The sequence below is a fragment of the Pteropus vampyrus genome, unplaced genomic scaffold (genome assembly GCF_000151845.1).
Source record: "Pteropus vampyrus isolate Shadow unplaced genomic scaffold, Pvam_2.0 Scaffold284, whole genome shotgun sequence".
NCBI classification, from domain to species: domain Eukaryota; kingdom Metazoa; phylum Chordata; class Mammalia; order Chiroptera; family Pteropodidae; genus Pteropus; species Pteropus vampyrus.
Window position 1 is genome coordinate 236383 of NW_011889065.1, and position 72089 is coordinate 308471.

General features: G+C 34.3%; 3 protein-coding genes and 2 pseudogenes across 9 annotated transcripts; 2 read left to right on the top strand and 3 right to left on the bottom strand.

The window, feature by feature from the left end:
* Positions 1 to 13347: 13347 nt before the first annotated feature.
* Positions 13348 to 14844, bottom strand: LOC105302807 (nucleosome assembly protein 1-like 3). The gene has a single exon (XM_011376037.2). The coding sequence runs from the start codon at positions 13963 to 13965 to the stop codon at positions 13372 to 13374; it is 594 nt and encodes a 197-aa protein (XP_011374339.2). The 5' UTR covers positions 13966 to 14844; the 3' UTR covers positions 13348 to 13371.
* On the bottom strand, positions 14273 to 14844 carry LOC111729837 (nucleosome assembly protein 1-like 3). The gene has a single exon (XM_023520904.1). It carries the CDS (start codon positions 14842 to 14844, stop codon positions 14308 to 14310), a length of 537 nt encoding a protein of 178 aa, XP_023376672.1. The 3' UTR covers positions 14273 to 14307.
* FAM133A (family with sequence similarity 133 member A) lies at positions 14536 to 59298 on the top strand. Of its 7 annotated transcripts, none has more exons than XM_023520903.1 (5): positions 14536 to 14663; positions 16170 to 16239; positions 41872 to 41934; positions 43911 to 43996; positions 58157 to 59298. In XM_023520903.1, exon 5 carries the CDS (start codon positions 58260 to 58262, stop codon positions 58983 to 58985), a length of 726 nt encoding a protein of 241 aa, XP_023376671.1. In that variant the 5' UTR covers positions 14536 to 14663; positions 16170 to 16239; positions 41872 to 41934; positions 43911 to 43996; positions 58157 to 58259; the 3' UTR covers positions 58986 to 59298. The 7 variants fall into 7 exon arrangements, 5 of the variants coding, with proteins under 5 accessions (XP_023376671.1, XP_023376669.1, XP_023376670.1 ...); XM_023520901.1 differs by lacking the exon at positions 14536 to 14663 and adding an exon at positions 15333 to 15777; XM_023520902.1 differs by lacking the exon at positions 14536 to 14663 and adding an exon at positions 15333 to 15487.
* On the bottom strand, positions 22231 to 22349 carry LOC111729841 (annotated as a pseudogene).
* LOC111729844 lies at positions 41101 to 41219 on the top strand (annotated as a pseudogene).
* Positions 59299 to 72089: the final 12791 nt, after the last annotated feature.

Consider the following 72089-nt stretch of genomic DNA (forward strand, 5'->3'; position numbering starts at 1 on the left):
TGAAATATTCAAAATAGGCAAAAATATAGAAATAGATAGTAGATTAGTGGTTACCTAGGACTGGAGGAAGGAGGAAGCTAAGGAAAATAAGGAATGACTGCCCATAAGTACAAGATTTCTACTTTTTCTTTTAAAGTGATATCATATCTTTTATTCTACTGTGTAACATCATGTAATTCAGAAAGGCCAGAATATTGCTGTTTTAACAAATTACCACAAATTTAGTGGCTTAAAATAATACAAACTTATTATTGTATAGTTCTGGAGATCAAAAATCAGCCTCAGTGGGCAAAAATTAAGGTGTCAGCAGGGCTACTTTCCTATGGAAACTCCATTTCCATGCCTTTTCCAGCTTCTAGAGGCTGCATGCATCCTTGACTCACGGTCTTGTGTTACTTTAATCTGTTTCTTTCATCACATCTACTTCTCTTTGACCTGTCTGCCTCCCTCCCTCTTAATAAGGACATTTATGATTACTTTGGGCCCACCTGGTTAATCCACGACAATCTCTTCATTTCAAGATACTTAATCACATCTGAAAAGGTTCCTTTTGCCATTTAAGGTAACATGTCCACAGGTTCTGGAGATTAGAATGTGGACATGTTTGTGAGGGCTATCATTCTGCTTCCCACAGCAAGGGTATAAGAACATGCAGTATGTGTGGTCTCATTCTGATAACATTTGAATTGTTCCACCTTGACATGATTCCCAACCCCTAACTTTATTGAAATGAAATAGACAATTAGTTGCTTGTATTTACATTGTACAATTCAATGAGTTTGTTTTTCAATTATAGTTGGCATATAGTAATATATTAGTTTCAGTTGTACTGCATAGTGATTAGAGATTTATATAACTCACAAAGTGATCGCCCCAGTAAATCTAGTACCCCTCTTCTCCCTTACATATTTATTACATCATTAACTGCTTTCCTTATGCTACATCTCCATGTCTATTTTGTAACTATCCATTTATACTTCTAAATCCCTCTGCCCTTTTTCACTGTGCCCCCAATCCCCCTCTCATCTAGTAGCCCTCAAAATATTCTCTGTGTCTATGAGTTTCTTTCTATTTTTGTTGTGATATTATCTTTATCTGACTTACTTCATTCAGCATAATACCCTCTAGGCCCATCAAGGCAATATTTTTCCATCCCCTTCCTTTTAGTCTGTTTCTTTTACTTTGAAGTGAGTCTCTTGCAGGCAGCATATGTAAGGGGTTTGTTTTCTTGTTTTCTTATCCATTCAGCCACCTTATCTTTTGGTTGGAGCACTTAATTCTTTTCCATTTAAGATACTTGTTGATAAAAATGTAACTATTACCATTCTTTCTTCCTATTTTTGATTTCTATACTGGTAATGTTTGAATTTTTTCAGTACTTGTCTGCCACTAAGGGTATAGTCCTTAACGTATTTTGTATCTTTATGAAGAGAGTAATCTCCAATGGTTAGTCATTTCCTCAGTAAGGATTTTTAGAACCAGATTAATTGGTAAATTTATCTTAATTTAGAAGAAAAAACAATCCTGAGACTTCCAATTCATCTTTACAGATTACAGTATACTTAAGTATGAAAAAAAAAAGTATATAAGAGGAGTAGCTAGGCCATTAATGATGTAGAGTCATCTGTCTAGTAAGCCAAAGCAAGAGAATATGTATGAAAAGCCAGAGGAATGAAGGAAAACAAAGATAGTGAGAAAGAACACTGGGAAAAGTGAGAGATACAAGCTACAACAGAGAGGAAGCTGAAAAGATGGTTTAGACTCTGTAATTCAAAATCCTTTTGTTGGTTCACAGAAGGAAATTCACATACTCCATGCATTATATGAATAATCCAGACTGAGAAATATGTTATTGTAATTGTTTTACCTGGAACATGGTAGCTAGACCAGTTGTGGCAAAGGTAGAGTTTCTACTGAAGAAAATGAGTTTTTCAATTTTCTCAGTGGGAAAACAACTTGCCTTTAACTGGGGGAGAGAAAGATACTCCTTTTCTCTCTAATCCTGAAGAACATTGGAAACCCTAGTCACCTGTAAGAAGGAGGGAATCGAGGGGACTCAGTGTGGGAAACAAGTTGGCACTTGCAACATGTATGGCATCAGGGAGGGTCCCTGTACAGAGGCATAAAAAATGGATCTCTGATGTTTAAAATTTTCTTTTTCTGTTTGATAGCTTCTTTCTGCTAGTCCCAAACCACTGATAAAGTTTTGTTAAGCATAAGAGTTAGGCATTAACTGTATTGTAGGGTTTTCCTTTTTAGTGTGATGTGTTAATTCTTAGTATAATGTGGATTTCATGGAAAAGTGGTTGTGACACAGCACAACATGACAAGCAGAACAGTATGAAGCACTTAGTCTAAGAACTGATAAATGACAAGCAGACACAATTTTGGAACATATAACCAAGAGAAATATTTTCATAAATATTAGGGAATACTTAGAAAACTAGGCAGAGACAAGGTTACTTGGTTTGGATAGTTAGGTTATTTGAGGAACGAAGGCTGAGGCTAGGTTATTGGGGTATTAAAGGGAAAAGTAGCCATTGAAGTTCAGAGAGATTGGAAAAACGTACTAGAGTTAATTATTTAAAAATGGAAAGAGAAAGCTGCATGGTTTTGTGGACCTTCCACTACCTAGCTGTTGTGTGACCTTGGATAGTATTTAGATGCAATGAGCCCAAGATTTCTCATCTATGAAATGAGGAAATAGATCATCTTTAACACCCTGTTAGTATCAGCATTACTGAAATGTGTTTTGTCTTAAGATGATCACTGTGAAGGAAACACTTCTGTAAATGTTTTTAATACATTATTTAAAAAATTAGTCTCTAATACTGCATAGCTCAAATATGTGCCTATTTAGCATCTTCACGATTCTGTTTTCTGATTTTACAGCTCCACGTAATTCTGTAATCCATGTTTCTTCTACTATATTTTTCCTGATCACAGCAGTAAGTTCTGATCATTATATGACATTTAGAATACCCCAAATCATAAAGTACCTAAAACCCTATTGCATATAGATAATCAGTATCAACATTTTTGTGTGCTATTTATAATTTACATATGTATGCACACCTTTCCATATTTTAGACTTTTTCATTAAATAATTTATGTTAACTAACTTTCAATGTCAGTACAGATCTACATTATTACTTTAAACTCCTTTATATTATTCAACTGTATGAATAAACAATACCTTATAAAATGAATCCCCTCATTTTGGACATTTAAATTGTTTTGGACATTTCAATATTATAAGCAACACTGAAATGAACATTTTTATCATTGTTTTTGCTATTTCCTTAAGATAAATTCCTTGAATACTTGCTGTGTCAAAGAGTATGCACATTTTTAAGGTTTTTATTAAGTATTGACAAATAATCCAGATGTGTAGCATTTTACATTTGTACTTGCAGCACTTGACAGGGCATTTTCTTCACATTATGTAAAAATGTTGAGAATTTTTAAATTTTAATTTGGCCAACAAAACAGGTAAATAGCAGTTATCACTGTTATTTTAATTTTCATCTTAGTAGCACAAGTGAGCATTTTCATGTTTATTAGGCAAAGGCTAATATATATATACATATATGTATATATATAATTTTTTTTCTGATTTGCTTATTCATTTCTTTTACAAAGTTTTCTACTACATTCACCATTTATCATATATATATATTTTTTTTTTTCAGATGGTGTTAGTATGGTTTTAAATTGAGACTATCAAGATAAATCCTAAAATTGGATGAGGAATGTCACCCGTATTCTCTCTTCTACCATTTCTTAGGTACAGAGTTCCCCTCAGGAACACTATCACAAAGCAGGTTGCTGGGTAGAGAAGACAGGGCAAGTAAAAGATCTGGTATTTAAAAAAATATACCAGAATCAACTAATTCTGGTATTTTATTTTAAGTCACCTATACATTTTTGGTTGATGAATATTTGTTAACCTGCCTTGAGTAAACAAAATTTTGATTCAACTGCACTTTACTATATAAACACTTTTTGTTTATTAAAAAAAAAAGATATTAGGACAACACAAAGCTTTAAGCCATATTTAATATCAAATAAGTGTTTCTGCATCAAAACAACTAAATTTTCTCTTTTCATATATAAATATGGTAATTGAAGTATGCCAATACCATTTATGATCTCTTCTTCATGAAAATATCTTGAAATGAAAATCGAACTGCTGGGTTAATACTTCTTCAAACATGTAGTTTAATACATAAGATTTGTTTTGTCAGGTCTTGTAAATTTATTTTTATCACTAATAATTATACTTGTTGGAAAATTTAATAATACAAGCTAAACAAATCTAAACACAACATTTGAAAAGAGCTAACAGTTTTGGAACTGCTGTTCAGAAAATCAACCAGGGATTTCTCTAAGCCATAGAAATTTTCTGATATTTTCCCGTGTACTGCTTAGAGATTTTTCCTTTAGCATAGATTCAATTGGAGAAAATCAGGACTCATTTCCCTAAAGCCTCATCATCTATATAGCTTTTTAAAATAGCTATGTTCTTTCTCTAGCCCTTCAGCTTGATTAAATACAGCTGTAGTCTCTGCACCAAACAATAAATAGGCAACCTGCTGACATGGTAATTATGGTGTTAAAATTCAACTCTTCCAATATTTAAAAGTATTATTACACTTGTTGAAATGCTTTTTTCACACCCTGAACCGAGCCAAAAATAATTTAAAAATTAACTGATTTATTTGTCCTGGTGCATTTTTTAAATGTTTTTAAATCCAAGGGCTGAAGAACACTATTGAAACTTGAATTACACCTAAATAATCATAAGTAATGCATCGGATTCCCATAATCCATATTATTTATTAGATTTAAAGGGACTTTTCCCTTAAAGCAAGACAGGATGGTGTGAGTTAATAACAATTTCAACAGACATGACATTGTGATATTTTATCTAAAGTTGTAAACAGTAGTGGTAGTTTAAGAAAAATATTAATAGAAAGATTATTACTTTCCTCAAATTTCATTTCTCATTGAGTACAGTACAAATGTTTTAAGTAGATGCTATCTGGTATGTTGTTCATTGCCTTTCACCTCTTATGCTGTCTTAAACTTCTGCAAACAATTCTTAAAAATAAATTTCTTGACCAAAAGAATTTTAAGAAACCATGGCAAAAATCAATCAATCAATCACTGACCCGTCTTCTGTATCTCCTGTTAATACCCTGGACAAAACTAAAAGAGTTTGTGAGGAAAGCATTCCACACTGAAAGTAGTTTGTAAATCCCTATCTTATATGGAAATGGGTGTCTGGGGTCTGGAAATGATCTATTTGCATTCAATATTGCTAAAGAGTTTATGTCATAGACTTTTGGTCAGGCAACAGATTAGGTAGAGCACCGGCTCTTTGGAGGAATGGATAAAGATTCTTAGTGAAAGACTGAAGATATAGGGATGATGCAGGAAAGTAGGAATTTACCAGGAATCAGTTCAGAGATATTAATTTAGAAAGGAAAAAATCAAAGAAAGAACAGGAACAGTTACATGAAATCTATGAAAGAGGAATTTTTCTTTCCTCGAAGACAGACTGACCTGGATGAGTTAATACCAATTTTAATTTTTAATATCATGATATTAAAGACTTGAAATTCCAAGTAAAATTTACTTATCTTAATTATAGTGATAACAATATTATTACTTGAATTGTTACTGTATGCCAAACACTATGCTAAGTACTTGATAAACGATAACTAATTTAAGTCTTACAATAGTTCTATGAAGTATCCAGGTAACAGCCCCATGTCATAGATAAGAAAAATGAGGATTAGAAGGGTTAAGCAACTTGCATAAGGTCACACAGCCAGTCAATGACAAAAGTTAAAGTCAATACCAACTTTATTAGACTTCAAATCCAGCCTTTCATCCTCTACAATGCCCAAATCCTGTAAATGTCCCTTTGGGTTCTGCTCAAGAATGCTGAGGACTAAATTGCTTTTTCAGCTTCTTTTCTCTTCTAATATCTATTGATTTAAAGGCTCTTTATCACCGCTAACTACAGGAAAAAAAAAGAGGGAACAGGGAATGACACAAAATATAAGAAGTTGGAAAGGTAAAATAAATACTTGATAGTAATGGATCTCTCTGCATTTAATTGAAATATAAATTTACTAAGCCAGTTCTTATCATACTTCTGTTTATGATGGATATGACCTGAGGGCTAACCCCTACCCAGTGGTCTCACTAAGCTATGAACCTTGACAAAGTTACTCAGATTTGTAAATGGACTCAGAGGGTAGCACTGCTAGATGAGATGGAATTCTTAGTTTTCCTCTATAGATGGATATCTCCTTTGCCTCCAGGTTGCACTTATTCTCTGCTGCTTCCTTTGGGCCCTGTCTAGTCCTGAGTATGAACAAGGGAGGTGCTTCTCTAGGTGCTGTAGCATGGTAGAGAGGTGGTATAGTAGAGCAGTTAAGAACATGAACTTAAGCCAGACTTTGTCGCTTACCAGTTGTGTGAGGTTGGACAAGGTGCTTAACCTCTCTGTACCTTAATTTCCTCATTTGTTAAATAGAGCTAATAACTGTACCTATTTAATACTCTAATAAGGATTACATAAATAATAATTTGAATATTCCTGCAACATAGTGAGCATTGCATAAGAATTTTCTATTGACACCATTAAACTTCCAGATTTTAGGCAGAAGGACCTTGTAATTCCTTCTTTTGTCCCTATGGGAGTTTCTGTCTACTGGGAGTCCTATTTCCTTTGCCCCTGGTTTTATTGTCCTATAGAACAGTCATAGATCAGTTACTAACACACTGGAATATTCTACTCAGAAATAAAAAGGAACAACGTATTGATAAAGGTACAACTTGGATGGATTTTAAGGTTATTTTGCTGAATGAAAACAGGACAATCTCAAAAGGTTATATACTGTATAATTTCATTTGTATAACCATCTGTATATGTTTTCATTTCAAGATTGAGAACAAATTAATGGCTGCCAAAAGTTCGGGACAGGAGAGAGGTTAGTATGAGGGAGTTTCTTTGTGGTAATAGAACAGTTCTGAATCTTGATTACAGTGGCAATTACATGAATGTACAATGTGTTAAAACTTCATTGAACAACACACACACAAATGTATGTAAAATATGGCAAAATCTGAATGAGATCTGTAGAGGGTACTAAAGTTAATTTCCTGATTTGGTATTGTACTGTAAGTCACATAAGGAGTTACCATTAGGAGCATCTGGGGGAAGGGTACACAGGATCTTTCGGTATTATTTTTGCAACTTTCTGTGAGTTTTTGTCTCAAAATGTTTTTGAAAAGCTTTTTTAAAAAATGTTGATTAGCTAAGCTAATAAACCTGTTGGGCCAAAACCAAATTCACCAGACTGGTATTTCAAAAACACTGTTCAGTTAGGAGCATTGTTAACAGCTGTGCAGTAGAAAAAGATTTCTGAGGTTAATACATTTAGAGAACACTACTTACTCCCCTTTTGGAGATTTCTTTCTACATTGCTCTGTGGTTCTCAATCCTGACTGTGCATTAGAATCATCGAAATAAAAAAAATAAAGGCAGAAATGATATTCAAATTAAAGAATTAATCACAATCTCAAGCCACACATAGGAAAGAATCTCTTCCAGCTACAACAAAATTTGAACCAAAAACTGCAGGACTCTGAGTGATTGCTTGTTTTCACAGGTCTCAGGCAGTACACAGTTTCCCTTAATTGTTTAAACTCTGAACATTTGATTTAGGCCCTGCGGCAGACATTGAAAGCAGCAAGAAATGACCCCTTAGGGAAACAGCTCCATAACAGAAAAGGGGAGCTAACATAAAGGAGAAACTATACCAGCATATCATCTTTATTTTCTGAGAGCCTTTAGAGACTGCTTCAATGTGAGGAGGCAGACAGGCAACAAGTAACTCTATAGATGTGGGACAGTTAGATGAGCACAAATTAACTGCAAGATTGCCACAGAACACTTCTCAAGGCATTTCATTGAGTCATGTGGACCTATGGCTCATTCTAAAGCTGGCTATGCTGAAGTGAGGGCTGAATAAGGACAGAACACCGTAAATTGAAGAAGAATGGCAGCCAGTAGAAAATACAACAATTTGGAGAGAGAATGATATGAGACAAACCTAAATTGAGATGCTCAAGTCAGTTCTTTCCACCTCTTCGCACATTACATTTCAGCAAACAGTTGCTCCCATTCAAAGCTGAATAAAAGGGACAATACTTTACATGAATTTTCATACTTTTCATAATTTTCATACTTTTCATATTTTCCAAATTTTCTATAATGAACATATTTTATAATCAGATGTAATAATAAAGTGATAACTTTCAGTGAAGCATAGTGCAAAGAAAATATTAATTACCTTAATTCATATGTCATAAAAAATGAGAAAAACACTTTTATTAGCACCACAGTGGAAAATAAAACTTCATTTATGTTTATCTTCTTCTTTTTAAATTTTTTAATTGCCTGAGCACAGACAATTTAAAAATAAGAAGCAAAATAGCATAAGACAAAAGCAGACAAAGAAAGAAGAAACTGAGGAACAGGCTCCGAAAATTTTTTTAAAAGCCTATTTTAACAGGTAAACTTTAAAATTCTAGGATATAAAAGAGACTTGATTAAATGGAAAAACACATCTTGTCCTTGGACAAGACTGAATAATATGAGCTTCCTCATTCTCTGTAAATGAATCTATAACTTCAAACAAAACTCAATCAAAATATCCATGGGCTTTGGGGAGGGGGCCTGGAAAAAACTGATCTTGTACTGCATCTGGAAAAATAAATAGGTGAAAACCCAAACCTGGTAAAAACAAGTTTTATAATAAACTATTTTTACCAGATAATAAAATATGGGAAATTTGGTTTAAAAGATTTATACTGACACAAGAATAACACTTCCGAACCAAACAGTCCAGAACTAGGCCCAAACACACAGGGGAATGTATTATATAGTAAAGATAGCAACTAATTACATTGGATATTAAATATAGCATAAATGATGTTGAAACAACTGGTTTTGTTGAGAGAAAAAAGTGGTATGGCTACCTCAATTTTTTCATCAAAATTATCCCAGAAAGATGAAAGCTTTAAATGAACCCATGAAGAGTACTGTGAGAAAACGAGCAATTGAAAAATGATCTTGCTGTGGAAAGGTCTAAGCCAAATATCCAAAATTCATAATGCGAGAAATAAAAGATAAATTTGACTATTGTATATTAAAACTCTTCTGGAGAAAAAAGACTGAAAAATTCAAAAGGGAAAATATTTCAACAGATGCAACATTTTCCTTAATTCAAAGATAGTGCTTACAATTACTAATCAATTAGAAAAAGATGCTCTTAATCTAATTGCCAATCATAAATTGAGTAAATGAATTATGGTATATCTATTTAATATGTTTAAAAGAATGGCATTTACATGCACTAATACAGAAAGGGTTCCAAACATTAAATGAGAAGCACAAGAGATAGAATAGTAGTTACCAGGTTAATAAAGAGATATTTCTTTTTCATGTAAAGTGTGGTTACCTTTAAACACAGAATTAATTTTCATACTTTTCATTATATTTTCCAAATTTTCTATAATGAACATATTTTATAATCAGATGTAATAAAATAATAAAGTGATAATTTTCAGTGAAGCATAGTGCAAAGGAAATATTAATTACCTTAATTCATGTCATAAAAAATGAGAAAAACACTTTTATTAGCACCACAGTGGAAAATAAAACTTCATTTATGTTTATCTTTTTCTTTTTAAATCCGTGTCACTCAAAATTCAAAAACAGTCTAAGAGACTTGATATTAATGAGTACTTGAAATTCTTAACTATGCTCCTTTAGTCAAGTGACCAATTTTTATAATGTACCACACCTGGTACAAGCTTACTTAAACTCTTCCTACTTCTGAGCTGGAAGCAAAATACACACTTGGATTGGCTCTTGAAATGTTTTTTCCTCCACGTAAATATTAGATCCAATGAAGAGTTCTGATAAGTTTTCCAGTTACTCTCTAAAGCTATATGACAAAATGACATCATAAGGACAAAACTACACAGCAATGAACAAAGATGCTTTAGAGAATTTGCTGTGTTTTGCATCTCTTGAAATATACTTCTAAATGCCATGTTTTAATACTTAAATATTTCAATTTTTAAATTAAAAAAATACATATCCTATAAAAAACACAAAATAAAATTTGAAGTAATGCATAAGTGTGAAGTTATTATACTGCAGATTGTTCGAATACACTTCATAAAGCGAGGGTTTATATTTTTTCCAAAAGCCTGCAATTCCTTTTCAAATTAGGCCTCTTTCTTATTACGTGTCCTCTGAAGCATTCTGAGAGCAATGGCACCGGTATCACTAGACCCCCACAGAACTGGGCGCTTGCATCATTTGATTATCTGTATTGTCACTTTCTTCACTTAGCTTGACATTATCTACCATTACCTCTTCAGCAGCTCCTGTTGCTTCTTAGGAATGAAAGCCTATTACCATCAAAGTTGGCCATGTTAAAGGAAAAGAGCAAACTTTTAGAGTGACTACTACGGACGCTCATTGCCCGATCCACACAAACGAGGAGGTGGCGACGACATCAGTGGAGGTGGATGCGACCTTCTCCGTTGGGTTGAGGGCAGAGAAGGGGGCAACCGGCCTCTGCCTGAATCACAGCAAAAGGATACAGCACACCCAAAAGGTGAGGAAAAAGACCCTATGAAAGCTCTTCATACCCCACGGCCCCCTGCACTTTAGCTTCATTTCCAGTGGGCTCCTCCTTCTCACATCATTTACTGGCTGAGCAAGTGTGACGGACAAATCGCAGCCCATTGAATGTGCAAAGTTCAAAAGGTTTCCCGGCTCTATCCACTTCCACTAGCCAAGGGGATTGAAGCCCCTAACACAGACCGCTTGCATTTCGGGAATCTTTACTGATGAAAAAAATCCTTGACACCTGCTTCCCCTCCCCCAGGCTTAATCTGGAAAGGTAAAAATACCAATAAGCTGTCTTTCCAATTAGCTTCTTACACCCACCCAATTTGAATTCACCTTTCGATTTGAGCCACGAACTTGTAGTAAAACCTAATCAAGAGACGGACTGGGAGATAATACACCAATCTACCTACAGATCTTATCTTACTGTGCTTCTGAATGATTTTTATTTTCTGCATTTCTGCTTCTATTTTGCAAATATTCTTTAATAGCACACGTTCCTCTAATATTGGAAAATACAGAGCGGGAATGGGCTAAAATAAATACTTCCGTAAGTGTTTTAAGATGCAATAAAGTTGTTGCATTCCATATAGAAGTTTTATGAGCTCTGCTGTGAGGTCTGGTAAGCACAGTATACATCTGATTTAGGAACCTCTGTAGCAGTGAGCCAGGTACAGCATATTTATTATAGTCTTCATTTTGACCCTGGCATATAAGTAAATCTGCTGCCATACCCACTTTTGATGGATGCAAAAATTTCAGAAATAAAAGAAAAAGCACTCTCAAAATTGCAGTGGTATCATTAAAAACAATCATTTGTTTCCTGATTTTGTATAAATCATAATCTAAACATCCAAACATATGTGACTGGTTAAATATAGTATGTCATGGGTTGTAACATTTTTATATTTATTGACAAAGAGCTACTATTGTTAAGCAGTGATAAAAGCAAGATGCTAAACTACTATGGTGGGATTTGGGAAAATTATTACTTAATTTTACTGCCTAGAGGCCCAGAAATTTCCAAATCCTGTCTTCCTCCTACCACATCTCTTTCCTGTAAGGTCTTGAAGGAAAATATATGTTGACAGGAGAATGGCAAATGTGAAATAAGATACCACTTAATTATCTGTTGTGCTTGTGCCCAGTGCAAAAAAACTGAGTTTAAGGGCCCTCCTGTTCACACTAAGATTTCAAACCAAAATCTTAGCATCTAATTACCTTGTAACCAGCTACATGATGCAGAAGTGGTAAGAGGACAGTATAACCTGTAAGGAAAAAAAACAGCTGCACTTGGAAGTGTGACCTCCTCCGAGTCCAGGTGGAGCATGGGCCAGGGTCATTTACCATCCGGCTCTTGGAAGTGAACATGACAGTTTATATAGAGGTTCTTTTTGGGTGAGGCACTCCTGCTCTCCCCCTCCCCTTCTTCTGATCCCCACCCTCTCCCATCCTTTCCATTCTTCACCTTCCTCCCCTCCTCCTCCTCTCCCTTCCCTCCTCTTCTCTCCTTTCCTTCCCTCTTCCCCTCCTCTCCTTTCCCTTCCTCCTCTCCAGCCCTCTTCTCCTTCCACCCTCCTCCCATTTCTTCCTTCTAACCCTACTCACCTCCCTCTCCACTTTTCTTCCATCTTCCTCCATTTTCCCTCCCTCTCCCATCTTCCCTTCCTTCCCTCGTCTTCTCCCCTTCCCAGTCCCATATCTCTCTAATCACCTGAATATGTGTCCTCCAAAGAAGAGCTAAGATCTGGAGAATATAGCAGAATGTTAAAAAAGTAATATTTTTTAAAATTCCCTTTCCTCGGTGTTTTCTACTTTTTCTATAATAAGCACTATTTTTTATAATTAGGAGAAAATGCTAGATTTTTATAGTATGATACACTTTATTTGACATTTATTTAGTTTAGGTTGCAATTGAAATACATGGAAAAATATTAAATGATGAAAGCCTAAGTAGAACATAGTACAAAAAATATGGTAACTTTAGATTACAATTACACAGTATAAGATGAGAAAACTTTTTTTAAAATACTGTCATAGTAATATCTCAGTGCTAAACAATAGCTTCATTATGATTACATTTAAAGACCACTGTCACATAAATGAGCTCAGTAATATCATATATGGTATTGATGGACATTTTTAAATGTATGTTAATCTTTTTTCAAGCAGCCAAATTTCACAATGCATTGTTCTAGTTAACACTAGTACTGTATTTCCATAGCAAAGTAACAAAGGCACAGGTAGTACAAGCAGATTTAAACCCCTAGTCTTCTGGGCTGGAAAAAAGAAATACTTGCATTGGTACTTCAGGAACTTTGTTTTGTTCAAGCAAACATTTGTCTTTGTTAACAATTCTAACAGTTTTCAAAGCTACATTTTAATTGGAACATTACAAAAGGACTTCACAAAAATCAAAACTCTATAGCACCAAATTAACATGCTTTAGATAACTGACAGCAGTTTACGGGTTTTGAAGAATATTACACTACAACAGACTATATAGAATAAACCGATACTTAGATACTTTAAGACCATTTTTAGACTACCAAGAAAATACAAAAACACAAGACTATATGGAATAGTGTTGAGGTTATAGGGCAGGGTTCCACCCCGCCCCACCCCCCAGGCTATATAAACCTGTTTCACTTCTGCTTGAAGTTTTGAGATCTTGAAAATTTTTTCAGGCAGCCTTTTTTTTTTTTTTTCCGATATTTCCTTTTTCCATAGTCTTTACCAACATCACAAACACCATTGACTTCTCCTGTATAGTAATAGACTGATTTCAGGATGACATTATCATGTAAAGTTTGTCCAATTTCAAAGTCCTCATCAAGAATAGCATCTTCTCGTGGTTCCAGCTTTCCAATCTTTGGAATTTCAAGAGGGCTAAAAAAGTTGAAAAATAACATATTAGGAACCACTCTAGGCTGGATTTCAATTTCTCCAGCAGCAGCTGTATGACTCTGGGTGGTTGTCACTGTAACATCCTTTCCTCTTCTCCAATCTATTTTACAGCCTTTGCAATTTTGGATTTCCCATCCCCCAAAGGAAGAGGGATCATCGTGATCTGGTTTTGACTTTATTATGTATGTCTTGGTCAGCACCTCATTTCTGAAGTATGGATTGGGCAGAAAATAAAATTCAAATGTGTAACTTACAGGCTGGCCAGGTTTTGAGAACTTCAGGCTAACATCTGATAAGAACTTCAGGATGGGCTCATCATATTTCTGAATCATGGGCCCCAGTTTGTCAACATTCTTTAAAACAGTCAGCCAGTATTCAGGGATGCCTTTAGGATCTTCGTTTTTAGGCTTTTCTTTTCGAGCTCTTTTCAGATTCACTCTTTCTTTAGGCCTGACCTCAGCAACTCTTTTAGGAGCCTCTTTTACTACAGCTCTTGCCTTAACCTCTGTTGCTTTAGGTTGTTCTTCTTCTTCTGCCTTTCCCTGGGAGACTTCTTTAGGTTCTTTTACTTCAGGCTTTGCCTCCCTAAGATATTTAGACTCTGCTCTTTCTTCAAGCTTTGCCTCAGCAATTTCTTTAGGAACCTCATTTCCTTCAGCCTTTACCTCAGGTTTTTATTTAGGGTGGTCTTCTTCTCTCTCACCCTCTAAGGTAGGCATTTCACTAAGGCTGTCTTCCTCTACCTCCTCATCACGGCTGAACACCTCATCCTCTGAATTCCATTCACATTCTTCTTCTGTAGGTTCATATTCTGCATTGATGATTTGAAACCGCCGATCATACAGAGGCTTATTGAGTTCGGCATATTTTCTTTCGAGATCGTGAATTGCCTTTAAGAATAGGGCGTCTACCTTGTCACATTCATCTTGAATATTTCTGAGCGCCTGCACACGATTTCGAACTGCCTTAGGCAGCCGAGCTACGATATTTTTACCCGACGGAGCCCACCACGCCCTTCTGGAAGGCCCAGGTACCCTCTTCTTTCTATATGAGCGGCTGCGGCTACCGCTGCTGCTGCTGCAACTAGCGCTGCTACTAGAGCTACTGCTGTCAGATTCTTCCCCAGAATCACTAGACGAGCTAGCCATCATCTCATCGGCACCCCTCTGGGCGGCAGGTTCCGAGATCATGTTAAGATCCGCTTCTGCCATTTTGCAAGCCTGTGAACCTCTTAAGTTGGCGACTACCGCTGGGACCGCGCGACCAGAGATGGGCACAAAATGACTCACGGATGCGCGGGTGGCGGAGGCTCGGGATGAGGCGGTGGCAGCAGCAAAGACAGTGGTAGCGCAGGGCTGGGCGGGGCTGGGCTGCAGCGATCGCGCGGAGGTGGCGGTGGCAGTGGAGGCCTGGGTGAAAGCGCTGGCGACGGCCTGTCCCGGCTGCAGCTATGGCGGACAGAGGCCTGCCACAGCCGAATGGTGCAGTGTGAGACCCCAAGATCTCTCCACTGTTTAGATCGCAAGCCCCCTCCCTTTCCAGTTCCACCGCCCCTTAATTTAGTTCCCAGTGTGCCTTTAGCTCGCACCTCACTTGCTAGACAAGCTTGATTGACAATCACTAAGCCCAATGAATGACCAATGCTACGCCCCCTCCAGGCTCCGCCCACCTTCCCAGACGCTCCTTGGTAGCTGAGGCACACACCCCTGGAAGACGTTTTATCCCCACAAAATTCTGTCTTTATAGTTTTATAATTTTTAGAAAAAGCTTAGATATGAGGTAAAATTACTAGCCATAGTTCCTGACAAGGGAAGAGGAGTATCCTCCCGTCCGCTCATCCTGAATTCCCGTTTGGTTTGTCAGGGGCCTCTTCACAAAAATCTGTTTTTAAAAAATTGGATGAAAATACTTCAAATGGCATCATTGGGTAGTGTGATTAGGGATGATTATTTTTAAAATCTCTTTATCTAAATATTAGCATTTATTTTTACACTAAAAAAAGGGGGAGTCGTTTATTGGCAAAGGGGGGAGGGGCTAGAAAGCAGGCATATTGCATTCCACGTAGCAGTTTTAATAAGTGCTGTCTGTGATGTTTGACAAGCCTGCTTTATACCCATCTACAAGGTTTTCGAACCCATGTTGCCGTGAGTCAGTTACACCATTTTTACTATATTTCTCTTTTTAAACCGGCATATAATATACCCCAGCCTTGCTGCTGACTTGCCACGTAGCCTTTCTCAGTGCTTACAAGTAGATAAAATAAAACGGCATGAAAATGGTAGGTAGTATTATTTAAAAGCAGGAGGTTTGCTCTATACTTTTGTGCAGCCGTTTTCAATTCCAGGAACAGCAAGATGGGAGGGGGGATTTGTGCTAGTGAAAGTGCATCCTCTGTCAGGATATGCTTTACAATATCATCTGGCACCAATTTGCTTCAAGCACTGAAATTCTAACGTATGATTTACAAGTCCATTAATATATAAATAAACTTTTACAATATGAAGTTTAAAAACAAGTATCTTATTTTTATTTACAGGATTCTTTTCTGCTACAGAACAACTCCCTTGGTACAACCAAAAAGACCAGTGTTTACTTTTCATTGAAAGGTAAGGAACATATTTAGCCCATTTTTATGAATGACAGGAATTACCTATCTGTATATGAATAAAAATTCATAGGATATAGTCTTTTAAAGACTTAATTTGAAGACATCTGATATTTCTATGGAAGCAGAAAAATCCACAGAGGTTATTTGACGTAGTACTATAGAAATAACCTGATAATCACATTCACTCTCTCTAAAGCTACTCATACAATACAAGTAGTAAGTCAAAATATAATATGAATTATTCATTTTAAATGAGTAAAAATATGAAAGCTAGATTAACCTTTATGTTACTTTTTTATTATGGATTTGTGCTTTGTCATATTTTTTAAAAATTAGGAAACACCTTTATTTTGTATTTTGTAAATTTACTTTTATTATTTCTGATTGTCAAAGTATATAAGCATTGTAAAGAAAAAATACAACATAGAAAATTCAAATGATAGTAAAATACATACTCTTTACAAACAAATAACTATTGTTAGCATTTTCATGCATTTCCTTCCAGAAATTTCTTTGTACATATACACATCTGCCTATTTATATATACCGTTTTATATTTGTGATAAAATGTGATATTATGTTTTGTAATCTATCAATTAATGGTGGCTATATTTTCATGGTAAATAATCAACATCTTATTTTTAAATAGATGCATGTTCAATGGAAATATTTGCCTTAATTTATTTAACCAGATTCCTTTTGTAAGGCAGCTACTTCCGACACCATCTCTCCACTTTTTTTCCTGTTATAAAAAAATTAGCTCCGGGTACATACTATATGCACTCGTGAAAATTAGTCATAGAATGAATTCTTAGAAATGGCAGTGCTGGAATAAATTGTACACTCATTTTATTCTTTGATGCTTATTGCCAAACTTCCCTCCAGAAAATTTATCTCAATTTATAGTCCTACCAAGAATACATAGGAGCTCATTTATTTAGTCATTCAGCTAATATACTTTTGTGCCTGCCATGTGCCAGGCATATGTAGTATAGGATGACAGTAAAATGGGGAATAAAATTTACTGAGCATGTAAACTTTCATTTCATACGTTTAGTTAAAACATATAATATGGAAACAGCGATTTAAATCAGTGGAGTTATGCTATAAATATTGTTCTGCAACTTATTATTTTTATTTAAAACAGGATTTTTTTTTAAATGAATGCTCATATTTTCATAGTACTTTAATGGTTTAAAATGCATGTTAAATTTTGCACTATCAAGAATTAGTATTTTGGAGTAAGCAGTGAGTTAGGGAACCAGATTTTTAAAAGATACATATATTTTTTATTAGTTAGCTAATTTCCTTAGTACCATTTATCTGACAGTCTTTCTGTCTGACATTTATGTGAAATACCACTGTATCATAATAACTAAATTGCTTGGTTTTCTTTTTGAATTCTCTTTTCTGATTTGTTGGCCATAATTTTTGACAAACAACTAATAAGGCAGTTTTTTATATAACTTTATATTCTGTGAAAATGACATACATTGAAGAAAGGTGAGGTAGTACATTGAAATCCAAATAAATTAAAAGTAACTCAAAATATACTGAGATGTGAACACTATTCACATTTTTGATGAACATCTCCAAATTCATCTTATTATTATGTATTTGTAGTTTTTAGATTAATGTAAGATTAAATATCTTTTCATATGTTTATTGTCCATTTGCAAATTTCCCATTCATATCTTTTGCTTGTTTTTTCCACTGAATTAAGAAAGAAATTAATTGGTGGTGAAATCTTAAAGGTAAAATACTTTTGCCTTGATTTGAGGCAACTGTGACTCTTTTAGAAATTATTTCTTTTCTGACTTATGATATTAGACAAATATGACTCAGTTATAGCTTTCATTCTTAAATTACCTACTTAGATGGTTATTTAGATGCTTTTCAAGGTACGTAATCATTTAAACTGATATAGAAAAGTTTGGAGTAGAACAGGGAGACTAAAAAAGAGAAAAAAGCTTGTAAAAACCTCATACAAAGATGATATAAATAAAGTATTCAGATTTTCAATTTGGAAGTGTTTTTTTTCCCAAGCTATAGACTATAGGTAAGTAACTTCTTCTAACCACAATGGTCTACTTTTTATGTGTATGCACTACTTTAAGAATGTAGTAACACAGTTTTATTTTTGTACCTTTTTTCCCTCTGTTAATTTTATAATGGCAAGTCCCTGAAAGAAAATATGTATATTCTTCATATAATTAATTTAAGTTATACATACTACTGTATATTTTCTACCATGAATATTTTAAATTAACTCTAGCATAGAATATACTTATTTTTATTCATAAGGCTATCTATAAGTTACTTGCATAATCATATATTCTCTGTTCTATTATTTTATGATATTTTGGGGGGTTAAATGTTCATATTTCTACATGAGATGATGCTTAACACAAAAGCATTGGTATACTCAGGCTAAACATGACTCATTGATATCTATTTATATTTTACCTGCTATGAACATATGCACAGTACCGCCCACCACCCCTGCCACACAAACACACCAACATAAATACACAGTGACAAGTGCTACAGCATTATATTTTGTTGTAGATATTTAAGAAGCCAAGCATTTCGAGTTCATTTATATTTGGATTTACTTTTATGTTATTCTTTTTTGTTTGTTTATCTAGACAGGTTTTATTTGAATATACAAATTAATTCTTTTTAAAAACAGTTTTATTGAAGCATCATAGGTACAACTGTCATCACCAATCAAGATAATGAAAATTTTCATCACCCCTGGAAGTTTCTTCATGCCCCTTTGTAATCCCTCCATTTATCCCAAGGCAACAACTGATCTGATCTCTGTTTCTATAGATTAGGCTGCATTTTCTAGAATGTTATATAAATGGAATCATGCAATATATCCCACTTTTTGCTTGTCTTCTTTCACTTAGCATAATTCTTTTGAGATGCATCCATGTCGTTGTATGCTTCAAGAGTCATTTTTCTGTTTTGTGACTGAGTAGTTATCAATTACTTAGATGTACCACAATTTGTTGATGAGCATTGGATATCAAGTTTTGGGCTACTACAAATAAAACTGCTATGTTCATTTGTAAGTCTTCGTATAGACATGTTTTCATTTCTTTTAGCAAAATACCTAGAGTGGAATGACTAGATTACATGGTGTGTGCATATTTAACTATTTAAGTGGTTCTAAAGTGGCTGTACAATTTTGCATTTCCACCAGGAGTGCCGACACTTGGTATGGTGAGTCTTTTTAAATGTAACCATTCTAATAGGTATGTAGTAGTATCTCATTGTGGTTTTACTTTGCATTTCCCTAACGACTAATGATGGTAAACATCTTTTTGTGTATTGATTTACCATCCATAATCTTTGACGAAGTGTCTATTCATGTTTTGTTTATTTTTCTCTTGGATTGTTGTCTTACAATTGAGTTTTGAGAATTTTTTTTATATACTCTGGATATAAGTCCTTTATCAAGTATAAACTCTGAAAATATTTTCTCCCAGTCTGAGGATTTTCTTTTCATCTTCTTTACAGTGCCTTTCACAGTTTTTCAAAGAGCAGAAGTTTGCAGTTTTGATAAAGTCCAATTTATAATTTTTTTTTCTTTTATGGATCATGCTTTTGGTATCAGATCTAAGAAAACTTTGCCTAGCCCAAGATCACAAAGATATTCTTCTTTGTTTTTTTTAGAAGTTTTATACTTTTAAGTTTTACATTTAAATCTGATCTAGTTTTGTATATGGTACAAGATACAGATTGAAATTATTTTTTTACATGTGGATAGCTAATTGTTCCAGCATCATTTGTTGAAAAGACTATCTCTACTGAATTATCTTTGCACCTTCATCAAAAATTGTCCATATATGTGTGGATGTGTGTTGGACTCTCTATTCTGTCCCATTGTGTACTGATTTTAATAACCTAATTGGTAAATATTTGTTAGATATGTTTGGTAGGGAATAAGAACCAAATTATTGGATAACAGAATTTCATCACAGTAGAGACAGTTACTGCAGCTGGATCCTAGGCCTTTCATTTCTGCTCTCAAATATCAGAGAAAGGGGCAAATAATGGCAGTAATATCATAGAAAACAAATCAAAAAAGGAAACACAAATGTTCTATTTTGTGGAGATGCCAGTGTGTGGCTATCTATAGCCCATCTACAGGAATGGTAGCTAGCACTTTTCAGGAGTACAACTAATGCCTTTGTTTTTCTCATCTATGATAAGAGAGAACTGTTTGTAAATAGAAAGTATTTTTTATTAATAAATAATGGTTAAAAAAAGGAATAGTAACAAAAAATGGTTATTATTTCACACTGGTTTTCAAAGCAAAATCATCTTATTCCATACTCATTCCCAAAATAAGGATATACACAAATAACTAGAATATGGTATATAGCTATAGCATTTGATTTTTAAAGGAAATATTTGTGAGTGAATATTTTTGGCACTATAGCCTTAACTGCACGGAGTTTAAAAGGGCAGTTATAGTTAATGCAATGGCAGAGAAGGAAAATCAGTTTGGATATTTGTTTCAATGCTAGTTTTCAACTTAAAAATAGCATCCATTTTCCAAAAATGTAAATCGACATCACAGAACACTTTTATAAGGGCCCTCACAAATCTTTTGCTCATAGTACTCATTTGAAGAATTCTCACATTAAAATTAAAATAAAGGAAACCACTTTTATTGCAAGTTTAGAAGCATTTTATTTAATTCTACTAAAAAGTGAGGAAGTATTCAAAGGATTTGAGTGGTAAGCAATGCCCATGCGTGTATATATGGTAACTATTTCTAAATTTTGCATTATATTTGGGTAATGTAGAGCAAGTCCGAATTGACAATTTCTATACTTTTCATCGAGAATACTCAAATATATTTAATTAATTTGATTAAGTATATCCTCTGAGGAAAAATGAGTCTTACAGTACTGCAAATATTCCTGCTAGTGGGAACAAATACATGTTCCACAACTCTTCAGAGAAGATGGTCGTTTTTGTATTAAATGAAATATACACAATTCACAAAACCCTTTCTTAAAGGTAAAAAGAGGAGAATTTCAATAATAAGCAAATCTCAGCATTTGATTTCCTTCTTGAGACCTTATGACCCAAGTGATTTTAATACAGGTACTGGAGTCAGAATTGCTGGGCTTGAATCCTGGTTTTTCCTCTTACTAGTTATATTAGATATTGGGCAGTTTACTTCACTTATATTACCTCTTTCTTCCTCTTTAAAATGGAGATAATAATGGCACATAGAATTCAAATTCAATATTATTTGCTATTTTTTATAATACTATTTTGTATCAAGATGGTGTATAAAGAAATTTTTCTTGTTATGTAGTCTCAAGCCACTCATAGCATTTCTTTGTGACTATGCAGTAACTTCTGTTTTAGAAACAACATAGGAATCTACAGAGATTTTCCAGTTCTAATGTGCATAGGGTGGAAACTTCATGGATATTGGCAATTACTTGATATTAATAATAACCTTAGGTCCTGATAATTTTAAGGTCAAATAGCCAGTCATCCTGCTTGGCATTATCTGCCTACAGAATATCTCATGTTATTTCAAAGGAGAAAAAAGCAACACAATTTTAAATAAAATTCCAAACTAAGTATTGTTTTAATATTTTATACCACACACAAATCCCCTTCTTTCTTGAGAACTTTCAAACTTCCTGACATTCCTAAATCATACAATCTTTCTTTCTTTCTTTCTTTCTTTCTTTCTTTCTTTCTTTCTTTCTTTCTTTCTTTCTTTCTTTCTTTCTTTCTTTCTTTCTCTCTCTTTCTCTCTCTCTCGCTCGCTCGCTCTCTCTCTCTCTCTCTCTCTTCTCTTGCTCGCGCGCTCTCTCTCTCTCTCTCCCCCCTCTCTCTTTTAGGTAAGGCAACTCTTGGTTGACCTCACAGATTGCAAGGACCTTGTCAGCTTACAATCCCTTATTTTTTTTTTATTTTTTATTTTTTACGCCTACAGCACCTGGTCTTCCTACAGCTCCTGGTCTTCCTAGGTGTTCTCCCATCCAAGTACTAACGAGGCCCAATTCTGCTTAGCTTCTGAGATCAGATGGGATCGGGCTTGTTCAGGATAGCATGGCTGTAGACAAAATCTTTATTTTCTAAAACTAAAATTCATTGTTATCTCATGTTTATTTTTGATACCATTTATTTTTGATGCCATTAAGAGGTGACTTATGAAGGTTAAAAGTATAAAATTAGCATATAATGAACTACATATATCTTATATAATAAAATAACTCTCAATGTGTTAAGTAATGACTTCAATTCTTGATGTTAATTAATAACACATTTTTAAACTTTTTGTGTCTTAGATAAGTTTAGAATACTATGCATTGTAACTTTATTTTATTTTATTTTTTTTAATTTTCAATTATAGTTGACATCCACCATTATTTTATATTAGTTTTAGGTGTATAGCACAGTGGTCAGACATGAACATAATTTACAAAGTGAACCCTCCAATCCAGTACCCACCTGGCACTATACATAGTTGTTACAATATCATCAACTGTATTCCCTAGGCTGGACTTTATATCCCCATAACTATTTCTTAACTGTCAATTTATACTTTTTAATCCCTTCACCTTTTCACATAGCCCCCCAACCCCTTCCATCTGACAATATCAGTTTGTTCTCTGTATCTATGAGTGTTTCTGTTCATTTATTTTGTTCTTTAGATTCCACATTAAAGTGAGATCATATGGTATTTGTCTTTTTTTTTTTGTCTGACTTATTTCCGTGAGCATAGTACTCCTTAAATCCATCCATGTTGTTGCACATGGTAAGATTTTATTCTTTTTTATGGCCAAGTAATATTCCATTGTGTATATGTGCCACTTCATTATGCAATCACCTATTGAAGGGTACTTAGGTTGCTTCCATATCTTAACTATTGTAAATAATGGTGCAGTGGACATAGGGATGCACATATCTTTTCAAATTACTGTTCTGGATTTCTTCACTTAATAACCCAGAAGTGGATTTGCTGGGTCATAAGGTAGCTCTATTTTTAATTTTTTGAGGAAACTCCACAGTGCTTTCCATAGTGGCTGCACCAATTTTCAATCACACCAGGAGTTACAAGGGTTCCTTTTTGTCCACATTCTTGTCAAAACTTGTTGCTCATTCTTTTATTGAAGATAGCCATTCGGATAGGTGGGAGGCGATATCTCATTGTGATTTGAATTTGCATTTCTCTCACTACTGAGAATGAGCATCTTTGCATATGTCTATTGGCCATCTGCATGTCTTCTTTGGAGAAATGTCTAAGCAAGTCCTCTGCCCATTTTTTAATTGGATTTTTTTTTTTTGGTGTTGTATGAATTCTTTAAAATTTTGGATATTAACCCCTTATCGGATGTGTCATTGGTGAATATTTTCTCCCATTCATTAGGTTGTCTTTTTGTTTTGTTGATGGTTTTCTTTGCTGTGCCAAAACTTTTTCGTTTAATGTAGTCTCATTTGTTTATTTTTTCTTTTGTTTCCCTTGCCCAAGGAGATATATCAGAACAAATATTACTAAGAGAAGTGTCAAAGAGTATACTGTGTTTTCTTCTAGGATTTTTTCTTCTAGGATTTTTTCTTCTAGGATTTTTATGATTTTCTGTCTTACATTTAAGTCTTTAATCCATTTTTTAAATTAGTAATATATTTTTATTTTTCAATTATAGTTGGCATACAATACTATATTAGTTTCAGGTATACAACATAGTGATTAGACATCTATATAACTCACAAAGTGATCATCCCAATAAATCTAGTGCTCCTGATACATAGTTATTACCATATTATTGGCCATATTTTTTATGCTATGCTTTCTATCTCCATGACTATTTCATTACTATCAACCTGTACTTCTAGATCCCCTTCCCCTTTCCTGCTGACCGCCCCAATCGTCCTCCTATCTGGTAACCCTCAAAATGTTCTCTGTATCTATGAGTTTGTATCTGCTTTTTTGTTTGTTTTGTTCTTTAGATTCCACATATACCTGCAATCATATGGCATTTGTTTTCCTCTATCTGACTTACTCCACTCAGCATACTATCCTCTAGTTCTGTCATGAAATATTTTTTTTCCATTCCTTTACTTTTCGTTTGTGCATGCCTTTTAATCCGATGTGAGTCTCTTGTAGGCAGCATATGTAAAGGTCTTGTTTTCTTATCCATTCACCCCCGCTATCTTTTGATTGGAACATTTAATTCTATTTCATTTGAAGTACTTGTCAATAGATATGTAGTTATTGTCATTCTTTATTTAGACTTTTGATACATATTTTTTCTTCTTCTTAAAGAAGTCTCTCCAACATTTCCTGTAATACTGGCTTGGTGGTGATAAACTCCTTTAGCTTTTTTCTTGTCTGGGAAGCTCTTTATTTGTCCTTTAATTGTAAATGATAACTTTGCTGGGTAAAGTATTCTTGGTTATAGGCTTTGGGTTTTCATCACATTGAATATTTTGTGCCAAGTCCTTTTGTCCTGTAAAGTTGCTGTTGAGAAATCGGCTAACAGTCTTTTGGGCATTTTCTTGTATGTAACTAATTGCTTTTTTCTTGCTGCTTTTAAGATTCTCTCTTTGAATTTAACCCTTGGCATTTTAATTATGATGTGTCTTGGTGTGTGCCTCTTTGGTTTCATCTTGTTTGGGACTCTCTGAACTTCCTGGAGTTGCATGTCTATTTCCTTCACCTGGTTAGGGAAATTTTCCATCATTATTTCTTAAAATAGGTTTTCAATTCCTTGCTCTCTCTCTCTTCTCCTTCTGGTACCCTTATAACATGAATGTTGTTAGGTTTGACATTGTTCCAGAGACTTCTTAAACTATCTTCATTTTTTTTTTTAATCCTTTTTTCTTATTGCTGTTCTGATTGGGTATCTTCCACTACCCAATTTTCTATGTCACTGATTCAATCCTTTTCACCCAATCTGTTCATTCTAATGTACTGTTCATCTTGGATATTGTATTCTTCATTTCTGACTGACTCCCCATTACCTTTTCCATCTCCATTTTTATGTTTTTTCTTTATCTCTTTGTTAAAGTTCTCACTGAGTTCATCTACTCTGCCCCTAAGTTCCTTGAACATCCTTTAAAGCACTGTTTTGAACTCTGCGTCTGGTAGATTGCTTGTCTCCATTTTGGTGAATTCTTTTTCTAGAGCTTTGATCAATTCTATCATGTGGGATATGCTTCTTTGTCTCTCCATTTTGGCTGCCTCCCTTTGTCTGTTTCTACATATTAGGTAGGGCTTCTATGTCCCCCAGTCTTAGTACAGGGGCTTTATGTAGTAGATGTCTTGTGGGACACCTTGGCACAGACCTGGGAGGGGTCAAGCTGTAGGCCAAGTTCAGCTATAGCCTATGCACCTCTGGGGCCACTTGGTAAGAATCACCAAGCAATCCACATATGGCTGGTACCTGTGCTGGGCTTATAGGTACCTCAAGAGGCCAAGTCAGAAATCGAGGATGCCTGCCACTGGTGCGGATCTTGGGGCTGCTCAGCAAGTGATGCAGGGCACACTGAGGCCAGATGCTCTTTCTTTGGGTTTTGTGAGCCTTTGAGGGATTTTATGAAAGTTTGTATCAGGAGCCAAGACAGCCCATTTGTATGGAATAAATCACTAGATGTGGCTTGGGTGGGCCCATGAGTTGGGAGAGGCAGAGTCTCAGGGAATCCCCTGGGCGGAGGGACCTGTGTTATCTAGGTTGATGGTGCCTGAGTCTGCAGGCTGGGAGGTGAGGTGGGACTCAACAAAAGAACAATGGCTTCTGCCTGCACCTCTGTCCAGGAGCCAGCTTCCCCTCCAGCATGCTCCCTGAAGCCTGACTGCCCAGTGCCTCTCTGTATCTCCCTGGTGCCCCTTGAGCAGCTGACCTGTCCTTCAGTGAGTAAGGCCCGATGTGGGCCCATTAAGCACAACGATCTCCATTTCCCACAACCCTTCGTCTCACTCAGCAGCAACCTCCACTGGTTTTCACAGCCAGTGGTTGTGGGGCCTTCTCTTCCCGACACTGGAACCCTGGGCTGTGGAGCCCAGTGTGTGGCTGGGACACCTCATTTCTCAGGTGGGAGAGGTGGCTCTGCAGCCAAGATAGCCCTCCCAATTCTCAATCGCTACACGTGGTTGTGGGACCTGGCTGTTTCATGTCTCCACCTCCCCCCACCTTTTTGAGGTGACCTGTTATTTGAGATCACCTAGTTGCAGGGCTGTGATTCAGCCAAATCTCTGTTGACTCCGTGTCTTTGTTGCTCCGTAGTTTTGTTATAACTTTGGTGTGGTCATTAGAGGAGGTGTGTACAGCCACTACATCTACTCCATCTTGAATCCTTCCCCTCCTCCTCGTGTGGGGAAATCTGAGTCCACATGGAATCAGTATTCAGTTCTGTAGATGTTCAAAGTAAAATGGCTGAGACGTGGCACTTCCTTGAGAAAAGATTGTACCTGTGTAGGAAAAAAGTGAAGAAACTGAAGGGGAGCAGAATTTGCCACTCCAAAATATGCTTCTTTAAGTCTTTAGTTTGAGTTTATTCTTGTATATGATATATAAAGGTAGTCCAGTTTCATGTTTTTGCATGTATCTGTTTAGTTTTCTCAATACCATTTATTGAATAGATCATCTTTACTTCATTGCTTATTCTTGCCTCCTTTGTCATAGGTTAAATGACCACATAGGCATGAATTTATTTCTGGGCTTTCCGCTCTGTTCCATTGATCTATATGTCTGTTTTTATGACAGTACCATGCTGTTTTGATTATTATAGCCTTGTAGTATTGTTTGATATCGGGTAGCATGAAACCCCCAACTTGGTTCTTCTTTCTCACGATTGTTGTGGCTATTCAAGGTCTGTTTTTCCATATAAATTTTAGGTTTATTTGTTCTATATCTATGAACAATACCATTGGTGTATTGGTAGGGATTGCCTTGAATCTATAGATTGCTTTGGGCAGTATGGACATTTTAACAATGTTGATTCTTTCTGTCTATGAGCACAGTATATGCTTCCATTAATTTCTATATTCTTCAATTCCTTTCTTCAATCATATATATATATATATATATATATATATATATATTTAAGTATAGGTCTTTTATCTTTTTGCTTAAATTTATTCCTAGATTTCTTAATTTTATTTTATTTTTTGGTGCAATTGTAAATGGGACTTTTTTTAATTTCTCTTTCTGATAATTCGTTACTGGTATATAAAAATGAAACTGATTTCTGAATATTAATTTTGTATCCTGATACTTTACTGAATTCATTTATTAGTTCTAATAGTTTTTTAGGTGGTATCTTTAGGATTCTCTTTATATAGTATCATATCATCTTCAAATAATGACAATTTTACTTATTCCTTTCCAATTTGGATGCTTTTTATTTCTCTTTCTTATCTGATTGCTATGGCTAGGACTTCCAGTACTATGTTGAATAAAAGTGGTGTGACTTAATTTTAAATAACCACCTAATAACTTAGATTTTCATGTTCTGTTGCTTAGAGTAATGGTCTCAAGCCTAACTAACACCTATGTGAAAATATCATCCTTATTGGAGGTGAAAAAGATTTTAAAGATCGTCTAGTCTAGTCTTATTGTACAGACTGGGGAAACTGAGGCCCTCCCTATTTATGGACATTCTAGGTATTTCCAGGTATTTGTCACTACAAACAATTCTGCAGGTAACACACTTTTACATATATTACTACTTATTCAAAAAGTCATTTTTACAAACATTAATGCTTGTAGCTTAGGGGCAGATAAAGGAGTTAATAAAGATTGTATTATATCCTATAATAATAGGATATAATAATAATATCCTATTACTATTAGGATAATAATAATTATCCTAAGCATTATATAATAAGTGTTTATAGTGGTCACTGAATAATAATAACTCACTTTAGCACTTTAAATGTATCAGACACTAGATCAAGTGCTTTATTTTTACTATTTCATTTTAGTGAACCCAATGAGAGGTTCATTATTATCCTCATACTGTCCTTATAAGATATTATCGTCATATCATCCTTTGTGTCCTTTACTAAGGCCAAGTGAATAACTTGCCCAAGGTCACATAGTTTATAATTGGAAGAGGCACTGAAACTGGAGTTAAGAGACAGCTATAGTCACTCTTCTATTCCTCTGATAATAGTTATGTTCTTTTGGTGTTAGCACCTTTAGTGGCACCAGTCCTCGAGTTCCAGTGGCTTACACAAGTCTTAGCTTAAACTGACAAGGTATACTACAAAAAGCTTATTTGATGAAAAAAAAAAAAGAAAGATGGTTTTCATTAATTTTAACATGCCTAATGACTTTATTTGGTTAACAGCCGAACACTGGGAGGTCATAGCTTAAAGTAAATTCCAATGTATCCAATCTACAATTAAATGAAAAATATCCTAGAAATCTTTTTCCATTTAAGTATCCCTAGCAGCTGAAGAACCTGTACTCTGAGGAGAATTAAGGTATGATCTAAAAATACCCATTGAAAGCAGGAAATTCCTTTGTAATCTGTACATTTTAACTATCAATTTATTTTCAATGTTTGACTCATTTGCATTCCATATTTTATTGACATTAGTTTTTATATAAGATAAGATACCCTGTCCTTGAGTAAAATTAATACCCAGGAGGATGCACTATAATGATCTTATCCATTTTCCTGTGAGTTTCAAGCAATAGCACAAGCTCTGGGGTCAGACCGCCTGCATTTAAACTCTTCCAGTTATTGTCCGTGTGACTCTGGGCAGGTCACACATTGCCAGTTCTCACTTTCCTTATCTATTAAAATAGGATAATGATAGAAAATGCCTCATAGTGTTGTTATATAAGAATTAAGAGGCTAATATATTTAAATTATTTATCGGATGCATAAAAGCTCAATAAGTATTGTTTATTATTATTATTTTACCATTTATAGGGCTACATAGGGACTCCTATCCATTTAAATATGATCCAGGGCTAAGGTTAACTAATTTAATTAGCTTCAGTTGCTGTGTTTTATATGTGCACCATCCCTTTCAACTTAGAAAACAGGTTTCATTTGCCCTGTGACCCAAGGTCACATTTTGTTGTTAAGGTAAGAACTAATATCCTTGGTTTGGTTATTCTCCACTGTGGCAGGCTTTTCAATTAAATTATATGGTTAGCGTGTAGTAAAGACTAATATTTCAGCAAATCCAGTATTAATACTTTCAAGGTAAAAATAGCTAACACTTCACTGTTACCTTAACTGATCAATGAAAGAGAAGTGAGGAAGTTGTATCATGACTGACTACAAGTGAGTAAATGGACAGGATGACTGATGAACTCGTTGCTGTTTTTAGTTATCAGATAATCTTCTTAATACAGAGGAGGAACAAGAAAGGGAGCTGTAGGTTCTCCAGATTCATTACTTTGTTTTAGCGACATTCTTAAAACAGATGTAATAAAAATTTCAAAATTATAATATTAAGCAGTTTTGTCTGCTTTTGTAACCAATGTTTAATCTATCTAAAAGACTGATTAAGCATTCTCTAGTTAGAGAATAACCAAATGCTCTAATTAACAAATTTCATTTTCTGACATCATGAGAATATTAGAAATATTTAAAATGACAAAGACAGAATTACATAAATTATTAGACTAACTGTCCGTTCTACTTGCAACAGCCTCCAAATTATTTTCTAGCTTCTAATCTATGTTATACATAGTTCTTTGAAAAATCTTTCTGAAAGCACTTAACATATTCTAATCTATGTTATACATAGTTCTTTGAAAAATCTTTCTGAAAGCACTTATCATATTTCTGCTCTAATCACAAAATATTAGTGATACTCCACCATCTGGAATCAGGCCTGTGTATATAAGTATAAGTTGTATCTTTTACTCTCTGGTGACCTTGTGAGAATTTTATCAACTCTTTGCCTCAGTTTCCTCATCAGTAAATTGAGGATAATAATAGTATCTATTTCATAGAGACATGGTGAGCTTTAAATAACATAACACATGTTAAATGCTTAGAACATGATGAGTACTCTGTGAATTCTAACTTCTTTACTAGATTTATCTTCTCCAGGAATGCTTACCTAATATAATGGAGTTCTTTAACTCTTCATTCCCATCAGCGCTTATTTACTCGGGCTACATTACATTCTTGTATGCTTTTCGAGAAACATTATAACAGAGCCACATTGGTCATTTCTTATCTTTAAACACACACATTCTTTTTCTAAGTATATTTTAAATTTTCCTGGAACAAAGACTGAGATATTCTCTTGTGTATAGCCCTCAATCATTGCACAGATTATTGCTCTGCACAAGAGCATTAATAGTATTAATAGTATTAATAAGTATTAATAAGCTAACTTCTTGAACTAATGAACTGGCTTCCTGTTAGCAGGATTGTTTTTACTTGCTGCTGAAGTAAAAACCATTTTTATCCTTTAATTATATCATACTTTTATTTAACAAGTGTCCCCTAAATGTGCCAAATTTACTGATACGCAACTGCCATGCAGCAAACCACATTAGTTTATTAAATTTTCAGTATTTAAAGAATTACTGTTTTAGCAATCAGCTTCTAAGTAGGAGTACCTCACACACTTTAGTGATAGCTAAGAGACCCTACAGAGTCTTAAGAAGAAAAATTCTGGAATCTAATGAAGATCTGTATTTAATATAAAATTAAAAATGTATTTTTATTTAACCCTTCTGTTTCATTAATACAGTCAGCCTTCCATGTCTGCAGGTTCTGCAACAGCAGATTCAATCTACCATGAATCAAAAATATTTTTAAAAAATGTCAGAAAATTCCAAATAGCAAAACTTGAATTTTCCACACGCTGAGCAGTATGCCGAATCCATGTGAATGAAGCGATGTGTAGGAATACCCTGCCGTACCTTATATGCAGATATAGGTTATATGCAAATACTATGCCATTTTATATAAGGGACTTAAGCATCTGATTTTGGTATCCTGGGGGAGAGGGAGCTGGAACCAATCTTCTGCAGATACCAAGGAATGACTGTATTTTCTTTCATAAGACAAGATTTCTAGAAAATAATTATTGAAAATGTCTGTTCAAGTAATAGGCTTTTTAAGGAAAATATATATCAAAATATCACGGCATCTCCATTCAGTTAATTGTACTCTAGTACCATAGACATAGCTACTCATAAAATTTCAGTTAAGTAAGATGACTAAGTTCTAAAGATCTGTTGTGCAGTATTATACCTATAGTCAATGATAATGTATTATACACTTAAATTTTCTTAAGAGGATATATCTCATGTTAAGAGTTCTTACCGCAATAAAATAAAATAATTTTTTAAAAGACTAGTAGGAAAACCAGATTAATTTTTTTGTTGTTGTTATCAGAGCCTTGATGTTTGAATTATGTCACCTATATGTCACATTGAACTTTCCTTTCTTTTAGGATATTACAAAAAATTTCCCAATGTATTATTTAATAGATACTTTTCTCAAAAAGTCAAGATTTTTCTTTTTTTTTTTTTACACAAAACTTAGTTATATCATTTAAGTGTTTCGGAAAATGCCAGAAACCAGAGCTTGAAAACACACCTGCCTTGGTAACTAAGAACAAAAGAGTGGTTCTCACTTCATACAAAAGCTGTCCACAGTAGAATGTCAGATGAAAAAAGGCAAGTTGCAAAACAGTATCTTCAGTATGATCTCACCTATATAAAAAGTATAGTTACTTTTTGCATATATGGGGTGCGTATGTGTGTATATTTACATGTTCATAGAAAAATGTCTGAAAATAAACACATCAAACTAATGTAATTAGATGGAAAGAAAAGCTTTAACTTCTTTATTTTCTATTCTGAAGCATTTTTTGAAATTGTTTTTATTTATTTTTAATTTAATTTTATGAGTTTCAATTATATAGTACATTGGTTAGACATTTATATAGATTATAGAACGATCCTCCGATTGCTCTTTCTCTCCTCTGGCTCTCCACCTAGCCATTACATTAATGCTAACTGCATCCTCTATGCCGTGCTCTCCATGCCCATGACCATCTATCAACTACTAATTTGGACTTCTTTAATCCTTCACTGCTTTTTCCCAGCCCCCCTAACCTCCTTCCTGCTGGCCATCACCAGATTGTCCTCTATATTTTTAACAGTTGCCATGTATTATTTTTATAATTAAAAAAGGAAAAAAAAGTAAGGCAACAAAGAATGACATTGTTTGAGTAAAATTTGGGATATTATTTAGTTAAGCACGGTTTATACAGAGGGCCTGAGTACTGTCCCAATTACCACTTTTGCAAAATAAGAACTATCTTTTGCTTGAGCAGCACTCACACAGCCTGGCCTGAGTTATCATCATACATTGGTACCTTGCAAAACGTACCATTTGTCAGTCAGTTCATGCTTTATTTTGATTGCTATTTGAAGCCTTTATACAGTTGTTCTTTCCCAAATATGGTAGTTTGTTGGGATGCTAAAACATTGTCAGAGGCAGCACTGCCATTATGCCCACAATCTAAGTATTTAAAAAATTATTTCATTTGAATTATTTCCTTTCCTCTTATTTTGAAACTCATATCATTTTCCCTACTAACTTGTGCAGCTACTTTTTCCTTTTAATTTTTTTTTTAGTGTTTTCAATTACTTTATATAATGTTATATAATGTTATATTACTGTACAATGTGGTGATGAGACATTTACATAGCTTACAAAGTGATCACCCCAATAAGTCTAGTACCCATCTGACACCATACATATTTATTACAATATTATTGACTATATTCCCTATGTTGTATAGCTATTTTTAATGGAAAAAAAAATGACTCTTGCTTCTGGAAGCTTATGTTGCCTGAAAAATGACAATCATGAGTGGATCGACCATTCTTCTGAAAAGTTTAATTTTACCTTTGTGGAAAGAACTTAAGCCAATTCCTATAAATATCTATTTAGATTACGTGATATCCTTTTTTCCTGTGGTTTTGTGATAATTTGAAAAAATTTCAAGCCATAAAATATTGCTTGATTATAAAATCACTAGACAAATTGAATTTTTCTACAAATGATGTACTTTGGTTATACATTTGCTTATAAATTTGTAATATGCTTACTAAGAGATTCTGTTTAATCTAGTAAAATCCATATGCTTACTAGACTAATTTGGAACCACTGGGCTGAAGTTATTATAAAATAATAAAAAAGTAATGGGATGCACGTTTCAGAGAAACAGCTATGACAACTGGTAAAGTATTCTAATAACTATTTCCTTCTATATTCTCTTGCATTCATACTGTCATTTCACTATTTCAGTCCACTGTCATTTCCCATCCGGATCATTTACCTCATCCTCTTCATTTATCTCCTACCTCAAGTTCTCTTGCTCCCTTTCCAGCCTACTATTCTGCTGTGAAATTAATCTTTCTAAAATGTTATTTTCATCATGTCATAACCTTCTTGAGAATCTGCAATGAATACTCATTGAAAGGCAGAATGGTGTAAAAAAAAAGAACACCAGCATTAAAGTTAGATTATAGTTTGAATCTTGGTCATGCTCTGCAACCTTTGGTAAGTAATTTTATAGAACATAGATTCTGTAAGAGTCAAACATGCCCACATTTGCCACTTGCTAGCTGTATGGCTTTGGAAAGTTATTTAATGTCACTAAACTATGGTCTCCTTATTAATGACATGTAGAAAATAATATATAACTATATCAATTACGATTTTTTAGTTGTAAGCAACACGAATCAACTCTAGCTATCTTATTCAAAAATTTAATTCATTGGAAAAATAACAGGGTCTCACAGAATCTGTGGGAAGCTAGTAAGTCAGATCTGGAAACAGGCAAGAACTGAAGTATTTCTGGTACCTAGGAAGCAGAAAACACAGCAAGGGCCTCATAACCAGAATAGTCTAATCATGATGTTAAGGGTGAGATAAACTGGAACTTCAATTATTTTCAATTTAATTTCTTGCCCCTCAGTTTGGAAGGGTAAGGCTTATAATTACAGTCCCATTGGTCTCTTCTCAAAAGAAAATCAGAATGCCATGAGAATGAGGAAATGGGTGCTCGACATCCAGCAGATGCCTACTATGCATGTAAACAAATGCTCACTATACAGGTAAACCACAGGTTACGTAGTAGGTACTCTGTAAATGACTATTTTAACAAAATAAAGTCTGAGCAACTTAATCAGGCATTCATGACTATTCACTGTCTGGCCTCAACCTACCTTCTCAAATTTAATTTTCTCCCAAATTCTCTGCATAAACCTGGAATTCTCATCTCTGTCCTTCACACTCAATACATTTTCTCTGCCTGAAATGCTTTTAGCCTCTCTCACTTTTTAATGTCCAACTTATCTCTTCTAAGGCTCATTTTAGGTCTTTTTTCTGATCCCTAAATCACTAATTTTCTATTCCCTCATTTTCTCTTAATCATGAATTGCTTTTTGAAGTCCTTTTTGAATGGCAGTCTTCTATTATCTAACCCTTCATGTACCTTACTTATTTCTCCCAGCTAGGTTATAAACTCCATGAGAAGAGACGTCATGTATCATATCTATTTTTGTTTCCTTGATGGCACTTAACCCAGTGTTATGCACGTAGTAGGTGCTCATAAACTTATGATAAATTAATGCAAGAAATGTGAATTATTAATTCAAATCAACATTCGTGTTATGATTACCTATTCTATACTCAGCACTGTGGTAATTCTTTTGAAGGTACAGGAAAAAAACCTTGAAAGTTGCTTTTGATACAGTCTAATTGAGGAGAGAAAAACTAAAAGCATAAAGCACTCCAGGAGCAATTATATTAATACATAAAAAATATGTGAAAATGTTATATATTGGTACTGCGGGTATACAAAGAAGTAAAAAGCAGGAAATCACTACATATATGTGAGATACAAACAGATTGATTGCCTAGTCTGGGTGAAGGGTTCACGTTGGGAAATAATAAGAGATGGTATTGGAGAACATAGGGGTGGGGAAGACTTTGGAAGAGAATCTTATAAATTTAGATTTTCTGTAACAGGAAGCAATAGTTTAGGTAAGTAAAGGAAAGTCCATCTACACAAAGGAACACTAGATGATCCTTTATTACTTAGATGATCAAAATATAGTATTTAGTCATGAATGCAGGCTATAAAATATGCATATGAATTTAGCTTTTTAAATAAAGGGGATAAATATACATTAAATATCTGGATTTATAATTAACAAGGTATTAACTATGCTACATGTAGATTGTATATTCCATGGTTGCTTTTTGTTTAAAATTTTTTCAGCAAATAATTTTACTTGAAAGAACAAAGCATATGAATATGTATATCTAAAGATTCTATAAGTTTTCAAGGGCAGTAGTGATGTGAAAAGTAGTACTTGAGGTAGATTACTTTAGCATCTGTATATAGAATCTAAAATCAGCAAGACCTGCTAAGATACTTGATTATATAGTGGAAATGGCAAATTTAAGAAATGCTTTGGAGAAAAATTAGTTTGACTAGGTTTCTAATTTAATGTGGGCATAAAGATAGTGAAAATGAAAGCAACACTGAAGTTGTGAGAAACACAGAACAGATATAGGTGCCATTAACAGTTATGGGAAAGTTGAGAAGAAAAGCTTATTGAAATAAGAGGTAGAGATGAGGAGTTAGTTAACTTTTGCAGGAAGCAGTATGATAGGTAACAGCATATATGAGATTAGAACTGGAAAAAGACTTAGTAATCAGGGCTGGCGATATAGGCTTGTGATTCATTGGTGTGTAAGGAGTGTTAGTGTAGATGGAGATATTATGAAAATTGTTGCATATGGTAGGCCTACAGAAAGGCAAGTAGGAGACTTAAAGGAAATTCACCAAATTCTTACATTTACTGTATCCCTGTGTTTTTTAAGAGGTTTGTTGAAATGTATATACTATGAAATTCACTCTTATTAATATATAATTCAGTGATTTATTGAGTTGTGCAACTATCACTCCACAATTCAGTTTTAAAAATTTTCCATTATTCCAAAAAGTTATTTGGGGCCCATTAGCAGTTAATCCCAGTTCTTGAGCCCAGACTTAAACAAATACTCTTCTGTTTTCTTGTCTCTATACGTTTGCTTTTTATGTACATTTCATGTAAATGGAGTCAGACAATATGTGGTTCATTATGTCTAGCTTCTTTCATCGATCATGATGTAACATGTATCAATAGCTTGTTTCTTTTAATTAATAGCATTCCATTCTATAGATATATCACATTTTATTCATTCATTTGCTAGGTGATGAACATTTGGATTTTTTTACTTTTTTTTTTTTTTCTTTTATGGGTAATACTACTATGAATATTTACACACATGTCTCTGTGTAGACATATATTTTCATTTCTCAGGGTTAGGTTCTAGGAATAAAATTTCTGTTATATGTCAAATTTGTGTTTAACTTGATAAGAAATGTCCAAATATTTTTCAAACTGGTTGTCCCATGTTACATTCTCACCAGCAATGCACAAGTTGTCCATTTTGTCAGCATCCTCCTTAACACTTAGTATCATTTGTCTTTTTTATTATAGCCATTCTAATGGATATGTAGTAGTTTCTTGTTCGGATTTTGATTTGCATTTCCCTAGTGAGAAACGATGTCGCATATCTTTTCCTGTCCTTTTTTAGCTATTTATATGTCTTCTTTGGTGAGATGTGCATTCAAATCATTTGCTCATTTTTAATTTTTTCTGTTCCTAATAATTATTGACTTGTAATAGTTATGCAAATATTCTGTATACAAGCTGTTTATCAGACCTATGATTTGCAAATACTTTCTTCTAGTCTGGAGCTTGTATTTTTATTTTCTTAATAGTGACTTTTGAAGAGTAAAAGTTAATTAAGTCCAACATATAATTTTTTTTTTTTTTATTCTGTGGATTGTGCTTTCAATATGATATCTAAGAACTGTCTGCCCTACCTGAGGTCATGAAAATTTTTACCTATATTTTCTTCTAGAAATTTTAGCTCTTAAATTTGGGTCTGTGATCCATTTGTAGTTAATTTTTTGCATATAGTGTGAAGTAAGAGTCTAATTTCATTTTAAATGGGTATCCAGGTGTCTGTCCCAGCACTATTTGTTAAAAAGACTATCCTTTTCCCCCATTGAACTGTCTTGGTACCTTTGTGCAAAATAAATTGACCATAAATGTAAGGTTTTATTTCTGAACTCTGAATTTTTTTTCCATGTGTTTATATGCCTATCTTTGTGCCAATACTGCACTGTCTTTTTTAACTGTGACTTTATCTTAAGTTTTGAAATTGGAAGTGTGAGTCCTCTGATTTTGTTCCACTTTTTAATGTTTGTTTCTGCTATTCTGGGCCCTCATATTTTTATATAAATTTTAGTATCAGCTTGTCAACATCAATTTCTGCAAAGAAGCTAGCCGGGATTTTGATAAGGGTTACATTTAGTCTGTCCATCAATTTGGAGAGAATTGCCATCTTGATAATATTGACCCTTCCAATCCAAGAGCATGGAATATCTCTCCACTTATTTAGATGTTATTTAATTTCTCTCAGCAATGTTTTGAGGTTTTCAGTGTAGTAGAAGCTCTGAGCTGAATGAACTAGGGTATGGAATGTGGAACAGTTCCAGGGCCTAATGCCACACATTCCTACTCTAGGTCCCCTAAGGTCAGCAATTTTTCAAGAATAAACTCTTCTCAGATGGATGTATTAGGTTTGATCAGTTTCCAAAGTGCTGAGATGGTTGCATTTGTTAATTTTGTCCAAGTTTATAGTGTTTTTGTGGGAGAAAATTTCCTGATCTCCTCACCCAGCCTTAGCTGGAAATCCTACCATACGTGTATTTTTGTGAAAATTTGTGTTCCATGCACTTCTAACTCCAAACCCCTAGTGATAGGAACTATGCTGATTCAATCAAAAGAATGTGTTGTAAAGACAAAACATATGTATTATTGAATAATTTTTATATTGCATTAATTATGTGTTTAGAGTTGTGATAAAACAGTGACTAAGACTGAATACATAATTTAATTCAAATAAACAGATATATCTAGGACGTCATATGTGTTTGATACCATGGGTAATAACAGATTATTTCTACCCTAAAGAAATTCTCCATGTAGTGTCAGAGTCTAAAGTAACTGAAGTATAAGTTAGACGCATCACTTTTGAACTCCACACTCTATACAACTTCCTATTCAGAATCTCTACTTGAATGTCTAACAGATGTCTAAACAAGCATGTGCAAAATCTAATTTGCTCACATACCCTTTAACATTAATCTTTAGAAAGTCTCATCTCAATAAATGACACCTTAGAGAGTCTCATCTCAATAAATGACACCTCTGTCTGCCAAGTTCCAGATACTTGGTAATCATCCTTGATTCCTCTTACTCCTTTACCCCATATCAAAGCAGTCACTGAGTCATCTTGGTTCTTCCTCCAAAATAATATCTCATTTCTGCTTAGTTGTCTTGTACTCTAGTGCCAACATCCTAGTCCAGAGCATCTCCATTTACTGCCACCATCTCATTCCAAACTATCATACCTGGACTACTACCCATCACTGCGTGTTTTTTCCTTAGTACATCAATATTTCTCCATACAAGGGTTAAGGCGACCTTTTTAAAATGAAAATATGATCATGTCACTTCCCTGCTTAAAATTTTCAGTGGCTCCACACTTGCCGTACAGTATGATGCTCAGGTAAGGTGCTGGTAAAGAGCTATGACATTCTAGCCCCAACTTAATCCAAGTAGCCATTGTCTCTCACCTAGAGACCCTTCATCATCCAGTTATACTTATTTCCTATTTTCCACATAGTAGAGATATTTTTCTTTCTTTTTTTAAGAGTGATTTTTCTAAAACACAGATATGAGCACGTCTCTTTCTTCAGTTTAAAACTCTTCCCATGGCTTTTTGAACCAAGTTCAAAATTAATACTGCCTACAGAGTCCTACATGATCATAATTCTGCCCATTTCTCCTGTATTATCCCATGCCACCATCACCATTGAACATCACCCTCCAGTCATGTCAGTATATAGCCTCTTCATACTACCTTTTCCCCTTAGTAATGTGCATTTAAGTTTCCTCCATGTCTTTTCATGACTTGATAGCTCATTTCTTTTTAGCGCTGAATAGTATTCCAGTGTTTGGATATACTACAATTTATCTATTCACATACTGAAGAACATCTTTGTTGCTTCCAAGTTTTAGCAGTTATAAATAAAGCTGCCATAAACATCTATGTGCAGGTGTTCGTGTGGACATAGGTTTTCAGCTCCTTTGGATATATACCAAGGAATGTGATTGCTGGATTGTATGGTAAGAGTATGTTTAGTTTTCTAAAAAACTAATGTCTTCCAAAAAAGCCATTCTATTTTGCATTCCCACCAACAATGTATGAGAGTTTATGTTGCTCCACATTCTTGCCAACATTTGGTGTTGTCAGTGTCGTGCATTTTGGCAATTCTAGTAGGTGTGTAGCGATGTTTTGTTTCTATTTTAATTTGCATTTCCCTGATGACATATGATGTTGAGCATCTTTTCACAGACTTATTTGCCATTTTTAGAACAAGCAATAGTTTGGCATTTGCATACTGAACATTCTTAAGAGCTCTTTAGAAATATATTGCTTATCCTTTCAAAATTCCAAGTGCCATGTAAAATAAGTACAATGGGCTCAGAAATTCAAGGTGAAATTAAGAAAAATTAAAAGCCACAAGAGACTGCTTATGAGCAGAGAATTTGATTTGGAAACACCAAAAAATTTGACTGAGTTTCAAAGAGGCATGAATAGAATGTGATTATAAATTGAAAAGGTAAAATCTAATCATTTGACAATAGACTGAATTATCAGAAAGAAAATTACTACATTAGGGAAAATCAGAAAGCTAGCTATGAGTTTCCAGCAATGTCTATGTAAAAGAGTGCCCCAATTAGCAGATTGGAATTCTTAAGTCCTCATTCCAGTGGTGGAGATGGGTAGGTAGAACAAATTAAAATTGAGGTAGTAATCATTAAGAATATCTAGTTACTCCTATTTTAATGATTCTAGGCTCACTATGTTAATTTGTTATTACAATTTGGTTTTGTATGTGTATTATTTAATAAATGAAAGACATACTGGTTATCAAACTAAACATCCCTATGTTTACAATATTTTCCATTGTAAACAGATGTGCATTCTGATTTATACTTGATATGTTGTAACTTTAATTAGTTAGAATTATCTTCCCTAATCCTGGTACTACTGATAATAGTAAATACTGTCTACATGGAAAGAAGTAAATATTAATCTGTATGGAAGGAAATGTGGGTGACATCATCCATCCATTTGTAATCAGTAAAAGAACGAGATGGTGATACAGAATATGCTTATTTTTTTCTATTCTTTATATTGTTTCCTATTTTAATTCCCTCTATGGTGATGGTGTTCAAATTTTAAATTTATATCATAATAATCAGAGGAAATTATTTACATTACAAATTTCTAGGTCTCATTCCCAGATATCCTGATATACTTGGTCTAGGATGGAACACAGAAATCTGCATTTTAAAAACATCTAATATACTTCTGATCTTGAGGGTTAGTGGACTAGACCTTGAGCAGCATGGTTCTACCGAGAACTTTGCTATCTTTAAATAAGTCTGTGGATCTTTAAACATTCATTCATTACTGGGCAAAATTTCATGTTTCTGTTAGGTTTCTATTAATTGGCTAACTCAATAATGTCATAAAACAGTCCCAAGCCTCTGGTTGGTCAGATCTGTGTATGGAAATTACAGAGAGTATTGAGGAAGTAGACCTCAGCTTTATAAGAATAACAGATTTGGAGTAGGGCTAAGGGAAGATAAAATGGCTGCAAGCCATCTACAGCCATGCCACCCTGAACGTGCCTGATCTCATCTGATCTCGGAAGCTAAGCAGGGTTGAACCTGCTTAGTACTTGAATGGGAGACCACCTAGGAATACCGGGTGCTGTAGGAGTTTTTAAAAAAATGGCTGCAAGCCTTACGGGGTTATGTGCTCTGAGCTGAAGAACAGAAAACAAAATCCACTGAGGAGGCCTTTCATATTCAGAAGCAGAAGCAAATAGGTAAGTGGCAATACCAAATAGATAGGAGATATTACCGTTTCTCAATCTCCATCATCTACCATAGCCGCCTTAACTAAAACAATCCAACCCATTTCCCATTTACCCAGAGAATATTCATCATCAGTGCTTGCAACTACAGTGTTTACCCCAGGATAACTCATGGCTTACAGTCCTAACCTTGCTCCCAAATTTGCCATGAAATATCTCACTTTTACTATTATTTTCTCATCGCTCTAGTATATCAATAGTCTTTGGAAACAAATGACATCATTCTATTTATAGCATTCTGTTTTTAATAGTGGTATTTTCATTTACAAAATATAGTAATTCTCGATTGCTGAAAATGTCAAATCCTAGAAAACGTAGCATTCCTACCTGTGATGTTAAATTAACGCTGGCAGCAAGCTGCACATTTTTTTTTCTAAATGGGAAAAGGGCTAGGTAAAAACAATGGAAGTGCAATTTTAAGTCCCCAACAATCTCTAAGAACAAGAATGCTTCCCCTAAACTGTTCTTATATAGAAACTTTCAAACTTTCTCCAGAAATGAACAACTATTTAAGTGAGAATGCGCAGTTGGAAGAGGATTCAGGAAATGAGGGACCAGGTAAGAGCAGGAAATTTGTTGAAGGTGATACAGGCTGCTATTACAACCAGGAAGTGGTGAAACTAGGGTTTGGATCAGTCAGACTCCAATGTCTAGAAACCTCTTTATTAGATTTTTCTAACATTAGTGTGCTTAAGGGTCATCTGAAGGTTGTGTTAAAAATGTAAATTCGTGACTGCAGAAGTTATGGTTTAGTAGGTCTTTTGTAGAGTCCTGAAATATCTATTTTTAACAAATATCATGGATGGCTCTGGTGCATATGGTGAGTGGACACACTTTGAGAAACATTTTCTCAGAGAAATGCTTCTCAAACTTTTTCGTTTCAGGATTCTTTTCTATTATTATAGATTACCGAGGTCCCCAAAGAACATTTGTTTATGAAGTAAATAAGATTTGAGAAAAGTTTTCAGTATTAAAAACTGAAACTGAGAAATGTTTAAAATATTTGAAAATACCAATAAGACCATTACATTTTAACTAGATAACGTTTTATGAAAAATAACTATTTTCCAAATTAAAAATATTTAATCAGAGATGTATTATGTCATATTAAAAATCTCTTTAATGCCGACTTAGTAATTCTCATAGCTGCTTCTATGTTCAATCCGTTGTGATATTTTGGTCGAAATATAGGAAGAGAATCAGGCTTCACACAAATAACATAGCTGGAAAAAAGAGAAGCTTGCAGACTCCCTGAGAGGATCTTGGAGACCACCATGGGTGGCTGGGACCACACTTTGAGTTACTGTTTAGAGGAATATCTGTTATTGCTATTAAGAAGGTCTATATTGGTCAATTTAGGTTGGTCATTAAAGTGTCGGGACACCAAGGAAGGTAGAAAATTAATTTCTTCCTTAGATTGTTTTAGATTGTTAAATTATTTTATACAATTTACCCCAATATAGCTCTTTTGTAAATGTACTTTGTAAATTTGAAAGCACTATAGGAATATAAAATAGGAGTCCAGGTGTTAGGGCAGAGTTTTTTTTTTTAAGAAATTGGGTTTGGGGGAGTTTCCAGATGCTCAGACTGCGGCGCAGTGACTGGTACACAGTGACTGGTACAAGAGAGATGGAGGAGATGCGGCAGTGGGAGATGGTTGGGATGGTCCTGGGAACTGCAAGGCTCGGGTGAAGAGGCAAGGCTTAGACGAAGCTGTGAGGCAGCCTCAGAACCATGAAGTACAGCTGCAGACTGGTTTCCGAAACATTCCTACTGATTGCATCTCTGATTGCATCTCTGGCTCCTCATCCTTGTTGACCTGGTATTATTTTTCTTCGTGTATCTTTTGACCTGAATGGTTTGCCTAATATCTAAATTATGAATTTGACTCCTGGAGTAGATTCTGAAAGTGATTACAAACTTATTGAACAAAAAAGACAGACAGGGTTATGCAACAGAAAAATTTCAAATTCTAAGGAAACTTCCTTTTATTTTACGCATTACTCATTTGGGGGACTATGTTAAATGGATAATGATCTCACCCATTCATAGCTAAGTTCTTAAAACTAGACTCTTTGGTTCATGTTTTAAAACTACCAGCATCTGATGGCTTTACAGGGGCTGAATTAAAAGTATTGATACAAAAAAAAAAAAAGAAAGAAAGAAAGTGGGTTTCAGAACAATGATTCCATTGAGGATAGGAGGAGTTTCAACTGGCACACATCGGGAGACTGATTATAGGTAGGAAAAGTGGTGAAAGTAGAAAGCAATCTGTAGGTATTTATAGTAGATATTTACAATGGAATAAAGAACTATAATGATGAGAAAGTGATAACATAGCCTTTTAAGGAGGATTATTACTTTGCCTGAATAAAAGAACCTTTTGTTCTGGTCAGCGATACCTCTTCAGATTTGGTTACATTTGTTTAGTTACTTTAAGTTTTAGTTCTGTAACCTAAAACTTACTGCCAACTTAATGTAAGGACTTTAACAAATATTATCTGATTTCTCATTTATCTCTCTGGTCAATGTAGCAGAACTTGAAAAGGAGGCTGGAAAGAAGCAGTTGAGAAAGTGAGAATAAAACCAAGAGTGTGTGTAATCCTGGAAGCCAATTGAGGTAAGTGTTTCAAAGATGAGGGAGTGATCCACTCTATCAATGGATGCTTATTGATGAAGTAAAGATAAATAATGCATATTGGCTATCAGATTTAGTGACATGGGGGTCATTAGTGACCTGGACAACAAAAAATTCCCATTTTGCAGCGAAAGCCCCGTTGGTGTGGTATCAAGTGAGAATGGAAGGAGAAGAGTGGAAAACTGTATAAACAGCTCTTTCCAGAAGTTTTAATTAAAAAGAGCAACAGAGAAATGTAGCAGTAGATGATAGAGAAACAATAGCATGTTTGTATATTGATGTTTCTTTGAGAGCTTTGATGGTGAGCACCATACACATAGATCCTTTCCTTATAGAACCCATAATATAGTAGAAGGAAATGGTGTTCAAAGATTACACAGTAATTAGATAATTATCATCTAATTATCTAAGTATTAAAATAAAAAGTACAAAGTGTGTTCATAGCATAGTTCTCAAACCTTACTTTTTCAAGGACATCAAGAAAGGCTTTTCTAAATAAATGATGTTCAAGTTCCACTCAGGGAGGGTAATAGTACATGCAGAGGCCCTAAGTAGAGGGAATATGGCTTAACTGAGAAATTGAAAAAAGGCCATTGAGTTTGAAGTGCAGAGAGGGAAGAAGATTAGTGGGGCAGAAGGCAAAGTTGAAAAGATAAGCAGTCACCAGGTTATTTAGGTCAGAGCCTATAGAATCAGTTAAGTTCTTTGGTTTTAATGCCAAGAGCATTAGGGACTTTATGTGTCACCCATGACAAAAGTGAACCAGCCAAACTTGAAAGGTAAAAGGTGGAACAGATAGGAAGCAGAATGGAAAGGTGAGTTGCATGACTCCTATTTACACTGCTACAGATGGGACATTAGGCTAAGTCTATTTGTAGCTTTATAATCAGTTATTTCCCAATAAACTTGTTTTCAACAACTGAGAGATTTCTATCTTACTGATCAAATCATACAGTAAACAGGTCCAGTTTGTTTGTTAAAATAACCAAAAACAAAAGATCATATTACTTCTGACAATATTTTCCAAAGGTTCTCTTCTGTCACTTAAAAATGAATATACACTCCAACTTTTTATTAGGAAATTTTCAAGCACATAGAAAATGTAAAAAACTTTTGCAGTGAATGTTTTCTCTGTTTTGCTGCACAATTTGGAAGTAAGATACAGACTTCACAGTGCTGCATATACAGATATCTCAGCATGTATCTCTTAAAAATAAGAGCTTTCTTTTTTGTGATCTCAATATTATAATATTTAAGGTAATTAAAATAATTCCCTGATATTATCTAATACATATCAATAGTAAATATCCCCAGATGTCACCTCAAAATCTTTTTTAACAGTTTTATTTGGGATATAATTTCATTTCAAATGCAAGATCCAGTGATTTTGTAAATTTACAAAAGTTATGCAACTAATCTAATTTTAGAGCATTTCTATCACTCCAAGAAGAAACCTCATATACCTGTTTTTTTTCAATTGAACCTGGATTAATTCAGCGTTCATACATGGCATTTAATTATGTATCTTTAAATCTTCTAGAACAATCTTCATTTTTCCCTATGTAATTTTAGAAAAGACCAGCTATTTATTTTATAGAATGTTCCACATTCTGAATTTAGCAGTGTTTTTTTATCATATCCTTTAACTTGTTCCTCCAGCTCCCCTACACTCAGTATTTTCTGTCAAGGTCTTGATTAGTTCATTCTGACATATTTGAGATAGAGCCCATTTGTTAATTATCTCTCTCTTCTAAAATATAAGCCTCATGAAGTCGTGGACTTTATTTGTATCATTTAACAGTAGTGCCTGGCTCATAGTAGGATCTCAATAAACATTTGTTTGAGTGAATAAGTGAATTACCTACATTCAGATTATATATTTTATGTCATATAGATTCAAACTTAGTTTTAGATATTTTATTTCCATTTTAAATTATATTATGGTCAAAAAAAAAATTATAGAACCATGATTTATTTTCCAAGATTGTCTAAGCCAGTAATTCAGACTGATGAAAAACAAGTTTTCTTCCATTTCAGCATACTATAAACATTTTAGTTGTTTCTCTAATTTTTAGGATATCAAACTTATTTCCATGATTAGGAATTTCATTCTCAAACATCGTGGAATAGATTAAGCCAAATAGATCATAAAGTTTCGATAGAGCTGCTTATCAGAAAATTTAAGGGATTGCATAAATAATCTGTATGCTCATATTCAGGGCTGTTGAGGGATTTCCTGTTAGAATTTACTTCTTCATTAGAGAAAAAACGATATCTAGAGTTACTGAGTTTGGAGTAAATCAAACAAATGTACTGGGATCTTCAGATTCCTGGTTCATTATATGGACAAATTATTTCAGTGTCAGTCAAAGGTTGGAAAAGATTCGGGGGAGTCTAGTTGAAAATGGCTGGCTTCCTAATGTGGAACTTTCCTATATTCCTGAGTACAGCATGACAACTGGTTCTGGCAATGTTATAATAAATAAGTAAAAATAACTGATAAGACATTTTGTTAAGAGTCAGGTTAGCAAATTTTGTGACTCGATATATGCCAAAGCAGTGGATATACCATGGCAGTCTGGCCAATGTTATAGCCTTTACCCTTTAGAGATCTACAATCCAGTGAGAGAAAAGGAAATACAAATGACAATCTACAAATATAAATGGCAGAAAAAATATACAGCCACATGAAGGAACAAAAATAAGTAGTAAGGAATCTGGAATATAAAAGGAAGAAACTCTTAGTAGAGTTTAGAGATTATCCATGGCCAATTTGGATAGTTTCCATTTCCTATTTGCTGATTATAGTTAACACTGTTCCTTAAGCATCTCCACACTTGCAGGTGTGAAGAAAGAAGGGAAAACTTGAATCACTATATTTTGACAGCTCTGGTAATTAGGTTGTATAAGGAAAGAAGTCGAAAATAATAACTTAAATGGTGTTTTTGAGGTTTCTGTACATTTTCATTTTCCCAAGCTATCCTCATTATCATAAAATTTAGTTATATCTAGCCAGAATGCATTACAGAAAAATAAATTAACTGGTTTAACCTAGACTTCTATCTCCACTCCCACCCAAAGAGAGATTTATGCTTCACGTACCTGAAAATTTTAGATTGATTAGACAAATTAGTAGAACACCTGCTTCAATTGTCCATATTTATAGAAACTGATATCAACAAATTTAAATTTTAATAACATTAGACTCTGCCTTTTCAAGGGATCATTTGTCCTGTGACCTTCTGCACTTGAAGGATAGATGTATAGTTACAAATAACCATTTTATTTTCATTAGCGTCCTTAACTCGAATTTGCAGCCACTTTACATGCTATAACATTCTTTAATAATGCAGACTTTAAATCAGGCTATTAAGGGTCTAATCTTGGCTCTAGCATTTCCTAGCTATGAGACCTTGGACAAATTATTTAACTTTCCTGAGACTGAATTTCCTCATCTGTCAAATAGGGAAAATAATAGTACTTCATGGAGTTGTGAGAATTAAGTGAGATAATTCATGTCACACACTTGGAACAGTACCTGTTCAAGGTGAATACTGAATAGTTGTAATCATTATTACATGATTTGCGATAATAGCCATAGGAATATCAATCTTTACATTTATGTAAACCTTTACAGTTGTCAAATCATGGCCAAAGAGTATATCATTTGAACCTGGGGGCAGGGAGTAGGATTGTAAAAGAGAGTGATCATATATCAGCTTAATTTTCATATATGAGAACTAAGACACAGAGAGTTTATATGATTTGTCTGAGAGCATTTAGCAAGTAAATGGGAGAGCTGGGCCTTCAACTCTAATGATAATGAACACTAATGATTTGCTGCATCAGTAAAGTTAATATAGCCTGCTTTGTGAATTTTCCTAAGATACTTTATCTGCCTTCACCAAGCCGTCTTCTTCAATGCTCTTCCTATAATTGAGAACTGTTTTATTTTTCCTCCCCCCGAGGATGAATTCTGAGTCATCTCTTCTATATGGTTTCTCAAATCAGGCCAGTCATGGAAATGTGGTCCCCTTTGATTCCAGCATAATAAAGTAATGGTAATACAGATTTTTAGTTTGTGATGCTTCTGAGCACACCTTACTATTATTTCCAATAAGCATCCATAATTTAATTATTGTAACAAGTCTATATACTCTGGTCTTTGGATTTTAAGAAATAAGCATTTGTAGTCATTTCTAATGTGAGAAGAGATGTGACATATAAATGTATCCAGCTTCAATAACTATATGGTTTTAGTTATTTCATAGCCAGCATATTCATAAATATGCATATTACATCAAATCAAATTATCTGTTCCGTTTTTAGAAAATATTGAAAAAAATGATATGGATGTGGCAGGTTATAGAAGGTAGCGATTGAAGCATTGGTACATGTAAAACCAAGTAAGGCTATTTAAAACCCCACATAAATAGATGTGTTTTTAACTGTGTTCTCTGCAAAAACATTAAAGAATGTCCCTGGTATTTTGCTTTCTATATTTAGGGCTTTATCTTTTAAAAGTTGTTAGAAGAGATGACAACTGTATCCCGGTACAATTAGATTCTAGGGAAAGGTGACAGATTTTAAACTGCAAATCAATTTGGATACATAGTACATTGATTGCCTCAAGAAGCATCTCATGATCCTCTAATATAAATGTCACTTTTAATACTAAAATGTAGATAAAATTATATACAAAAAATATTCCATTTATATCCTGGTCAAATGTGAATAAAATGGAGTTTTAGATGCTCTGTGCTAAAAAACACTGACTTGCCAAGCTTTGTGACTTGAGGGATCTTGTCAAAGGTTTCTACAAAATTTATATTATGAGACATTTGTTAAATAGAAACTGGGACAGTGGGGAAAAGACATGTGGCAAACATTATTTTTGGGATGTGATTTTACAAGAGTCATGTCACACAGATGGAAAGAATCTAGAATTCAGTTAGCTTTGGTTCATGTAAAATGTCCCCTTGAATAGTGGAACTGGAATTTTCAGTGCTCCAAGACATTTTGGTTACATCATTTATAGCTACATCTCACCACATCTAAACATGCATTATAGTTCAAAATATGTTGTCAAGCAAGAAAGTCACTGGTAAGTATCCAAAACTTATCAAATGCACAAACAAAATGAGTTCCTTCTTGGCAGATGCTTAGCTGAATTCCATACATAAGTATATAATGGTTTTCTGCAGAGGGTTTCTTAAAGCATTGACACTAGCACTATAAACAATACTATAATTTTGTTCACGGCTTCTCGACTAGAACAAAATGCAAAAGGAGCAAAGCCAGTTCTTCTGAGGGCCTTTGCTCTTTTCTTTAGACTATACACTTAGACTTTTCACACAGTTTCAGAAAGGTATTCAGGAGAGATTCATTCCTATGAGTTTAGAAATAACTATAACATGGACTCTGTTGATGATAAGTCATTCATGTCACTTAGATGTTACATTATAGTAAACACAGTGTTCTGCATACCATCTAAATAATTTACATTTGTGATCCAAGTACCAGGTACTTAGTTCAAACTTAGTATATGATTGAATGAATTGAAATAGTTTCATATATTTCCTAACTGTGTCTATCAAGAGGGCCTACCAGCAACAATGCTCTGATAGGATTCTAGGGCTAATGCAGGGGATATACAAAATGATCCTCGAGTATCTTTTAGAGCCAGAAAGTAAGTGCTTAAGAAACAAAATGATAGCAGTATGTCAATGTGACATAGGAGCCAACTAAAAGAGCTCCCAAAGTCTAAAGCTGAAACAATTTTAGCACCAAAATAATTAAAATAGTATTGAAATATTACCTAAAGTATAAAATCATTACTGATGTTCCATTCAGATACCAATGATTGAAAAATAAATTAATGCAGATGAATGAACAAGTCTCCCATACACATGAATTTCAAATAATTTATGTAGATATTCTCCCATCAAGGAGGCTCAGCATAAGTCCCCATTCCTTAAGTGTTGACTACACATAATGACTTCCTTAAAAAGAGTATACAGTATGACTGCTGGTAGGACTGCAAATTGGTACAGCCACTGTGGAAAACAGTATGGAGGTTCCTCAAAAAACTAAGAATTGATCTACCATATGATCCAGCAATCTATCTACTGGGTATTTACCCCAAAAGACTTGAAAACCCATATCCGAAAAGATATTTGCACACCGATATTCATAGCAACATTATTTACAGTGGCCAGGACATAGAAGCAACCCAAGTGTCCTACGATAGATGATTGGATAAAGAAGCTATGGTGCATATATACAGTAGAATACTACTCAACCATAAGAAGAGATGAAATACTGCCATTTGCAACAACATGGATGGATCTTGAGATAATTACCCTAAGCGAAATAAACCAGACAGAAAAGAGTGAAAATCACATGATATCACTTATATGTGAGATGTAAACCTAAAAGCAACAAATGAACAGGACAGACAAACAGAGACTCATGGACATGGACTATAGACTAGTGGTTACCAGAGAGTAGGGGGTTGGGGAGGAGGGGGGTGGTAGATGGGTTAAAGGGGGTCAAATATAGGGGTAAGGGGAGGGTGAAGTCGGTAAAGAGGATCAAATATATGGTAGCTGAAGGAAACTGGACTTTGGGTGGTAAACACAATAGAATATACAGATGTCAAATTATAATATACACCTGAAAATTATATAATTGTATTAACCAATGTTACCCCAATAAACTTAATTTAAAAAAAATAAAAATAAAATATAGCTGCTTGAAGCAATAAAAAAAAATTCTATCTTTCACTAAATGTATTGATTGTAGGAGAAATAGCAAATGAGTAGCTAGATAGATGCTAAGGAGGTATTTGATAAAATCCAACATCCATTCCTAATTTTAAAGACTTTTTAAAAATATGTAGATTTTTATGCTTTCACATGATAAAAATATATAAATATATGACCAAATCCAGCATTATATTCACTGGTGAAACACAAGATGCATTCCCATTAACTTCTGGAACAAGGTAAGGATTTCCTGCCACCACAACAATTTAACACTGCTCTGGAGGAACTGACCCACTCAATTAGGCAGGACACATAAATAAGGAGGATAAGTGCCGGAAATGCAGAGGCAAGATTCCACTGCTTTTAGATTATTACCTAGAAAAAGCTAAGAGAATCAATTAGAAAAACTATTAGAAACTTAAGGAGATTAGAAAAAAATAGTGTTTAAAAATCAAGTGAAACTAGTCTGCATAGTATGATATTGGATACCTGTCATTATACATTTGTCCAAACCTGTAGAATGTACAACATCAAGAGTGAACCCTAATGGACTTTGGGTGACAACGATGTGTCAGTGTAGGCTCATCAGTTATAACAAATGTCTCACTCTGGTGGGGGATGTTTATGGGGAAGGCTGTCGGGGTGGGAGCAGAGGGTATATGGAGAATCTCTACCTTTTACTTAATTTTGCTGTGAACCTAAAACTTCTTCAAAAAATAGAATCTAAAAAAATAAAGAGTGCAGTATGGAAATGGAGGGTAATCTTACAGTGGAGAAAGCTGAAAAACACTACGTAAGTCAGGTGATCAAGGTTAGCATCAGTAATAAGTCACCTAGTATGTACCCTTGATATGATGTAATAAGAATCATACTTTATCTGTTTTCTTCCTCCCAAGAACTTACAACCTAACTCTAACCATGAGAAAATAATCAGACATGCCTAAAATGAAAAACATTCTAAAAAAGAAATACCTGATCAGTATTTCTCAAAACAGTCAAAATCATCAAAACTAAGGAAATTCTGAGAAACTGCTAGTCTAAAGGAGCCTAGGAGACATGATGTCTAAATTTAATGTTGGATCCTGGATGGATTCCTCAGACAGAAAAAGACATTAACTAAAAACTAAGTAAATTTGATTAAAGAATGAACTTAATATTAATGTGTCAGTATTGGCTCATTAGTTGTGGCAGGTGTACCGTGTTAATGTAGGATATTAGCAATAAGGGAAACTGAGTGCAGAGGATACAGCAATTCTCTGTACTAGCAACACTAAAACAATTCTAAAATTAAGTTTGTTTAAAAAGCATATCACTTCATTATCATAGAACTAAACAATAACAATGATTTGTTTTTCTGAAGATAAAATCCAAAATATTAAGATGGTGAAGTACTTGTTTCTTTAAAATAAACACTTAGCTAAAATGTACACTTAAAGCTTACACCCTCTCATAATCACTCTTTTCTATTTTATCTTGTTCATCTGCAATATTTTGTTGTTGCTATAAGCTTTCTGGTATCACCCTTAAGATGGTAGAAATTGATATCTTGTCATTTGAAAATTTTGTGGAAGGAAGAAAGAGGAGGCAGCATTTCAAATTCTACACCTTTTCCCTAGAATAACAAATGCTCCATGACACAACTATACTTGAGGGAATTCACATGAGAAGAATGGTTTCAATACATCACAGCTTTCCATCATGTTGATCCCAGTCAAGATAAGAGCAATAATTTCTCCCTCAAAACAGTCATGTTAACAGCTAGAATAGAATGTGTTCATGCTTGAATTTTATTGAGAAGGAAGGATATCATATTACATACATTTGCTAGAGCTAGATATTTTCAGGAAATTGTGGAATATCACTGAATTTCTCCATAAAACCTCTTTGTCTCTTAGTTGGCCTGTAAATTAGATTGTACTGCAGCTGTTCTCTATATTATCATTCAATGTGAAACCGTAAAACTTAGTGTGATAATTAAAGGTATTGTTTATAATATATGTAGGCTATTATTATTTTATAATTTAGTAACTGTTTGTTATCTTGAATCCTTTAAGTAGCTTTATAAGAGGCATTTAATTTAGTAGCGTGGTACTTAAAATTACATTAGGTAGTGTGAACAAAGAACACCCAGTTTCTTTTTATAGGGGCCTCATCCAAGTATTCAGACCTTTGTAGAAGAGTTGGGTACTTCAGATTGAGTCTTGGAGCAATTGTCAGCTATTTCAAAAAGGATTTTCAACTCAAGTGCATGTGTCTATGAGAATCCATCTACAGTTAGACATATCATTGAAAATTCAATGAAATGATTTGTAAGATAGAGTAGGTCTCCTAAATAACTAGCCTTGGCAATATCTATCTACAATAGAAATTACACTGTGAAACATTAAAAGATACTTTTAATTAACAAATTCATATTGACTTTTACCTGAGCATGTTCCCTGAAAAATGGTATAAATAAAATGTTTCAAGGAGAAAAATTGATATGATGACTGGTTTACAACAGTGTAATAATATGAATATTTTGTATTGTTTTTGGCTTTTCCTTTTTACCTCAGAGCCTTAGCATCTGCTATTCCTTCTGTTTGGAGCATTCAGTCAACTTTTGACTCTTTGTTACTCTCATCTTATTTAACTCCTTCATCTGGCTAGCTCTGATTTATCCATTAGGTCTCAGATTATCTATTGGTATCTCAAAGTCGACCTTCCATTCTGAATTAGGTCCTTCATTATACCTTTCATAGCATCCTGTACTTTTCCTTCAATATTCCAATTATAATTATATACTCACTTGTTTGATATTTGTGTAATAACTGTTATCTTTACTAGACCATAATCTCCATGGCATATAACATGGTGTTGGGCACATAACATGATCAAAGGGGAGCTGATTTTTTTTTTTTAAGAATGAATGAACACATAAGATTACCAACAGGGTTGTCACAATTTATATCTAATCTTTATACAAAATTAGCAGACTTTATACAAATAGAGATACAGAGAATCAGGTGTATCTTCTATAATAGAAACAGAAGGTAAGCCACAATACTTTTAAACAAAGAGTATTTGAGCAAGAGACATTGTTGGTGTTACTTATTCTATTTTCTCAGTGTTCTTTATCTTTTGAGAAAAGAACACAGATTCTGCAATTCTGAAGGCCTCTGACATCAATTGTCTTATGTCAGTACCTTCTTCCAATTCCCCTGTGAAGTTATTCAAAACCTTATATTTTTACTTTTAAATTTCTGACATTTTTTTTTACATAACTGTGACCATTATCACAATAATTCCTTTTTAAATTTAAATTTTAATTTTTAAAATTTTCTTCTCCACCCCTCCCCTTTGGCAACCATCAGCTTGTTCTCTATATCTCTGGGTTTGTTTCTGTTTTGTTTATTCATTTTTTTAGATTTCATACATGAGATCATATGGTATTTGTCTTTCTCTGACTTATTTCACTTAGCATAATAACCTCTAGGTCCATCCATGTTGTTACAAATAGCAAGAGTTCATTCTTTTTTATTGCTGAGTAATATTCCATTGTGTATATGTGTGTGTCTATGTGTGTGTATATACAAATATATCACATCTTCTTTATCCATTCATCTGTTGATGCACATCTAGGTTGCTTTTACATCTTGGTTATTGCTGAATAATGCCGCCATGAACATAAGGGTGCATCTATCTTTTTGAATTAGTATTTTTATTTTCTTTAGATAGGTACCCAGAATTGGAATTGCTGTATCATATGGCAGTTCTAATTTTAATTTTTTTTTGAGGAATCTCTATTGTTTCCCATTATGGCTATACTAATTTACAATTCCTCCAAGAGTGTACAAGGGTTCCCTTTCTCCAAATCCTTACCAGCACTTGTTATTTGTTGATTTATTGATGATAGACATTCTGACAGGCGTGAAGGGATAGTACACTGTGGTTTTAATTTGTGTTTCCCTAGTGATTAGTGATAGTGAACATCTTTTCATATGTCTGTTGGCTATCTGTATATCCTATTGGGAGTAATTTCTATTCAGATCCTCTGCCCATTTTTTAACTGGCTTGTTTACCTTTTTGGTATTAAGTTGCATGAGTTCTTTATATATTTTGTATATGAACCCTTTATCAGATGTATCACTTGAAAATGTCTTCTCCCATTAAGTAGGATATCTTTTTAACTTGTTGTTGGTTTCCTTTCTGTACAAAAACTTTTAGTGTAATGTAGTCTCATTTGTTGATTTTTTTTTTCTTTTGTTTCTCTCACTTGAGGAGATATATCCAAAAAGATACTGCCAAGAGCCATGTCAAAGAGTTTACTACCTATGTATTCTTCTAGGAGTTTTATGGTTTCAGGTCTAACATTTAAGTCTTTAATCCATTTCGAGTTTATTTTTGTATATGGTTTAAGAAAGTGGTCCAATTTCATTTTTTACATGGATCTGTGATTTTAATTATTGGTCTCAAAACTCCTATGCTACCTCACCCTGCCTTAATCTTAGTAGATAATCTTGACACCTACATTTGAGTGAAAATAAAGGCTATAAAGTGAGAAATACTTCAACTTTCTCCCTTTCATATCTCTCCACCCCTACTCCTCCCACAAAAAGCCGGCAGCCATATGCTTTTTAAATTTTTTTTATTTTTTCTCTTACAAGAAGCATTTTCCACCTGTGACTTTAATTTGGTTCTTCTCTGTTTCCTCTATGGTTTTGCTGTATCTATCTCCTTTCTTTTCTATCTTCTTAAAACTTGTTTATATTTTATCCTTTTTATCAAACTATGAATATGTTCATTCATTCTATAAAAATAAATGAAAAACATCCTTTTCTTTAATTCTGCATCCCTCATTATAGTTACCTTTGTATTCCTTTACTTTTCATCTCATATGAGTCTGTCTACCCTATGTCTCTACTTTCTCACCTCTCAATTAGTTTTTAACCTACTGTCAATTGGTTAACACAAGCAAGAACACAGCAAATGAAATGCAGGAAACTATCGCCAAGAGTCCGTAACATCTGTTGCATTAAGTTTATGATAGGTACATGCGTTTGGTTGACTTAGAGAGTCAAAATCAAGATTGATACTGACAAAAAATCTATGATATGGCTGATCATTTTATTCTATTTAAAATACTTTATTGGCTTTCTAAAACTTATAAGACAGTATCCAAGATTTTATTTTATTTTTTAACATTGAGAGCGTTATTTCATTTTTATATTTTATACCAATTATGTAGCAGTACTATATAGGAAATATAATCAATAATATTGTATTAACTATGTATAGTGCCAGGTGGGCAATATCAAAGATTTTTAAATGACCTAAGAGGGCCTCCATGATTGAGCTATTTCCTGTCTATGCCTCTTCACCTGCTGCCATTGCCCTCTTGCACTTTAGGCTTCATCAGCACTAAATACATGATACTTTCAGAATCCTGTGTGTGTGTGTGTGTGTGTGTGTGTGTGCGCGCGCACGTGTGTGTGTGTGTTTTACATATTGTTTCCTATGCCTAAAATGTCTTTCACTTCTCACTTCCTGGGTAAACTCCTGTTTATCCTTCAAAATCCTGTACAGACATCATAAACTCCAGGTAGCTTTTCTGAATGTCCTTCTCCCCCAGAGTTACCCATCCACCTATCCATTCATTCGTTTCTTTATTATTGGGCAAATATTTATTGAGTACTTAGTGTAGTCCAAATGCCATGTTAGGTACTGAGAGCACAATGGTCAATAAGAAAGATCAAACATGGCCTTTTACCCTTCTTGGCTTTATATTTAGCAGTGGGTACACACACACAAACACAATATACACATATCCAACAAATTATACAAATGAAATAATCACTAATTTACAAAGTGCTATGAATAAAAGAAACAAGGAACTGGGATACAGTATAATAAAGAGGAGTGGTAGACATAGAGGCAACCTACATTAGTATGAGGTTGTGCCATATGAAATTGCTTGTATTTGACTGTTTTGTATTATATAATTGGCAGTTTGATGTGGTTCAATGTAATATTTGCCTTTCTGATGAATTGACATTTAAACTTAGACATGAAGGATGATATGAAACTGGCCGTGATGGCTAAGCTTGGAGCTTAGTATATTCAACAAACCAAGAGAAGACTGGAGAAGATAGAATTGAGAAGAGGGATGAGTGACTTTAGATGGAAGTAAGGGAGATCATACAGGACAGATCATACAGGACCTTTATAGGAGTTTGGATTTGATTCTTATTAAAGTGTGAAGCCGCTGGAGTATTTTAAGGTCCTTCTTATTGCAGCGTAGGACCAGAATGGAAAAAGGAGTAGAAATAGGGCAATCAATTTAGGAGTTGATATAAGGAGGCAATATAGTGTTGTGTTAGGTATGAAGGGTTTGGAGTCAGGCCACCTTGTTTTAAATATGTGGTGACAGAAAGAAATCTAACAATGGGAGGGGAACACACAATGCATATATATAGTTATATATATATATACACACACACACATACATACATATATATATACATACATATATATATACATATCTGTCTTACTGTTCAATTGTACACCCGAAACTTAACGAGATTTCATTAACCAATGTCATAATTAATTAATTAATTAATTAATTCTGGTTCTGACATTTATTAACTATTACTTTATGTAAGTTACTCAAATTCTTGAAGCCTCAATTTCTCTCTCTGTGAATTAGGGAGAATAATAGAATCAGTCTCATAGTATAAATCTAGAGATTGAATGACATAATCCATTACAAAACACTAAGCATTCCCTGGTAAAAAAAAATAAACAGCAGTAGATAACTAGAGATTAATAGTCCATGTGAGAGATGATAGTGCCTGGACTAACTTAGTGACAGTATACTTGGAGAGAAGTGAATGGATACGAGACTTATTGTGGAGGTTTAAACAGCGGGACTTAGTAAAGGATTAAATGTGAGTGCTGAGGGAGATTTTTTGAAGGATCTTTTTCAGGTGTTTCTGAATTTCTAGATTTCTTTCAAAGAATGGAGTGGATTGTCCTGCACTTTTGTAAGTTAGAGAGGTCTGCCTGGTATAAAATTTAGCAATAAAAGTTTTCTCTCTCTTTATACCATATAAAGCAGAATGAAAGAAAAAAACATACGTTATACAATATGAAGGGAATGCTTATTAAAAATTTTAGATAACAAAAGTATATGAGGTATATCAGACACTTTGTTGTATTTATGCACAATGTCTAAAATATGCAAAAATCTTAAATATGTATATTCTTTGTTCCCAAGATTTAAGATTTTGAAATTTTCTGCTGTACTGTGTGATAGATGGTGAACCATTAAACTTATGTGTTTATTTTGTCTTACATTAAAGTTGTTTAGTAATCATTTCATCTGCTTCTCTCACAGGATGGAGCCCAGTTGGTATACCAGCAGTTGAAGAACTTAAAGAGGGTGTCTAACTGTAATCTCCTTAGCAACTGAGAGTCTGCTCTGGGAACCATTAGGCACCATGGGAAAGCGGGATAATAGGGTAGCCTATATGAATCCTATAGCAATGGCCAGATGGAGGGGCCCAAGTCAGTCTGCAGGCCCAACAATACAAGATTATCTCAATCGACCAAGGCCCACATGGGAAGAAGTGAAGAAACAATTAGAAAATAAAAAGAAAGGCTCTAAGGCTTTAGCTGAATTTGAAGAAAAAATGAACGAGAATTGGAAGAAAGAACTAGAAAAAAGCAGAGAGAAAGTCTTAAGTGGAAATGAAAGTTCATCCAAAAAAAGAGAAAGAAAGAAAAAGAAAAAGAAGAAATCTTGTCGGTCTTCGTCTTCATCAAGCTCTGATTCTTCAAGCAGCTCTTCAGATTCTGAAAATGAAGAAAAGAAACAAGTAAAAAAGAGAAAGAAAAAGAAGAGCCATTCACACAAGTCATCAGAAAGCTCTACATATGAATCTGAATCAGAGAGCAAGGAATCTGGGAAAAAGAAAAAGAAGTCAAAGGACGAAACAGAGAAAGAAAAATATATTAGAAGTGTCAGCAAAAAAAGAAAGAAGATTTATCCTGAAGATAAGCCTTTATCATCGGAGTCCTCATCAGAATCAGATTATGAAGAAGAATTTCAAGCCAAAAAGAAGAGAAGATGTGAAGAACGAGAAAAAGCAGTGGAAAAAGCAAAGAAGAAGAAGAAGAAGCAGCACAAAAAACACAGTAAGAAGAAGAAAAAGAAGTCGAATTAAGTCACAAGTCAGGATAACATCAAGAAAAAAGGCAAAATTTCCCTATTTAAAAAAAAAGCAAGATCTAAAGTGAACTTCAACTGTGAATGTTAGGGCACATTTACCAAAATGCATGAGTTTCCCTGTGTTAATAGAATTATTATTGGACTTTGAGTTGCCAGTCAAATGCCACTGTGCCAAAAAGGGCCATAATTGTTGCCTGCAGCTTAAATATAGGATTTTGTTTGTGTGTTTTTCCTTCCAGTGTATTAATTACTCTGAGAACTAAAATGCTGTTGTCACACTAGTGGTTAAAACGTTTTCAATTAAAGTAAAATGTTTTAGACAATAAATTTTGACAAAGTATATCTAATATTAAAATTATCTAATTTGGATACATCTTTAAAATACAATCTGAAATATCCAGACAACGATAGTTGACATTTTTGAAGCATGGACTTAACATTGATGTCTTAAAATACTTTTGAAGATTAGTTTAGTTTAGTTTACTTTTCTCCTTAAGAAACTTTTGTTTACATGGGGAAAGGGCTTGTGGGGGAAAAAAGAGTTTGCTATCACTTTGGCTAGCTGAATAGTGTGCCTTTGATCCTTACACATTCTATTTTTGCCAGTGCAGCAGCCATTCTTTTCTTAGTGAAATTCTGAGATATTGTTGTATGCTGTTTCAAGTGAACAAGAAAGACAGCAACTTAGTAGTATAAGTAAGCCCCCAATTCTATGAAATTTACCTCTACTTCAAAGTACTGAATAGTATTTAGCATTAGAGTATTACATGATTTGAATTAACTTTGATACCCTTTGGAGGGGAATAATTTTAAATAGACCCTGGTATTTTTTGATTAATAAAGATTCTGAAATATTTTGCATGTTTTATACTATTCAGTTTTGATTATCCAGGGATGTTCTGTATAACCAGTAATCCTTTTTTTTATATGATTTATGCTTAAGATACAAGTTTCAAGTTTGTAATTTCTTAATCTTACCATATTAATTTAATTACCGTGTTTAATTGCACACTTGCCAAAATACTTAGCATGTAAAAAGAAGGTTTTTAAAAAATATTTAATGCCTTCATATTGAAGCTGGTTTACTGTAAGCAAGTTGAGTGCCAGGTATCTTGTATGCTGTGTGTCTTGTAACATAAAACTACTGCCACACTCTTAGTAAATGTGCTGTTTAAAAGTTTGTTGTCTTAAGCATTAATATTGAATTAAAATAGAAGTTAAATTTAGGAGATAATGATATCATTGATCTTCCTATGTCATGTTTTACTAATATTTGGTACCTCATTTCTGTTGCTGATTCACGTTTTATCACTAATGCTGAAATGAGTTGAAAATTATTTTTACTTTACATTTTTATATATTAAGTAATGTGGATTATAAATTGATGCCTCAAAAAACACCTATTACAGAGGATATGTTCATTGTAATGTCATATGTACAAAATATTTTGGCATGATGAGAGAGTCAATAGCTATTTTTTTAAACAGATTTCATGTCAGCTCCCTTGAATCACAAGCAATTATAATTATACAAAACATCTAGTAGATAAATAATATATTGGCTCCCAAAAGTTTTGAAATGGAAATAACAAAATTTCTCAGTAAGGATCATGGAAAAGTATAAATGTAATGCCAAATGTAAGCTTCATAACATTATCTGTTTCCTAAGAATATATCTATATCTATATAAAATTATTATATTTAAGGGGTATTTTGTATCCATATAGAGTTTTTCAAAATTGTTGTTCAATAAAATATGAAAAAAGCTTATATTATTTGTAGAATGTGGCAAAGATTATTAAATATCTATGTGCTCCCATCACTTCCCAACCCCTTGTAGTTAGGCTATGCCATTTGACTACTTCTAGCAGAAGGATTGCAGAGAGATTGTGAACAGAAGTGATGTGTTGTTTTGATATTGGAGCGATAAAAGTCCTGTGTGGATCCTCCAGCTCTCTCATTACCTGCCACAGTGACCTGAAAGCAATGTACTCCACATGGCATACATACAAGATGGATGCAACCTGGATCTCTAAGTCACTGTCTGTAAAGAACCTCCCTGGAGAGCTGATGAATTCGCAGTGAATGTTTTCAGAGTAAGAAATAAACTGTTACGTGTTAAGCCACTGAGATTCGGGGTCTTCTTTGTTACTACAGTATCACCTAACCTAATCTGACTAATAACATAGGGCTCTAGAATGTTTGTTTCAGTTTTTACATAAAATAACTCACATATCTTCTATCACATCTAAGTAGTCTGCAGTTTCAGAGGGATTTTTTTATGCATAGTAGAAGGAAATGTTAGTTCATTTACAATGATTTTTATGTAATAACTAAAGAAGAGAGTAGTCTAACATTGTATTTCATGCTTATCAGCAATGCTGACAAAATAAGAAATAAAGTTTCATTATTCCTCTGATTGTAGCCAAAACAATCTTCCGATAAGTGATTTGTGAAGGAAATTTAAAAAGCACTCATGGGGTCCTGATAAAGAAGAGGAATGCTATTTTATACATATAAATATAGATGATATGGTAAAGAAAAGTGATATGGGAATATGTGGACAATGAGCTAAGTAGATTTAGGTGAACATTTAATATGTAGCCTCCAGACTGAGTGAAAAATATATCCCTTATGTGAAAACTACTAAAGTTATTATTAGTAATTTGCTTTATGTAACTCTAAGAATAATAGCTTTAGCCATAACATTCAACAAATGTTGACTGTAGAAAGGGAAGCAGTGATGAAGTCAATAAGAAAGTAGATGGGAGAGAGGAAAAACAATACAATCTAGATTAGGAATGTAGCTGCAATCACAAGAAGAAGAATTTGAAAGATCTTAGCCTGAAGATGAAAGATTAGATTGGAGGTAAGGAGAATGAATAAAATTTGGGGTTCTGGTTTTGTATTTTGTGATAATTCCTTTGATTATAAATTTATCTTGAGAAAGTTGTACCTTTGACATTGTAACTCTATAGTCATTTCCTTTTTGATCATTTTTATTTTACAAAAAGCAATATTCTGATGTAGATTTATAGCTACTTTATGACTCATGAAAATTGTAGCCAAACAAAACATGTCTATGTACTTCAGAGCTGAACTGACTTTCCTAGTCCTTCCTGAGTTCCAAACAAAATGTGTTCTTTCTTCAAATTACTCCATCACTTTTACTTGTCTCTTTCATGACACTTACCTTAATTTACTTTGTATTATATATTTTGTGTACTTATGTACTCTACTTATTAAGAGTACTTGCTCTTAACTAAGCACTAGGTTGAAATTCTTAGTGTGCCATTTCTTGATTTGTGACCCTAAGTAAGTTAGTTTACCTCAATGTGCCTCAATTTCCTCAGATTGAGGGGAAAAATCAGAAAAAAAATAGTATCTATCTCTAGAATTATTACGCAAAGAAGACAAAATAACATTTAAAGCATCTAATACAGTCCCTGGCACATAGTAAATGCTCAATAAATGTTATTCTTTTATCTATTCCTATCTTCATCATCAGCATCATTATATCATTATCCCCACTACTGTATTTTAACCTCCTCAAAGGTAGAAGCTGTTTCATCTTTGATCTCTTAGAATAATGGTACACAATGTTCTGCATACGATAGGTGTCTCATGATTTTCAGTAAATCGTATTAGTTGGTCAGGCCCTGGAAGAAAAGAAAATCTGAATAAATGCAATGTATTAGATGCTATGTATAAGCTCCCAACCTCAGTTTTTAATCAACTTACTGAAATATAATTTGCATGACATATGATTTAACTTTTAAAATATACATTTCAATGTTTTTTAATATACTCATAAATATGTAAGCAAAACCACAATCAATGTTAGGACATTTTAATCATCTCAAAAATAAATTCCATATTTTCTCATTCCTACTACCTCCCAGCCTCTCAGCCCTAAAACACTGCTGACATGCTTTCTGTCTCTATAGTTTTCCCTGTTCTGGACATTTCCTATAAATGTAATTATACAATATGTGGTCTTTTGTGGCTGCCTTCTTTCACTTACTATAATATTTTCAAGGTCCATCCATTTTGTAGCATGTATCAAGAACTATATACCAAGAAAATATGAAAGAAAATCTAGTACATACAAAATTTCTGCTGGAACCAGGAAAAACACCACCTCCATACTTATGTTGAGCATCATTAATCTGACTTGTACTGCTTCAAATATTGCAGACTATTTGAGAGATTATATTTTCTGGACATAAAAATGTTCAAATAAGGATTCATGAGAGAGCAATTGAACCAATTTTTATGATGGAGGCTGATAACATTAACACAAGTTGAGTATGATTTTGCACTGAGAAATTTGGCAAGAGTAGAAGTGTTTAAAGAGGACTATGGATATGCTAATATCCCCTCCAATATACTACTGCATTGAATGGCATAATTAAGAACTCTATATGCTGTTTTCAGATATCTTTTTCCAGAAGCTGTTTACTAAAATCAAATGATTTATATGATTAATAATGTTATTATAAATGACCTTATTGCTAGTTATTTTTAGCATCTTGTTGCCTGTGTGGGGATAGTAAATCTTTTATTTGTTCCTTGTATTCAAACTGAAATAAAGTTTATAGAATTATTTTACATACTGTAAAATGATTACCCATTCTGCTATCTTAGAACTCAAAATGCCATAGCTTATGGAAACTTGTGAAATATAAATGCAAACCAACTTTTTAACCATTAAAATAACCGTTTGTATCAAAGTGTTTATGTTAAGTCACCAAATATTTCCATGGACTCTATTTTTCAAACAATCTTGATCAAATATTTTTAATAAGAATACTATCTAAGAATAGCCAGTGAAATATGATCTTGTAAAAGCCTGGTTATTCTCCACACAGGAGGAAAGCCTGAAAGTTTGAGAGTCTCTGCATTTGGTTTGTACATTGTGCTGTGTGACAGGCCTGCAGACTATGAGGTTAGTGTTCCCACCATTCAGACTATCTTGTGATAGTTTTAGACTCTAAAATTGCATCAAAGATCTTTAGATAATAATTCTGACAACTCAGGAAAGTGTTTAATTTTTTTTTTTTTTTTTTACTTAAAGAGTCTGACTACATAATATTTCATGAAAAAACAGGAATAGTTTTAAAGGATATCTCCGAAACCTTTTAATTTAAACTAAAAATCAACAGTTTTGCACCTGTTGTCCGTCCCTTCTTTTGACAGCATTATATGAACCTAGAGGATTCAAATACATAGTGTGACCAAAAAACACTCCCTCCATTCTCTGAATAACTGCTGTAGACACTCAGGTCTCACACCGAACAAAGATATTTCCCCAATCTCATGGTAGGATTGTTGGTGCATATATGTAAAATAAATATTTATATCTTTGTCTCTGGACTTCAAAGTCCCTTTTCATATGAATATTACCACGCTTTCTCTATACATAGACAGTTGCAGTTGTCTATCAATAGCCATGAAGTTATCTCCCTCCCAACCCAGCTCAGAACCCAGGCCAGATCTTAGCTGCCAATCATTTTACCGAAACACAGTTATTATATAGCTGACATTAAATGCTGTGAAACAGGCTTGGCATAAATTACTTGGTTTTGATCTAGTCTATGATTCAGCTGCTGCTGTCAACTTTATTTGCAAACTTAGGTGCAGAAATTTAATGCCAAATTTAGAGTCAATGTGCAGGCCTTAGAAACAGTAACCCCAAATTAATAAGACTTAGGTTTTAAAACTCTCCACCTTTTAAACATTCCCACCTATTCCATTACAAAAGCAACAGATATCTCTTGCATCTCAATATCTCATCCCACTCCCAGTTCTTAATACTCCTTTGTATTACATATGTGTATATATATTCATATGGATCTATCACCAAAGTACAAATAATAAAATAAGTTCCCTATATTTTTTAAGACCTCATTTCCTCCTGTCTTCTCTTCATGGTACAGATTGTCTCCTTTTACAAAGGTAATTGTAATTCTCTTATTCAATGCTCCTCCAAAAAAAAAATCCTTAGTTATTTAAGTATCAGTATATCTCATTCTCAACGCATCTACCTTACATTCTAATCTTTATTCAACTAGTTTACCTAAATTTGATTTTAAGATGTATCACATTTACTCCCTACCTCAACTTTCACAGGATTAATTTATCTTGATCTTCTTCAGATACAATCCACAAGAACATGTTTTCTCTTATTATAGCCTCTTTACTCGGATAAAGGTTTTACCAGTACAACAGAACGATAGTTAAAACCCCATTACGTCTATTACAAATAAACAGTAGGGAAAGCAGTGAATAAAATCCATGGCCTAGTATAACTCAAAACAATAATATTTCAGTACATAAAAACAAAATAAAAATAGAAAAATGAATATCAACCAAAAAATTTGAAACTTAAAAAAAGGTATTCTATGGCTATTAAGCAGTCACTGCTCCTGCCTGTTGGCCACATATTTCTGGACCTAATCAAGAATCCCGTATGAATGGTTTCTATATGTCCAATAGTCCTTTGTAATTTTGAATAAATCTTTAATAATCAAATTCTAAAAGACAATTGCAATCAAGTAGCAGAACAAAATTTGATTGCTTGCAATATATATCCAGATATGCACATGTACAGAACAATCCTTTAGAAAATTACATATAGGTATCTGGCACATATCCACCCTGCCATATATAGTTTGATCATACACCACCTGTACTAAGGGCATTGCCCAGGGGATTGTATCGATAAGAGACTCAATCATTTAACAGATAGCACACACAAATTAGGGTCATTTGAAAGGGCTTATTTACAAAAGGGCTATTTACAAAGGTGTTGGCAGAGTGTAGGAGAACCACATGGGAGAATGCAGTAACCTGGGGTTAGTAACAATGAGCTGTTCTAGGCCTGTAGGGATTAGAATTATGAAGGTGAGAGTTATGTATTAAAGAAAACATTTAAATATGGTCATAGTCAGCCTGAGCTGACATTTCAGAGAACAAATGCCCTGATCTCATTTCTTTCCTTTCTTCTGATCGATCCTGGTTCTCCATTAGCTGAATCCAACTGGAATTCAGAAGTCATGGGATCTTGTCAATACAGTGCATATAGGCCAGCTTCCTGGGGCCCAGAATAGGCTGAAGAAGGGTGGAGAGTGGAGTTAGAGGGGCAAATGAAAGACAACTAGCACTGTCTACCTCTTTTGCACCTCAGTATTCATTCTGGTCCTTCATCTGAGTGAAAATTTCATGCCTCCACCACAACAGGTGCATGAAGTCACACAAGTTACCATATCATTGCAGGATGATGTCATTTTGAGCATACACCACCTAACATGTCAGCCACTACTGACATTATTTATTAAAGACTGGTGGCATGTGGGAGAGGAGAAAAAAGGAACACAAAGCATAGTGCTATATTTTTCTCCTCTGTAACTATTTAAAAGGCTGAATTGGTAACCATAGCTACCTTTCCTCTCCTATTCCACGCTCCCCTTATCTTCTGCCAGCACCTGGATTGATGAGATTCTTTATCTGGTTGCGTGCAACAAATGTTTATTGCTGAAGGATCTGAGTCCTGTGGCCCTTTTTTGGGGGGTGGTTGCAATTTTCAGTTGATGAGGACAATTGGGCAAGGGAGTAACAACTGTGAGGCCTCTGGTTTCTAAACACAATCCTCCTTTCCCATTGTGTAGCAACAAAGAAATTTCCTCTTAAAATTAGAATCAATTACCTAGTCCACTACAATGACTCCCTTCTTTGCCTATTGGTTTTGTGGCATGAAGAGCTTAAGAAAGGTCATGAAGTGTTCTCAGTTTCCCATCCATCAAACTGTTGACCTTGTTTCCTGGTGGAAGTATCCTCCATTTTACGCTAGGATAAATTTCTTTCAAGTATATTATGAGCTTTAATGGTGAGAAGGGACACTCCCACCCACCACTTAGTTCCTGGCTATGGGAGAAATTGCATAATTTATTGGCCACTGGTTTAAAGCATATATGGCATCATTTAGGACAGTATGTTGTTTTCCCCTATTTGTCATACAAATGAATCTTCAGTAAAGCACAAAAGGCACATAATAAAACCAATGAATTCTGTGGGTGTGAGACTGTTGCTTTAAAATGTATCCCTTGATTAGAGATAATATTGTGTAAGATACCATGTCAATCGATAAAAGTATTCTATAAGTCCATGAACAGTGGTGCTGGCACAATCTTTCCAGGCAGAGAAAGAAAATCCATATCCAAAATATGTGTCTGTTTCATCAAGGACAGTGTTGCCTCCTCCATAAGAGGAAGTGTCTAGTATAATCACTCTGATACCATATAGCCTGCTGGTCCATTGGAAATGATACCATATTAGGCGCTAAACATTAGCCTCTGCTGTGAGCGGGTTGGACACTCAGAAGTGGTGGTAGCCAAGTCAGCTCTGGCAATAAAAGTACCATACTGTTGAACGCATGCATAGCCACTGTCTCAGCCATCACGTATACTTTGTACAAGAGCTGACTGAATAAGCATCAGGAAGACCAGGGAAAGAGCTTGTTTAACTAAAAGAGCAGGTCATCCTGCCCATCTAATTATTGAGTTGCCTCTTATATTGATGCCCTCTGGTTGTCAGTATTTCATAAACTATGAATTTATTCACACACTTAGCTCGTTCAAAGAGATCTATCTAAATATCTCCTCCCTACCCAACATGAATTCCTTATTACTGATTTCCCAATTCTGATCTCTCTAATCCCTAACCAACCTGTTAGACTTTGCTCAAATTGATGTATATTCATACTACAGGCCATCTTTCCTTCCACTGTTGTGCAAAGTCAGATATACTGAGGAATATTCTGCCCACTGGAAGGATTCCCCTTTACCAGTGACTTTCACAGACATTCCTTCTAGGTGGTATTCGCTTACCATTCAGATACATCTGTAAATTAGGGCCATGCTTTTCCTCCTCATTAACTACTTGTAAGAAATTCCACATTAGGTAACAGATATGTTTGAGGGAGAGGTGGTAAAGCAGTATAACCAGGTACCATGAGCATCTGAGATATCCGCTTATAAGTTTAATAGACTTCATTTATAAATCAGTTTTAAGTTCACAGCAAAATCGAGTAGAAAGAAGAAGAAAGAATTCACATATATCCCCTTTCTCCCCACACACATAGCCTCTCTCACTATTAACATCTAGCACCAGAGGGGTACTTTTGTTACAATTAATGAACCTACGCTGACACATTTTTATTACCTATAGTTTATATTAGAGTACACTCTGTGTTGTACAGTCTGTGGGTTTGGACAAATGTATCCACCATTATGTTATACATAATAGTTTCACTGCTCTAAAAATCCTCCATGTTCTGCCTATTTATTCTTCCCTCACATCTAATCCCTGGAAACCATTGATATTTTACTGTCTCCATAGTTTTGTTTTTATTCAGAATACCATATAGTTGGAATCATATATGTAGAGACTTTTCAGATGGGCTTCTTTCACTTAGTAGCATACATTTAAGTTTCCTCCATGTTTTTTTATGCTTTGCTAGATCATTTAATTTAGCACTAAATGATATTCCATTGTCTGATGTACTAGTTTATTTATTCATTCACCTACTAAAGGACATTTTGGTTGCTTCCAAGTTTTGTCAATTATAAATAAAGCTGCTATAAAAATCCATGTGCAAGTTTTTGTGTAGACATGTTTTCAATTCATTTGGATAAATATCAAGCAGATTGAATCATCTGCTCATAATCTTTACATTTCTTTCCAGATTTGTTTAGGCCAGGCTTATACCACTTCCATTTTATAATGAAATGCTTCTGTGCACATCCAAAATCATGACTGTGTGAATCAGCACTAGTGTATGATGAACAAGAAGTCTCTTCTAAGGCCCATGCTTAATCCAAGAACTGCTTCTAAAATGGAGAACAGAATAGAGTAAGACCTTTCTCCTAAACCCAAAGATTCTGTGCTATTATCTTCCCATTAGGGTTTGCCAGAGGTCCACATAACATCTCTTTCTTTGACAGAAACTTTCCATACCTTTAGCACCTCTGATTCATAAGCCTTAGTAGTGAAGTATGTTGCACTGCAACCTGGAATTGTTGGACTGTCCATTCTTTTCTAGAACGCAGTTAAAATTAGAAGATTTACAGATTACCAATGACTCTGTCAGAGCAGCACACATGTGTTTTACATTGCTTCCCAAACCAAAAAGGACCACAAAGCATTATGCTTATTTGTTTTGTGTGTGTAGTGAGTGGTAAAAGATAAAGCAACTTGTCTCTCATTTTGGGAGAAAATATCCCATTATACCCCAAACCACTGGACTCCTAGAAGCTTCATTAATATGGCAGGTCTTGAACTTTTGCATAGTTTATCTCCTACTCTCTGACAGTGCTACTTAAAGTATAGTCCATGGGCTTGTGTCAATTCCTAAACTATTTACTATTGATCTGTAACAGAATAAATATGGAAATTGATTATAATGTTTAAAAAATTGTATAGCAATTTGACGTATTTTCAACATCCAATCACATGAATATTTTCTAGTGGTTTATGTTTATATTATTTTACAAAAGTATTGATCTTTAATGAAATTAAAAAATTAAATTATTTTAAAATTTTAAAAATTGTAAATTAAAAAATGATTCTTCACTAGTGAAGTTTGATAGGAAATGATCTAGTAGGAAGTGCTTTCTACTTCCTACTCAGTAGGTCCAATTAGTATAATATTATTAATCTAATGGGCCAAAATGATATTCTACGAGATGTCAAGATGATCAAAGTCCCTCTGGACTATTTATTTTATGACTGAAAGCAGTAGAGTTCACAGTCCTGATGTGATACAATAAATAGTATATCATTGTCCATGACATGTAAATGTAAACTGTTTCTGATATTCCTTACTTATTAGAATATAAAGAAAAAAATATTTTACAAGTATCTGCATACTAGATTCCAAGGGCTGTGTTGATTTGTTTCAGCAAATATACCATATTTGAAACCACAGCTACATTTGGCATCAACTCCTGATTATTCTGGCTTTTTCACCAGCCAAACAAATACAATGAATGGGAGTGTTACAGGAATCATTTCCCCTTCATTTCTAAAGTCTTTGATAGTAGCACTAATCTCTGAAATTCTCCAAGGGCTTTTGGTTTTTTATCTTGGAAAAGGCCCTCACTTCACTTTTTCTACCATAATAACCTTCCGTGAGGCTATTTTTCTACCATAATAGCCCTCCCGCTTGATACATGGTTACTTTGCAACTTGATCAATTCTATAAAGTATTTCAACTTAACTTCATGAGACAAGGAGCCATTGTGAAATTCTTCCAGTTACTTAATGTATCTATTCCTGCTATATACTCTGCAACCAGGGAAATAACGGAACAGGTCTACATTACAAATAGATGTATTATAAAAATGGATGTGGGTCAAGACTCCAACTCTCGCCTGATTTCACTAAGCCCTTATTTTGACCAGTGGACTACAGTGGTATTTTTTTTTTCTCTAGGCATCAACCTAAATTTCAGATAAGTAGCTATTAATCCCCAGAAAGTCAGGGTATTTTTCTTCCCCCAGTGCACAGTTACTTGGGTTAATGGGTACAGGTCTCACTGGAGAAGGATTGAAGGAGGGGTCATGGTGTAAGACTATGGACACATTGCTGGGTTTCTCTTCACAGGTTCACAGTTTGCCCCGCAGTTGAAGAGCTTTGACTCGATTGAAGTTGAGGATTTAGAGAAGAAGCCCTAGGTCTCTAATACGGTGACTCAAGTTAGGCTTCTAACTTGATTTGAAATCTTTCCACCTTTATTATCCACTAGCAACTTAGTAGGCTGTCAGTGTATTTAATTTCTAGGTACTCTGTGATCAGTTGGCCATTGCCACAGTTTGCTTTAGGTCAAAATACTGTGATTATTATTATATTCCTTGGCTTATTATGAAGCAGCATGTACCTTATTTCTGATAGTAAAATACTACTACTTGACCTCTAACATACCAGGATCCCATTAATCCCATTGACATCAGGAAACCAAAAATCTACCACGACACCCCCTGTTGTTATCTCTGACTTACAGAGTTCAGCTACAACAGAGTTGAGAAGATCACTTATAACGAATCCATCCTAACATTCCCATTTCTCTGGGCCTTTGCCCTCTTTCCTCCAAGTACAGTGTTCTCAAACATCAGTGTGCATCAGAACTACCTGGAGGGTTTGTTAAACCATACATTACTAGGTCCTATGCCAAGAGTTTCTGAGTAAATAATTCTGGGGTAGTCCCCAAGAATTTTCAACTCTAACATGTTTCCAGATTAGGCTGATGATGCTGGTCTACAGATTACTTTTTGAGAACAACTGCTCCAGTGTATAACAGGAAAATATTAGCATTTTTACCTCGTTAATCGTAGGACATCCTTGGGTCCCAAATTCAATTAGCCAATCTAGCACTGCCAATGCTACCCTCAGGTTCTTGAGTGAGTATATCACATGCTGAATCCTAAGTGAATGTACCCATGTTAATGCATTTAGCCCTTTGCGAGTCTTAAATTTAATTCACCTTGGTTTAGCATCCTTATAATTCATCCTCATATGTGCTCTCCACATACTTTTATGGGCCCGAAGACACTGATAGGTGGTGACTCACAAGGAGGAATAATTCCAGTTTGTGAAGCAACCATTCCTGGTGCTACAACTGGAAGTGTTTTGTGTAGAGGGATTGCCTCTGCTGGCAAGAGAGTTTAAGGGACACAGTAAGCCTGAACTGATCTCACAGGGAAAGAGCCAGAAGAATAAATACTAGGGGCTCATTCATCTCCTAATCTGTTATTTCTTTCCAGGGCTCCCTTTTGGCAAACTCAACTGGAAGTCAGAGGGCATGGGGGTCTATTGATGTAAGCCATAAAAACTAGACTCCCAGGACAGAAAGCAAAGTGTAGAGAAGTATAGAGAGTGGAGTTGGTGGGGCAAAAAGATATTGAGCACAGGAATCCATCTACGGGTGATGGATCCGATCTTATAAAACATTGAGCCTTAATTGGCTTCCTCACCAGTCTGCTCTGAAATCTTGTCCATCTTGTGGGCTAGGTCCTGAATCCTACTTGACAGATTATCCCTTC

Bases quoted from the DNA above. Each gene is read 5' to 3' on its own strand.
- LOC111729837 (XM_023520904.1), bottom strand. From the start codon at position 14,844: ATGGCAGAAGCGGATCTTAACATGATCTCGGAACCTGCCGCCCAGAGG.
- LOC105302807 (XM_011376037.2), bottom strand. From the start codon at position 13,965: ATGATTCAGAAATATGATGAGCCCATCCTGAAGTTCTTATCAGATGTT.
- FAM133A (XM_023520903.1), top strand. From the start codon at position 58,260: ATGGGAAAGCGGGATAATAGGGTAGCCTATATGAATCCTATAGCAATG.